The following is a 70,590-nucleotide window of genomic DNA, read 5'->3' as shown; positions in this document are numbered from 1 at the left end:
TAGCCCTTGTGGTGCTACAAAACTATTTTGCATATAAGGAAGGAAAGCACTTGCAGTACCCACTAAAATATATTTTACCATAGAGCAACGATCCCTTGCAATGGGTTAATAATTTTATTTATTTCCTTCATATAAAGTCTGCCTTCCTGACTGAGATTCAAGATTACACAACGAAAATCAATGCAAATGAGGACAATATAATACAAACAATGCGATGAAGCTGGATTGCAAAGAACAATGCACTCCAAACAACATAGAATATACAATGAACAATATAGTTAACTGCTTAAAATTTCAGACTGTACAATAGCCCTCCTGAATAATTCTATTTTACACATTCTGTAGAATGACAACTGTGTGGGAGACTTCCTGACCTTTTCAGGCAAGCCACGTTTAACATTAAAGAAATCAAAAATAAAAGTATCCCTAGGAACAGAAGAATTTTTTTCCCCCAACAGGAATCCACATTGTGTTTACGACAAAATAACATGAATCAGCCCTGCAGTTGGGAGGGAACCAGGTACTAAAGCAGTATGGACAGGGCAGGGTTGTGAGGGAATTGGTGGGGATGTAATGCTCATAAGGGCTCAGTGAATGTCACAGGATCTAACAAGCTGAGTGCTTTATTTAAGGAATAAACTCCCATGGTAAGATACTAAATGTGGCCTTTCACACTGGCTAAACATGACCTCTTTCTCCTCTTTTCCCCAGGTGAGTAAGAGACTTCCATGGGAGCCGGAACAGCCCAAGAGAAGCAGAGGAGAATCCTTGCACACGGGGAGACCCGAAAAAAGCAGTGGAAGCCCAAGCGGATCCTCACGCTCCGGGAGCCCGACTCAGCGACTGGAGAGAGAGAACAGGAGCAAGGGGGGTCCTCTGCACTCAGCAGTCCCTCCTCAGCAAGTGAGGGGAGAGAGGAGGCAACGGGAGGAGGCTGCTCATTTCCCCAAAGGTGGTAGAGAGAAGGCTGCTCTTCAAGCTGGAACTCATGGGAAACAAATGGATCACAGTAGAAAGAGATGCCTGGAGACTGTGCACCAACACACTAGTTCTGGAAAGACCACCGACAGCAAATGGAAAAACTGCTTGGGTGCCTTGCACACTCCTAGCCCCACGCAGAGCTTGGACAAGAGTCAAGCAAGCCAAAGGGGGCAAGTGGAGAGGTACAAAGAGAGTGACCGCAGGGCCCGAGGCAAGCCTTTGCTCCCTGTGGATACAGCTGAGCAACAGAGGAAGGATGTAAGAGACTGCAGAGGAGCAGTGCATGCTCTCAGCCCAGGGAAAGGAATGGCAGCCCTAGGAAAAGATGGACCCGCTCTTAGCCCTAGAAGACAGGTGGGGGGTGGCTGGGGAGGCCAAGGAGAGACCAGCCGCTCTCTCAGTCCAGGGAGTTCCAAAGGAACCAGTTTGAAAAGCCATGGAGAGGTTGGGAGTAGGGTTATTCCTGAAAGATGTACAAGGGGCAACCAAAGAGAGACCAGGCGCTCTCTCAGTCCAGAGAGATCTATGGGGACTAGCTTCAAAGGTCATGGAGAGGTTGGTCGTAGTATAAGTCCTCAGAGATATACAAGTGGAAGCCAAAAAGAGACCAGGCGCTCTCTCAGTCCAGAGAGATCTACGGGGACTAGCTTCAAAAGTCATGGGGAGGTTGGGCATAGTATAAGTCCTCAGAGATATACAGGGGACAACCAAAGAGAGACCAGGCACTCCATCAGTCCAGAAAGATCTATGGGAACTGGCTTCAGAAGCCATGGAGAGGTTGGGCATAGCGCAAGTCCTCAGAGATATACAGGTGGAAGCCAAAAAGAGACCAGGCGCTCTCTCAGTCCAGAGAGAGCTACCGGGACTAGCTTCAAAAGTCATGGGGAGGCTGAGCATAGTATAAGTCCTCAGAGATATACAGGGGACAACCAAAGAGAGACCAGGCGCTCCATCAGTCCAGAAAGATCTATGGGAACTGGCTTCAGAAGCCATGGAGAGGCTGGGCATAGCGCAAGTCCTCAGAGATATACAGGTGGAAACCAAAGAGAGTCCAGGCGCTCCCTGAGTCCAGAGAGATCTATTGCAACTAGCTTCAGAAGTCATGGAGAGGCTGGTCGTAGCTTAAGTCCTCAGAGATATACAGGTGGAAGCCAAAGAGAGAGTGGGCGTTCCTTCAGCCCTGAGAGATATACGGATAGAAGCCATAGAGACAGTGGGCGTTCCTTCAGCCCTGAGAGATACACAGAAAGTAGGAACCTCTCTGAGGAGGTCAGGCATTCTCCTAGTCCTGGAAGGCCAGTAGAGAGAAATTGTTCAAGTCCAAGGCAATCGAGGTGCTGTGGTGTTCCTCAGCAGTACCCAGAGAATAGCTGGAAAAACCAAATGGAGGTCCTTGCCAGAAAACCAAGGCTCAGTGAAGATAGTGACTGGTCTGGTAAAGGAGAGCAATCAATCTCTTATACTTCTAAAAAGCAGAAAGACTGGGACAGTTGTGGAAAATCCTCATACCCCACAAGTCCACCTGTTGCTGAGGAGATGAATGCTGACCAAGGAGAGCCTTCTCCCCCTATGAATCCATTTTGGACACCAGAGAATAACCAGAGGAACCTAGAAGGGCCCTTGTGCCACATGCATCCAATGCAACTAGTGGAACAGGAGCAGATAAGCAGCAGGGAACACCTGCATTCCACAAAGCCAGGGCAGCAGCAGCTGGAGACAAGCAGGAAAACCCAAGGAAATTCAGTTGGGTGGATGGAGAACGAACAGGTGAATCAGGAAAGGTGTCAGAGTCCTGTGAAGCCAGAGAAGAAAGTGGAGCATGATGCCAGAAAGGAGGAGAAGTTCTTGCACCAGGTAAATAAATATGCCCAAGCAGCAGTAGAATCACTCTCTCTGTTTGTGTGTGTGTGTAAAGTGCCATCAAGTCACAGTTGACTTATAGCGACTCCTGGTGGGGTTTTCAAGGCAAGTGATAAGCAGAGGTGGTTTGCCATTGCCTTCCTCTGCAGGGTCTTCCTTGGAGGTCTCCCTTCCAAGTACCGATACAGCTTAGCTTCTGAGATCTGACAAGATCGGGCTATACTGTATCATTTCACTGCCCCCCTTTCTCTGTAACTATGAATTATTCTTGTTCCCCAGTCTCTGTAGAGGAAGAGTTTTTTTTTTCTTGTTGCCCCCTGATGCTGAGTGGTCACAAATTATAGCCATGGTTGAATGTACCAGGCACCGTTTTCTGCCTTGAGAATAAATGTGGATATAATTGTTTCATAAGCCGGCCCAATGTATCAAATTGCTGTGCTACTAGAAGGCTGAAATTCAGTATATCTGTAGACTATGATGTGCCGATTGTGAAAGTGGGACTTTTTACATATAACGAATGCTTGGTTTTTATCTCACAGTAAAGTCCAGCAGGCCACTTACAGGATATAGATCTGTGCATGTGTGTTTATTGCCAAGGGTTTATTGTAGCAGGGGTTGGCATCCTTTGGCATATGCCAAGGGCCACACCCATGTTGTAGGCCTATTGCAGACCCCAGGAGCATCATGGCCCTGATGCTGCTTCTCCTTGCCATTGCTGCCTACTCAATTTGTCCTCCTCAAGAAAAGAGTGGTAACTGGATTCCTAGGGTGGCGTGTGTATGTCTCAGTGAAGTGCCATCAAGTTGCTTCCGGCTCATGGCAAACCTATGAATCAAAGTCCTCCAAAACGTCCTATCCTTAACAGCCTTGCTCAGATCTTGCAAAATGAGGGCCGTGGCTTCCTTTATAGAGTCAATCCATCTCATGTTGGGTCTTCCTCTTTTCCTACTTTTTAACTCTTACAAATGAACAAATATGTCATGTGGAAACAGGATCCTATCTAGACTAGACCAGATTTGAATATGGAGGCATGGGGTGGGGTACTTCAACCATCATCCAGAAACTTAAGTCTGTTTGCAGAATGCAAGTTTTATATATCCTACTAAATGTACACCCAAGTATGCAATACGGGGTCTAGCAGAGGAGTGGACAAGGAAGGAAAGGATGAGCAGGCCAGAGCAATAACTGAGGCAGGAACTTGCAACCATAGTAAGTGTGAGGGACTTGTTAAGGACACAGAAGGTCCCAGCTGACAGTTGCCCCTTGCTGCTGCTGTACACTCAAATCACGGAAGCCAGTTAACATTGCTACTTAACAAACAAGTGTGTGTTGATGCAGTTGCAGAAAGCAATCCTCTACTGCCCAAAGACATCCCCGAATTTCAGAGAGGAAACTACCTGTGCACTTCGAAACCTTTCCACAATCTTGAGGGACTGTAAACTGAATCTTAAAGCTGAAATTCTTAGAACTAAGAGATTTGATCGTGGCTTTCTTGGTGCCTTTCCTTGCAGCCCCAGCTGGATGGGGGCTCACCTATGAAAACTGCTTGCGCCTCACAAAGCCAAGACCCTAATCTGGGGAGGGACTGTGGATTGGTGGTAGAGCATCTGCTTGGCATGCAGAAGGTCCCAGGTTCAGTCCCCGGCATCTCCAGTTAAAGGGACTAGGCAAGCAAGTGATGTGAAAGACCTCAGCCTGAGACCCTGGAGAGTCGTTGCTGGTCTGAGTAGACAATACTGAATTAAATGGACTCAGGGTCTGATTCAATATAAGAAAAGGGCAAGAGTCCAGTAGCACCTTAAAGACTAACAAAAATATTTTCTGGTAGGGTATGAGCTTTCGTGAGCCACAGCTCACTTCTTCAGATACCTTCAGATACTTCTTCAGATACTGCAGACAGACTAACACGGCTACCCACTGTTCATTGATTCAATATAAGGCAGCTTCATGTGTTCATGTGAATGCTAATCAAAAACACCAGGTACAGTAAGACCCATGGAAAGCATTATATGATTGATGATGTTATTAATTGCATGGCTGCGGAATGGTTGGCAAATACGGCTCTGTGGTTGCTTTAGTAGTTACGACTGGTCTGTTCTCTGTTGGTTATGCCTAGTCTTTGTGAATGGATGTCTTAGGGTGATATGTTTAGTTTTGAGGCAGAAATTGCAGTAAAAAAGGGAAAGTCCATGGTTGATTTTGTTAAAGTGCTTCCGCTGGGAAGTGGCTGGGAGCTGGCTGGCATCCTTGGCTGTTGTCTCAGTAGGCACCGCAGCACCACTTAGCTTCTATACTGTGCCTCCAGCCCTTTTGTGCATTGCTTGAGCAAGCCTCTGCTTGGAATGTGGACGCAACAGAATGACATCCATCTACCTGGCTGCCTTGAGCAAACACAACACCTGCATCTTCTCTTTTCTTGCTGGCACAGGCTTTACTGCTGAGCATGCAACATGCCTTTATTGTGACAGCAGCAGGGTAAACAGCTTGAGGGTTCAACTCTCCTCCCCTATGCGCACACACTAATGAACAGGGATTGATTTAAGTGACCCAAAGCTAGAGTGTAACTGGCAAAAATCTAGACTGGGATGCTAAATGTTTAGCAACCTGCTTTGATCATGGATATTATTTATAGATATTTTGAGACATGTTCGCAATTATCAGTACCCAGACATGTATGGATATTGTAACCCCAGCAGAATTGAACCTCTGTTAGCATTTTTGAAGCATTTTGTTTTGTTTCCCTGCTCCGGTCATTCTGGATTGTTTTAGGTGGGCTGAGGAGGAGCAGGGTGATAGTTGGATTGACCTAGCTCGGTGTTGGATTAAATATTTTTATCCCATAAATGCATAGGGAGAAATGTGAGTTTCTTGTAGAAATATTGTTATATATAGAAAGTTTTTTTGTGCAACTTATGCGCTGATTACCCTGAGTATAGGCAGACTTCTGCATTTATACCAAAGTGCCCTCACTGCAACAAGCTTGTAATGTGTGAAGCAGCCCTTGGTGGTCATGTGATTTCCCTCTAACACTCGACTGCAAATGCTCTGCACCTCCCCAATATATCCTTGCTGTTACCTAGCTGATTCTCCATCCTCTTGAGTAAATTGCAGTTGTTTGTTATAGAATTGTTTAGCAATGTCTTGAAATTTCAATGTGTTTTAAGGCAAATTACTTCACATGTATTCTGCATCCATTCTTGTTTCAGTTGTGTAACCCCGCCCCGCCAATAACTAGAGAGCTTGTGTTTTCTTGTTGAAGAACTTGAAATTATTTGTTGCAAGTATGTACAGATCCTTCTGCCAATGGCTTGGGAAGGTTAGTCAGTGTACAAACAAACAAGAAGGAAAAACTGACCTTGTCCTAAAGGAAGCCATGCAACCTAATCTTAGGATTGGTGGGGGGAAGTAGCTCGCTAAAACAGATGTAGTGCTGAACAGCAAGACGAGCAGCTGCCTCTGTCTCCCATCTGCCAAACAGCTTAAATGAATGTGGTGTAGATGACAATTTGCCTATATTGACTTCACTATGTAGGGGCATTGCTAATGTAAGAGTTTCTTTCTCCTGAATAAGCTGCTAAAAGCCATTGAAATCAGGTGACATGTCAATTTATCAAGCAAGGTCAAGGGACAGGTGGGGGATTCCTAAACACGTTATGGTGATGATGAGAATGCTCTGAACTAAGTCTACTTGCCTATAGTTGAAAGATGCTGCTCTTCATAGAAATTCATTTTTATTGCGCTATTAGAACCTACTGAAATATAGTGAATTGTTTGCTTATAAGGGGAAAATGCTGCTAGGGAAAACGTTGTTCCAGCAAGAAGAGATCTTTCATCTAGAGGCAAGAGAAATGAGATTGGCTCAGGTCATATAATGAAATTGAGAAATGGATTGCATTGCATAGGGTTGTTAAACTACTACATAAGTTTATAAAGGTTTCACAGGGTTTGCTTGGTTAGGATTCTGCATAAAGGGGACCAAACAAGTCAAGATACTGGGAATTCCAGGTGTGGAACTTCTAGGTTTTTATCTTTTCAGTAACCAGACATAAGCACACGGGATTCCCCCCCCCCCATTTGCTGTTTTCCTAACCCGAAAAAGCACAACTGGAATTTGTCCCATTGGACTAAATGGTACAGATCTTGATACAATTCAAACATCCCACTGTGGTCATTTACTGTACATAATTTATATGAAGATAGTTCACGATGGGTAGCTGTGTTAGTCTGTCTGTAGCAGTAGAAAAGAGCGAGAGTCTAGTAGCACCTTAAAGACTAACAAAATTTCTGACAGGGTATAAGTTTTTGTGAGTCACAGCTCTTCAGATACAGCTAGAATGTGAGTCCATCTATCCTTAAGTAGAGTGAGTTCACACACCCAATGGCAATTGCATGTAAATGTCAGTACCAAGTAAATGACATTAGCAGGCATGATTGGATCAGACATGATATGCAGAGAGGTAGTAGGCATGGAGAAATCAGCATTGGTAATGAGACAGGAATCCCAGGTCCCTATTCAATCCAGGAGAATGCATTGCTTTGAGCTTCATTAGTAGTTGTAATTCAGCATTCTCTCTTTCTAATCCCCCTTTGTGAGAGAACTGCTACTCTTAAGTCAGCAACTGAATATCCTATAAGGTTAAAATGTTCACCCATTTATATGAAGTTTTTATAAAGCTTTATCTGTTATGGCTCCCCAACACCAATTTCCAGAATAGTAGTTTTGTGAATACTGAGAATCTTCTGCTGGAGTTGTAGAGAGAAAGAGATGGGAAATGTACACAGCCTAAACTTCTGGTAAATTCTGAAAGCAGCCAGTTCAGTTTTAGAGTAGCAGTTCCAATAAGGGCAGCACTGGGTTTGTATCCCCTTGATCACTGGATATCATTCCTTTCAAGTACCAGAAGGAGAGAATGACTAGTAAATCCGTTTAAGTATGTATGTAGATTTTCTACTGTTAGATTGCTTGGCAGCTTCTGTGGAAGTGATCAGTTCAGGGAAACAGTATAGCGGAGAAGGTACAGTACAGCTCTTATCAATTTCTGAGACCACATACCTGTTTTAAAAATAGTTTAAAAAAAGGGACTCAGAGATCCAGTTGCAAAATATTTGTCAACATAGAGTTCCAAACTATAACAAATACAACCAAATTTCCTAAAGAGGGGCTGTGGCTCAGTGGTAGAGCATCTGCTTGGCATGCAGAAGGTCCCAGGTTCAATCCCCGGCACCTCCAATTAAAGGGACTAGGCAAGTAGGTGATGTGAAAGACCCCTGCTTGAGACCCTGGAGAGCCGCTGCCAGTCTGAGTAGACAATACTGACTTGGGTGGACCAAGGGTCTGATTCTATATAAGGCAGCTTCATGTGTTCAATGTGTGATGGAACCCCAAGTAACCCATCTTTTGAACTGTGTTGGATAAAGGGTGGGATATAAATGGGAAGAAATACATATACTAGAGGCATTATACATTGCGTAGAAAAAAAACTTAGCAATTCTGTTCCAAACTCTCTGATAAAAATGACAGAAACAAAAGGAGCATCAGAAAATGTAGTCTCTATTGCTTGTAGGTGATGTATTTACAATTCCTTTAGTGTTTTATGGCACACTTAGAAGCCTCTAATGCTGTGGCAGCATGAGGTTTCTCTGAAGGGTTGTGTGTGTACTCATGCGCAAATGAGTGCACACCAGTGTGGTGTAGTGCATAGAGTGGCAGACTAGGATCCTGAACGACCCAAGTTCAAATCCCTACTTCACCATGGGAGCTCACTGGTTGACCTTAGGCCCATCAGATTCTCAGCCCAGTTTACCTCACAGGACGGTTGTTGTGGGAAGATGGAGAAGGGGAGAATGATGTTGTAAGCCGGAGAGAAAAGTGAGACCTAAATAAGTCAACGCATGCATGCGCACACTGAGCTTTGCGTGTCTTTATTGGCTTGGTAGAATACTGCCCCATATCCTTGTATGGAACAGTGCAATGGGGGTAAATGATGAATTTATGAGGCAGTTAAATTGTTTTAAGAGCCCCGTGGCGCAGAGTGGTAAGCTGCAGTGCTGCAGTCAAAAGCTCTGCTCACGACCTGAGTTCGATCCCGACGGAAGTTGGTTTCAGGTAGCCAGCTCGAGGTTGACTCAGCCTTCCATCCGAGGTCAGTAAAATGAGTACCCAGCTTGCTGGGGGTAAAGGGAAGATGACTGGGGAAGGCTCTGGCAAACCACCCCGTAAACAAAAGTCTGCCTTGGAAACGTTGGGATGTGACATCACCCCATGGGTCAGGAATGACCCGGTGCTTGCACAGGGGACCTTTACCTTTTTAAAAATTGTTTTATCTTTATATTGTGATTTTACTCTATTTTATTGCATTTTATGCATTAAGTATTATGTTGTTAGCCGCCCTGAGCCCGGCCTTGGCTGGGGATTGAGGGCAGGATAAAAATCTGAATAAATGATAAGCATCTGAATAGTATGCTTTCATACATTTTTTTGCTTTATAATTGCTGTTTTGGAGACTTTATGATTTCCTGTCTCTGAACAATAGAGAGTACGGTAATGTGTACCCTTGACTGAGGCAGTTCACTTCAACAATTTGAGAACTGTTCTAAGGGGCTTCTTCCTATACCTTTATGAACTGCTTCCATAGTGCAGCAGCTTTATAATTTTATATATCTCGTCTAAGTAAAGTCTTATACAGATTATCGTGGCTGCTTAGTACTAAGCCACCACATTTACAATATGATCTTGAAATCACGTTTAGAAGAAAGGCTAGGTATATACATTGAAATAAATATAAATAAATCGCATTGGCATTTATGGCACCAAGCATGTTTATGAGTTTAGGGATTGAGCTACTTGCCCTACAAGCATAGAATGGATCCATGCGACGCCTTAAAGAAATTTTTTTGTCATGGCGTAAGATTACATGAATTAGAGCTCAACTAAAGGTTGTAAAGGTTTTAAAGGTTGTAACCCGCCCTGAGCCCGGTCCCACCAGGAATGAGGGCAGGCAATAAATGCAAATATAAATAAATCAATAAAATAAACGTCCACTGAATCCAGTTGAGATCCTGCTAAATGCCCGCCCCCCCTCCTGCAATTCACCTCAAACCTACTGATTCCTCCTGCAATGCCTAAATTGCATTCAGATGTGAGGAACGCAGATGCCAAATCTTGATCGGTAGGTCTCAAGGACTCTTTCACCACTTCTGTAAATTGCAACTAGAGGCTGTCCCCCACACTTAGGGCACTTTCACACATGTTTAATAATGCACTTTCAATCCACTTTAGTGATGGTTTGCAAGTGGATTTTGCGGTTTCACCCAGTGAAACCCTGCGGCAAAGTGCACTGGAAGTGAATTGAAAGTGCCTTGCGCACATTTCCCCCATCCGAATTCTCACAACTGGACAATAAGGCAGTTTTGAGAATTCAAATGGGGGAAATGTGCATCTAGAGGGCGGCAAATCCAAGGCAAGACCTCCCGTGCATAAATGGTCCTTGTCCAGAGTTGACGGCATTGCCTAGAGCCTGTGCATGAGAGTATCCAGCCTTAGACCGTGAGCTGTACCTTCCCTCCATGAACGATCTGGCTCCGGAGCGGGACTGCAGGTTTTGCATTGGATTCGCCACTCTTTAGATGCACTTTTCCCCCATCCCTATTCTCAAAACTCCACAATAAGCCGCCGTGCAGTTTTGCGAATTCAGATGGGGAAAATGTGCATCTAGAGAGTGGCAAATCCAATGCAAAACCTTCCATAAATCAATGGCCAAATATGCCCCTCCCGGTCACCCTGCCTCCGCCCCCCCTTTTCACCCTCCGCCTCCTCCCCATTGGCTCCTGTCCCTGCACTTTTTTTGCGTCGGGCAGCCCGCGGCTCCCCACCCCCCCGCCGCCCCTTCTCCCGCGGCTTCATTGGCTCTCGGACGTTCGGGCCCCGCGGCCGTGCCCGTTCCGCGGCCGCCCATTGGCCGAGAAGAATCCTCCCAGGAAGTTTGTAAAAAAGGGGGGGGGAGAGTTTCTTTTTGGGCTGCAAAGAGGGGGAAAGAAATGGGCACCCTTTGCCGCTGATCCCAGTTCTGGCTGTTCCTAAAAACGCACGGGAAGATTGCTTGACTGTTTAGCCGCTCCCATCTAATTTTCAGCATGACGGTGAGTTTTTAAATTACTCTTCCGCTGGGTAACTTTGGCCATTTACGCACGGGGAGGTTTTGCCTCGGATTTGCTGCTCGGTAGATGCGCATTTCCTCCATCCGAATACTCAAAAATAAGCCCCCCATGCAGAGTTTTGAGTATTCGGATGGGGGAAATGCGCATCTAGAGAGCGGCAAATCCGAGGCAAAACCTCCCGTGCGTCAATGGCCTGAGCCTTCCCCGACCGTAGTTTTGGCTAACTTTCCCTGGAGGGCGTGTTACAAGTAGAGATCGCGGTTGTAACTGCTGCTTTCCACCCACGATCCCCCTTGGTAAGGCGGGTCTGGATCGGATCCTCCTGGCTGGCTTGTCTCTCTGGCCTAGCGTTTCCCCGACGGGATCGCCCTGGGCTAGCAGGGCTCCCGGCGCGGCGCCGACGGGTTGGTATTGGGCACTTTCGCACATACTGAATAACGCACTTCCAGTCCACTTTAACGATCGTTTGGAGGTGGGTTTGGCCGTGTCACGCAGTAAAAAACCAGCTGCAAAGTGAATTGAAAGTGCATTATTTGGCATGTGCGAAAGCGCCCATTGTCACCTCTTCCCTGGATGGCATCTTTTTTAGACCGCCTTCTGTTGGGAGAGACTATTTCGGCTTTGGGGTAAAAACAGAATTCTGGATCACACGCCCGGTGAAAGAATTGTGTGTGAGCTTGAAAGTCGGCGCATATCTGTCTCAACAACCTTCCTTTATATCACTTTCTCGCTCTTCTTCTTCCTCCTCCTCCACCCCCAAGTGTCGCTGGTTGTGCCGCTGGGCTACAGGAATGCTTGCGAGTCGAGGAGGGGGATTGTTGCCTCTGTCAGAGCAGTTTTCCGTCTTGGCCTCGGAGGTGGCTTAAGAAGCAAGCTTTTCCACAACTGCAGCACTTTCTCGAGTCTTCTTCCACCCCCTCCAGCCTCCTGGGAGTGGGTGTGCTGTGATTATTCAGTGGATCCGCTTGGATCTGTCTTGGCTTCAGAGATGAATGTTACACTGATAGCAAATTTCCTGAAACCCTGAGTTTTCTCTCTATCATGATAGCTGTAATAGGTTAAAAGAATCTGGAATTGTAAAAGTTCTGTTCTATCTAGTTGCTCTTCATAGACAAGAACAAATTCCAGTAGAGGTTAAGCATGTTTAGTCTGTTGCATCGAAGTGGGTGGGGGGGCCTTGGGTCACCAAAACCTAAAACTAACAGTGTTATTGCAGCATAAACTATTATGGTCTGGAGCCCACTTCTGAGGACACGGCTGAATTTTGCCCAGTCCTTCCTCCAGCCCCCCCTTTCCCCCCTCTGGCTCCATGGGGAGTGGGTGGGTGGGCTATTAGATGAGAACAGCATGTAGGTATTGTGCAGCAAAATCAAAATGGGATATTGCTGTCTTCAAATTATCTGTGAGACGAGTGTGGGTGGGGAAGACAATAACTCATGTGCATTGTGCATGGGGGACTATTTCTGAAGGGGAGGCTTATGGATGGGATGCCAAAAGTCCTGGGGGGTGCTTTGGAAATGCAAGATACAGGTCTCCCTTTGGGCCATGTTTGAAGGCAGTTTCTCTCAACTGGAGTCGATCCACTCAGCCTGTACAGGCCATTTGCTCTGTAATGTGGCCTGTCATCAACCCCCCCCCTTGCAGTCCCAGGCAAGAAGCAAAAGAGGAGGTTTGTTGAGTTGTGGGCAGAATATAGCCTGGTTGGTCATAGGGCCAGTTGCAGAAGAAGAGAGAAAAATAAACTGAGCTCTTGGTGGCTGTGGTCCCTGTAGTGTGTCTAGGTTTAGGAGAAATTTGAAGGGAGATGTCAACTTCTGGCTAGGCCAGGAGAGCTGCCTGGTGTAACATGGAGCATGCATTGACTGCATTAATTGTGACAGCTAGAGGTAGTTACACAAAGAACGGAGCCTCTAAGTGACGCACAACCATATTAGGTGAATACGAGTGACCCTGAGCTCTTTCAGGAGCTCTCGCCCAGTGCTTCCTACAGCCTCACAACATCCTGCAGCCCTTCCTATCCTTCCTGGAGACACCACTCCTTTTCCTCTGGAATGGAGACCAAGTGTGGATTGCTAATTGAGATGAAGAGGAAGAAACTTGACATGTGAAATCTCTTGCCTCAAAGAGGTGGGATTGTTTCAAGTCCTTTCTTTGTACAGCAGTGGTATGAATTAGAACCAAGTCTGCCCCTTCCTCTCTGTGTTTGTCTTTTGCATTTTCTCTGCTTTTGTTGGGTGGTGCTGGTGGATGACTTTGGCTGGTAGCCAAAACCTTGCCTCCCTGCAGAAAGGGAGCTGTTTAATCTCTAGGAGTGTTGGATTCCATCTCATCAGACACGCAAGACTGGAGTAGGTGATGTCTCTCTCTCTCTTTCTCTTTTTGCCCGCACAGTTACACTATTAACATTCTTCTAGTTGCTCTTCCATGTTTGGAAAGTAGTCAGAAAGCTGGACTTTCCCTCATACTCTGTGAATTTCTAGGTAGAGAGAAAAGGGGACTCTGTTCCATGGTTGTGTTCCCTTGAACAAAGGCTGTTTGGCCTTAGGTTCTTAACCTGAGACTCAGAGACTCATCTTAACCTGAGACTCAGGATGACATAGTGGTTAGTATGTTGTTGGACTGGGCAGACCCAGGTTCAAAATTTCCACTCAGCTATGAAGGCAACTGGGCAACCTTGGGCCAGTCATTGGCTTTAACTACCTAATGGGGTTACTGTGAGGATAAAATGGTGGGCGGGGGGGACGGACAATTGTGTACACCATCAGGAGCTCCTTGACAGGAACATAAGAAGAGCCTGCTAGGTCAGACCAGTGGTCCATCTACGGTAGTCCAGCATACTGTTTCACACACTGGCCAACTAGTTGCCCTGGAGGGCCGAACAAACAGGATAAAAATGTTATAGATGTGGGCTTATCATGAAGGCATGCTTTCTGTATTAAACATATTCTCCATGTTTCCAAAACTACCTTTTTCAGTGTCTTCCAAAAAGAGATCAGCAGCACCCGGTAACCGATGCTGGTAGTGCACATACTTTTCCTAAAATGCATATGAATCATTTCAGCTTCTTCCCTTGGAGCGAGGAGAGTTTTACCATGCCTTTGCTACTGAGTCTGCTCCTCCCATCTGCTTTCTGTAGAGTTATTAAAGTATTTCTTAAACCAGAATTAACTGTGAATATGCAGATGATTTAATTGCAGAACCAAGGAATTGTTTGATTTTTCGATTCTGAATAAGACCAGCTGCTTTGTGCACCTTTTACATTGAGTGCAAATTCATTTACGAAATAGGCAAATGGTTGTTCCGTATGAAATGGGAGTAACGTGCACTTCTACAGATTTGGGCAGAGTTGATCTTTTGAGACCAGGAGAGAGATTATTTCATTGTCATTTAAGAGTGGTACTTCTGCTCTGCCATGTCCAGTAGGACTGGATGGAATAAACATGATCCTTCCTGTATGGGCTTACAGTTCCTAGGTTTGCTTTATCTGATGGGAAAGCTGAAGGGAGATGCATGTGTCAACGTATCAGCCAGCTGCTTACCTTTTGTCCATTCTCCACAGTATCCAGGAGATGCTACTGTTGCCAAGATCTAAAGTAGGGCTGTATTGCATTCTGCAACCACAGATGCTTGTTCCTGGCTGTATGGGGCAGTACCTTCCTTCCAAGGCCAAGTAAATTGAAATGTGAGGAATAGATTAATGATCAAACCCAAATGTGTGCTACTTTAGGTAGATGAAGTGTTCCATGTATAGCTTCTGGTACCACTTAACCAGGTACCACATTGGGACCCCTGATGTGGACGTCCATGTTATCATGCAGAAATAAAAGAGCTGTGTATTGGAAAAAGGTGTACTGGAAAAAAAGGATCAGAAAATAAACATTGCGAGGATGTAATTAGGGATTGTATTTATTTATTCACTTCATTTATAGTCTGTCTTTCTCACTGAGATGCAAGGTGGGTTACAACTAAAACCATATCATACATGCAACCAACAGTTACTCTCTAGTAAAAATGACTTTATGTAGTCAAACTTTGTAATATTGAATATTCAACATTGTGTGCAGTATACCTGCAAACCTGTGCACACTTTAGAGTGATCTACATTGGGCTTTATGATATCTGCCTTCAATTAATCATGCATAGAAGAAGGCTGTGAGTATCCAGAGTACCTGTAGAGAGAAATTAGCTATTCTGAATACATATATTTTATTTCTATTGAGTGCTATCTCAGTAAATAATATAGTCTTGGAAATGGGAACAACTTTCTTTAACCAAAGCTGGTGTCTGAAAGCTTCCATAGATTTTTCTGAACTTTCACTTTGATTTTCATGAACTTCAGAAAATGAAAGTTTTGTATGAAATAAAACCATCCGTTTTCTTGCATGTTAGCAAAGCCTAAGGATGGTGCTGGTTTAGTAATCAGACAAATCTTGAACCCAAAACTTCCTTCTTTTCTTTTCTTTTTTTGCAACGGTGTGAATTGTTTGTGTAAAAATATTCCTTCAAAATACAGCTTGAAAAAATATTTGGCTCATCCTGATGAAAGAAAGAAAATTACAACTAAAAATTCCATAAGGACTTGCAAATTTTTTCCACTGAAAACAAATGGTGGAAATGATGGGGACGGGTGGGAATTGTGTTCCCTCTCCTCCGCGCCACCTCTCCTGACCTTCATGTATCTACTGTGTGCTATAATGCATAGAGGTTAGTTTTCTGAAGTAACTGCGTTCCACATGTTCACTGCTAGAAGTTTCAAAAAGCCCTTCTTTCAGACTTTTCCTTGTAATCAAGATGTCTTGATCTAGGAGTCTATCAAATTTCAGCTTTCTGGGTAGGACTGAAGTAACTATTCTGTGGTGTGTTTCATTTCCCTACCCCATCCCCCTTGAAGGAGAGATCTATAAATGTTTTTTTCCAGACTGCATTATAATTTGGGGTTACTTGGATTAAGTACACCAAATTTCATTCCACAATGTCATGTGGAAGTACCCTAATAATTTTGGCCCTATGAGTTATTCTCTGGATAAATTCTTCAAAGATTACTAGCAGGGTTTTTCCCCCTGAAGCCAGACTCTGAGTTCAGAAATGTTGCATGATACCAACTTTCGTTAGTCGGTTGGGTCACATTAAAGGCCAGTTTACACGTTTTAAAATTAGGAGTTGGAAACATTGAGGCTTTTTAAAGAAGAGGAGGAATATCTTTCTCTCTTCCTGCAGTCCTTCACTTACTGCCCTGGTCATTGTTGTACCTGTGCTTCTTTCTTGTATGGCCCCTTATCAAAGCCAACCTGTGTGTTTGGTTTTGACACTGATTTGATTTCCTTAGGTGGCTCTTGATATGGAAAGACAATGGGTTTATCCCTTTGCTTGAATCATGGAGATGGCCTTGACAGATAGACATGCTCATGGTGAGAGGTTGGGGGATTGACAGTTTTGGAAGAGGGCAGTTGTATAGGCTTGAGGTTGGGTGTCTTCTGACTGAAAACCCCATATCCAAAGGCAACATGGTAGTGACTAGAATCTTGAGCAAGGTAATGTTATCCTAGATCTTCAAGGCAATTGTGCTTATAATTATGTTGGTCAAACCTGACCACTAAAGAATTAAAGCGGTATGGGTTAAAACCTCAACTAGGAACGGCATGTTCTATTTGGTTCCTCTTTGTAACTAATATTGCTGCCTTCTTGCCTCATCTCTGCCTGCCCCGTAACCTTTTTAATAAAGTACATGTTTGTTTTCCCATAAACTGGATGCTAAGTATTGTTTGTTTTGAGGAGGAAGGAAGAGGAGCTGCTCAGTGGTCCGAAAGCGTTTGTGAATCCTAAACGTTTTTTGACTTGAGATCAGCATTCTCTCATCCTGATACATTTGATGGGGGCTTCTTTTGCACCATTTTCTTGGGGTATGGAGAGAAATGGGCCATTCAGGGCACTGAGGAACCTGTCGCAAGCATTTAAGAATGATTGTAGTTTGGCTGGAAGTAGTTCACTTCTGCAGAGACCGTAAAGTAGTTTGTCTCTTGTGACGCAGCTCTGCAGTGACCATGCGTACCTTTATCTGTCAGTACCTTTTAAGGGCAACTTTTATTTTGGTCCTTCTTCTTCACTTGTCAGCTGCTTTATTATGAATGGTCTCTCCTTTCATAGATCCAGTCAGTCACTGCTATTATTGCTCATGGATATAGGATTTTATTTTGCAAAGTTTTTCAGTAACCTTGGTATTGACCTTCACAGCAGTCTTGTGAAGTAGGTAATTATTTCCAACTGGGAGAGGAGGCACTGATTCTTGTGCAAGGCTAGAAAATGAAGTCATAGCAATGGTGGGGGCTTGAGTTTTGGGTCTTCTATGTCATGTATAGCTCTCCATTCTTACAGATATCCTGCCTCTGAGGTGACAGGGAGACCACCTGTGCTTGCTTGAACTTTTACCCACTGAAGATTTGCTGATTCAACAATTATTTTTTTAAATGTTGATTTCCTTTTGAAAGATCTTTATATTTTTGTTGAGTTTGGTCCTTTAAACTACTCGCCCTTTGATTCTCGCAACAGCCTTGTAAAGTAGGCATTAAAAGTTTGCATTCCACCTTTCTAAGGTGGGTTTCAAAAATTTAAAACAGTATATTCAGTTATACCATGTATCGTATTGGAAACACTATAAAAATAGCTGCCAGGTAAAAATCACTTACCAAGATAAAAGGGATTTTTTAAAAGGAGATCCTGCATTTGGTGGTTCCAGTCTTCTAAAATTCTAATGCGATACTGGTTATTGAATGTCCCATTTTGTTGATTGTTCTGACACACTTTGTGCGTAATCCGCCTTGAGTCCCTGTGAGAAAGGCGGACTATAAATAATGTAAATAAATAAAATAAAACTAGTGCTGATTTACCAGTAGTGTTGGCAGGGGTTATAAAAGCAAGGTGCGCTCAAAGAGATACACAGTGAAAGGCCAAAAGGTATGTGGGCCAGCCTGACTTTCTTTGGGAGGGCATTCCAGGATCATAGTACTGTTACAGAGAACTCCTAGCCCCACGTAGCCACCATATTTCTGTTGCACCAGTACTGTTGTGTGCCAAACACAAAATCCTGCTGTCCTCTGTCCCTTGGCCAATGCAGGATCGTGTGGCTCTCCCTCCTCCCCTCCTTTCCCAGCTTTGTCTGTGTTTCTCCTGCTCCGCCTTTGAAGAAATGTTCCAGAACCAGATACCTCTTGCAGGTCAAGGGTGTGAACGTGTAAGTCACTGTTGTTGGCTCACTTCCCTAGTGTGTAAAGTATCTGTTCTCCCATCAGGAGATTATATAGGGAATAAAAGGGAGCTGTAGTTACACTTACGGAGCAGTAGGCTTATAGTAATAATGCTCGCTCTCTGTGTTCCTCCTCTACCCTTTTGTGCCATCCCAAGCAATTCCTTTCCTTCTTTGGTGTTTACATTCTTCACATACTTGCCGACTATTATCATGTCCCCCTGTAGTTCTGATTTTGCCGGGCTAAGCACATTCAGTTCTCGTTAATCTCTTCTTGCAATGCAGCCCCTCCAGTTTTCCCATTGGAGTTTGGGGTGTGTGTGTTGTTTTATTTTTTCCATATAAAGCAGCCTGGTGCCCTAAGTTGAAATGCAACACTTAGTGGTTAAATTGGAGTTGGGTTGTCCATCCTTCAAAACTCATATAATATTAAGATTAAAATAGCTTTTCTTCTGACCCTTAGCTACTGGTCTATTAAATCACAACCCTTTCATGTGGGTTTCCTCATGCTGTTTTGCAATGCCTTGTCTTCCTAAGTTGATACGCAAAATCTCTTTGAGAGCACAGTTTCAGTTGTGGCTTCCCCTGGATTCACTGTGCTCTGTGTTTTGGATGGTTCTGAATCCCCACCTTTCCTTTCCTTTCTTCCATTCTTTATGCTCGTGGACCAACAGGTTTTGGATGGTAATGCCTGAAGTAATAGGGCATCTCCTGCTTCAGTTGAACTACCAGTTGGCATAAATTGCAAAAAGCACCAGGCTCCTGTAATTTGGGGGCACTCCAGCTTTGTTCTTAATGAAAAGATGGCACTTATGCTCATTCTTTTCCCAAGTTTGGGTGCAGGCTGCAACGTCAGCCCACTGTGTGCTTTTAAGATGCCTGAAGGAAGAAGGCAAAGTAGCAGAGAACCAGTGGAAAATTGATGCTGTCCTATTATCCTATCCCCAGCATCCAGTTGTTCCAGAGAAGAATTCCTCTGTATGTCCACAGGCAGTGTAATAAAACTGTTTAAGCTAATGACTCCTTACAAGGCTGTATTAAGACATCTTATGTATTGCTTTGAAATCTCTAGTTTGAAATTTCCCTCATAGCTCTGCCCTTGTTCGTGAATACAAATACAGTCGAACCATTGCTCTTTTGAGGTAGGTACCGTGTACTCAAACTGACAGTGGCTTTCTAGGTAAGTGTCAACTCTGGGTTGGGAAATCCCTGTAGATTTGGAAGTGGAGCCTGGGAAGAGCAGAATTTGTGGATGGGAGGGACCTCAGTGGGGTATAATTCCATACAGTCCACCCTCCAAAGCAGCCATTTTCTCCAGGGGAACTAATCTCTGTAGTCTGGAGATAAATTGTAATTCTGGGAGATTTCCAGCCCCTATCTGGAGGTTGGCAATCCTGTTTCCATTGTCTCGAATAGGTCTTTCACATCATGTTCTGCCTTATCCTTTTAACTGGAGGTGCCAGGAACTGAACCTGGGACCTTCCTCATACTAAACAGGTGTGCTATTGCTGAACTATAGCCCCTCACATTGTGGGCCTTCAGGAGAGCCCTTAATGCTGCTTTCCCACTACATTTCCCTTGCATTTCTATAGGAATTCTTCCTACAGCTTTTGTAACCCCCCCTGCGTGCTCACTATTACTTTTGCATGTGTCTTAATATTACTCTTGAGATAGGAAAAGAAATCCAGTCCATACATAACATTTTTAAGTCTTCGAACTCCCCCCCACCCCTAGCTATGTATGGTGCTATATGAAAGACCAGGTACTCATTATATGCATCTTATTGTTCTTCATGATTCAGTATCCCTTGCAAGCATGTAATTTTATGCTTAGTCTTTCCACTTGGAAAAAAAAATGCACTGTGCTTCTTATTAGATAAATTACTTCCTCATTACTTTGATGAGTATCGTGACTTTTATTCCATGGCATCTTGCTTCTAATTTGCGTGGCATCCTAGCTTATTTGGATTTTAAACGCCATGGAAACAGTACAACATTTTGTCTGCAAGATACAAATATATTATACACGCCACATTCCTAGCCGTTCTGAAATCTGGGTGTAACTGGCTACAGTTATCCGTTACACTCTCTTGCCGTTTGTTGCTCATACTTCTGTAGCCTTTTATGTACCTAATGGTTTTCTTGAAAACTCCTCCACACTTTTTCTGGCAAGTGGACATTAGAGGCTTCTAAAAAACAGGAATGGAAAATAGTACAATGCTTGGTCAGTGATGTTCAGGCACTTCTGATGCACTAAACATGTTTGCTTAAACACATAACTGTTTGGGTAATTCTGGAAGAGCTTTCTTTCCTGTAAATGTAGTAAAACCAATCCCAAGAATTTCAGTTTGAAGCCGTTTAGAGATGTTCTGAATTTGGTGGCTTGCTTGTGGAGTACTCTCATTTCAGTAGCTTAATTCAGAATCACTAAGAGAATCATGGGGGTGTAAATGCATATTTAGTAGCAGGTCTGATTAGTTGCAAATGCTACCCGATTGTTCCTGTTCATCCATTTCTATTATGGCTGATGTGTGGGAACCCACTATCTTGTTATATCCTGATACCTTTTAAAAGCTATTAAAAGTGTAAGCACGGAATCCCTAAGCTAAAATCTGACCATGTTTTTTCAGGCTTGATCAAAGAGATTATGGCTCTTCTGCCTTCCTTTCCCTTCCAACAAATGTTCAGCATTCACGCTACAGCTAATGTTTAGATGGTTTGAATGTCCAGTTTAGCCCAATTATCAGGATGTATCCCTTTGCTTCTGGTAACTTTGCATTCTTGACTGAATGGATTGAGGCCTTTGATTTAATTTGACCATTTGCCCTCTGTTAGTAAGTTTCTAACATACCATCTCTATCTGAAGATTGAGACCAAGATGGGTGGCATGTTTGTTCTACATTTCAGGTCTGGATACGGGCTTAACCTGTTTTTGAGAAGGCCACGATAGGGCAAGACCTCAAGTAGTGGGCTTACTAAGTACTTTAGTGTCTTGTGAACCTGTGTCTAGGCAGGCAGATATTTCTACCACCATCTTAGTCCATTCAATACACCTCAGGAACAGTGATCTATGAAATTCCATGCCACAACACACAAACTACACTCATATACTGCAGTCTCCCCCCTCCCCAGTCTTTTTTATAGGGTTTCCCCCTCTGTTTTAATTGCTGCCTCTATCCTTCCCCCCCCCCCAGTTCTCCCCTTGTTCTTGGGCCATGAGATTTCATTGCCTCTGTAATGGAAGTGTGAGTGCTGGCATAGATATGTTTGCATGGAGGGGGAGAGGTGGTGTTTGGAGAAGGAGAGAAAATGAGGAAAACCAGAAACTGAGCATGGAGCCTTTTTTGTGTGATTCTAACTGTTGACTTATCTTCCCATTCCCCCCCCCCTTTCTCCCAACCTTTGGCAGCGCTGGAGGTGAGGAGAGAGGAAGGCTGGGTCACCTAGCTCTAGTTTCCATGTGGGTTTTCTTTCCCCCTCTTCCTGTTGACATCCAGTCCCTGCAATCGGACACTCCAACCAAGTTGCTCTGCAATAGGCTGGGACTTGCAGCTGTAACAACAGGTGGCCCTCCCTTTATCCAATCAGGTTGTGCCCTTTGGGGCGGGCCAGGACTTCTGCTCTGCAGTCTGCCGTAACCTTGGGTGTAACCCAAGATCTGAGCCCTAGGAGATGAAAGGAAGGGAAAGTTTCACATAGCTGGGCTGCGTGGGAGCTGGGTTTTACGGAATTACCTGGCACCTGGTGGGTGCTTTTTTGGAAGCCCAGGGGGAGACTGAACATTCATCCAGGTGTGGAGCGGCTCCCCCTACAATCCTATTCTCGGCTGGAGTATGTGGCATCTGACCCCGTTGGAGAGATTTCTCATGAATGGACGTCTTGATACAGATGGCTCTCCGGTACGTCGTGGTTTTGCTTGTATCTTTCTGTTTCTCTCCCATGGTGTTAAGTCAGCTGTTGTGGTGGAAGGGAGATTGGATCAGCGCTGGTCCAGTATAACTCTGTCATGGAAACCAGTCCTTCCCTTAACTGATCTCTTTAGAAGTTTCAGGGTGATTGGTTTTTCTGGAAAGTTAGGCTGTCTCTCTACTACAATCCAGTAGGAGGTGAACTTCCTTCCGGACTGTAGTATACCTTGGAATGTGAAGATTTCATCTACAGCCCAGCATTCGCATCTGCATGCCCAATCCACATGAGAAGTTGGTTTTTGTGTGTGTGTGTGTGTGTGTGTGTTAAGTGCCGTCAAGTCGCTTCCGACTCATGGCGACCCTATGAATCAAAGTCTTCCAAAATGTCCTATCTTTGATAGCCTTGCTCAGATCTTGCAAATTGCAATTTGTTTTTTAGCAACAAGTATATCTTCCCTGTTCTTGGAGCTGGCTATGAGAAGATTTCTGACAATGACAGGGAAAGGAGTCAAAAGTGTAGAAAAAGAAAGAAACTAAGACAGGAATGGGGAGCAGAGGCAGCGTTGGTGTAAGAAGTATAGAGCACCACTGAGAGACAGAACGACAAGAAAGTGGCAAATTTGTGTAGGGAGGGGAGACAAAGGAGTGGACAGCACACATTTTTACTTATGAAGGGAAGCAGAAAACGCTGTTTCTGATCCTTTTTGTTCCTTACTTTCCCTATATCTCTTATAATGTCTGCAAGTATTTCGTCGCTTAGGTGTTGTTTTTCTCTTAACGGCTGGAAGGTGGAAGATTCAGCCGTGCCTGACTTGTAGAAAGACGTCCTTATTGCTTCACCACATCAGCTGTTCTGTGGTTTCCAGTTCTGAACTGGGAGGCAAAACTGGTTGGGGAGCAGCAGTCGAGTGAACGTGTGTGGCATTACCCCTTTGGGTGATTTAGGATGGTATCCACCCCGTTCGTGTTGACAAACAAGTGCTGTGCCGTGTGTGGGGGGGTGGCGGCCAAGACGTGTGTGACTAGTGGAGTTCCTTTCTTTTTGAAGATTGTTTGCCGTCCCGTAGTTGTGAGCAGGTAATTTTAATATATTTGCTTATCTCTGCATGGACATGAAACTTAACACCTGTTTTGCTTGTTTCCTGTAACGTGAAGTTGAAAGTTGATAAATACGCCGTTTAAGAAGTGTAATGGATAGTATTGGGCTAGCACTTTTGGGGGGAAAATGCTGGGAGAACCGGGGAGATGAAACTTCATTTCAGTATGGTCATGTTGTGCCAGTTTTAATTGAGACCGTTCTGTTCTTGCTTGCTTTCGGAATGTTTCTTAACATCTCTAATAAATATGTAACTTAAATCTGTCGTCCTCAGGTCACTTGTCCCTGGCTTTGTAGAACTGCCTGTCAGCCAGGAATCAGTCTAAGAGAGCCAGCATGGTATAGTGGTTAAGAGCAGTGGCTAAGAGTGGTGGACTCTAATCTAGTGAACTGGGTTTATTCCCTACTCCTCCACATGAGCGGTGGACTCTAATCTGGTGAACTGTGTTGGTTTTCCCACTCCTATACATGAAGCCAGCTGGGTGCCCTTGGGCTAGTCACAGTTCACTCCAAACTCTCCTAGCCTCACCTACCTCACGGGGAGGGGAAGGTAAGGCGATGGTAACCCGGTTTGATTCTTCCTGAAGTGGTAGAGAAAGTCGGCATATAAAAACCAACTTTCTTCTAAATCACCCTTACAAATACTTGATGCAAAACATGAGTCCTTGAGTCTAGGAAAGGGATTAGAAAGTTGAACATATGCATCTGTTTAAATCTCTCTTCTGGTACAGGTTTATCAAGCAGTCTTTATCTCTTATCTCTCTCAGTGGATAGAACAGTGAACAGGGTTGTTGACAGGCCTCAACGCAACAGATTGGAGAGGGGCATTTTAAAAAGGCATGCCCAAAATGGAATACTGGAGTACAGTGGATCTCCGAAACATCTATTTTCTGTTCCATCTCCTTGCCTTGAGTAGGCTTCATTGGCATAATGTCAAAATCTTTGTTTTTAAAATCCTTGCTATCCTAACTAGGTTGGTTGGGGTGGAAGCATGGACTCTTTTGGCCTTTTTGTTTAATGAACTTGTGGTCCAACAAAATGCTAGTACTAAAAACCAATGGCATCAAAAATAGCTATTAAAGCAATACCACTTAACAGCAAGCAGAAGGCATTCGGTCAGCTGGGAGTTGCTGTGCCTTCCCTGACCCAAACAAAACGAGAATCTGGGGTATTGAGGTATAATATTCTGGGGCTGCATTAAGTAGACCAAGTGAAAGCTTTCCCGTAGAACTCTGGAGAAGGAATAGTAAAAAAGCAAGCTTGGGTCCCTGCCTCCCCAGATCTCCTGTACTTAAAATCAGTGTGGTCTAATGGTGGTTAGAGCATGGGACAAGATGAAATGGGACCCAGGTTCAAATCCCTACTTGGACATGAAGCTCTGTAGGTGACCTTGGGCCTAAATTGGTCTCAGCCTAACACGTCTCATGGTACTGTTGTGTTTTTGGAGGAAGGGTAGAATAAGTGTGGTAGACTGGTAGAAGCAGAGGGAATTCATTGGGTTTCCAGGTCCCTCTTCGCCACCGGCGGGAGATTTTTGGGGCGGAGCCTGAGGAGGGTGGGTGGAACCCTCTGGTCATTTTGAAAAACTTTCGCTATCTGAAGAGGATTTGGTATAAGGAAGATACACATTATACTGGCTGATGAAGCCGTACGCGAAACGTGACGTGGATATCTAGATAGCACATTCAGGAATCTGCTTTGCACCCTGGACATTGTTGCTTTCGCTTACCTGCATTGAGATTGTCGTCGTCAGTCCGGTTGCCTGCTGACTTTCTGCAAGCATCTGCGCATGGCTTGTTGGGATTGTTTTACAGTCCTTTGTGACTCTCTCTTCTCATTTGGACTTTGCAGTACTCAGGGTTGCATTGTTTTTTGGAGGGGTTTTTTCTTTGGTGTCTTGTATTTGTTTTTTGTTTTTTTTGATCATTTGGAATTTTGGATGAGTAATATACGTTTATGGTTATATATGAGCCTTGGTGCTGTGTTCTTCTGCTGAGTACCTGGAGGTTGGCAACCCTAGAAATTCAGTACTGGATTGTTCTTGATGGTGCGTGTCTCTCCTTTTTGATGCACTGTTTTTCAATTTGGTTAGGCCTCTCATTTATTTTCAATTCCTGATATAAGTCTTCTTCCAGCCCCTCTCATTAAACCACTGTGCGATCTCTTTTCTCTTTTTCCCCAGCCGGATCTTCTCAATTTCAAAAAGGGATGGATGTCCATACTGGATGAGCCAGGCGAGGTAAGGCTGAGGAGACTGGAAAGGGATCTTCCTCCGACCCCCAGTTGTCATTGCTTATAACCGTGGGCTTTCCCTCACCACTTTTTCAGCGACCCTTATTGAAGAAGCAGGCACAGGAGCTGCTTTTGAATTCCCTTACTGGTCGATTGCGCTGCTTCTCACAAGCTGCTGCTGGTGCAATGTGGATGAAAATCTCTCTGGGTTTACAAATAAGAAAAGTACACAGAAAAAAGGAAGCTTTCTAGAGCAATCTTGGAATGCCCGTCAGAATGGAATGAGATGGCTGCCTAGCTGAGATCTTGGGAAGGATTCATTCATAAGAATAGAATGCTGAATGACTGCTTTTTGCCTAGCATGCTTTTGTGTATTCCGCAGTCTCTCTTGCATGCTTCCTGCCTATATCTTGCTGAATAAACAAGGGGAGGGAGATGTCTCTTGAGGAAGCTGGGGTAGATAGACTTAAGGCTAACACTTGGGCGCGAGCATGAGAAGTCAGTCGTTACTGTGCTCTTCCTTGGTCCCTTTAATCTAGCTCTTCCCTCTTGTCTTGCCCTTCCCGTTCCCCTCCCTAATGGTCCTGTCTGCAGTGGAAGAAGCACTGGTTTGTGCTGACAGACTCGAGCCTGAAATATTACAGGGACTCCAATGCCGAGGAGGTAAGAAGGCACCCCAACCCTCAAGTCCTTTCCTGCATTGGGCCAATCTGGCCATTACTCAGAGTACACGTGAAGTGTTTAGGGAAAGAACTTTGTTTTTACTTTTGCTTTCTTCTGAGCACAAGGGATACTGGGAAAGGTGGATGCTGCAATACTTGGGTGTCATCTCTGTATTGATGAAGGAGGGTTGATAGAGGGTTTCTTAATGTCAGGTCTATTGCACTTGGGGAAAATGGTCCAAGAAATGGAAAGAGACTGATGCTAACTTTAAAAAGGCAGATGGGAAAGAGGCAGATTAGCAAAGAGATGGGAATTGTGCTGTGGTGGGTGTCTGGCTAAAGTTGATGGTCTGGAGGTCCTTTCAGGCAGATGATCTGGATGGAGAGATTGATCTTCGCTCTTGCACCGATGTGACGGAATATGCAGTGCAGCGGAACTACGGCTTTCAGATACATGTGAGTACAGGAACTAAACAGCCATCTGGCCCATAATGCTCAGCACAATCGCTCTAACTGACTACGTGCAGCTACACTAAAAGTGGCATTTCTAGGCAAGGGGATAAAATGAATCTACATACATCAGCACAGTTCCAAAAGTAATAATGGATACATAAGGATGTGTGGTTGAATATTGAGTGGCATAGAACTATAGGCTTCACCTGGGAAGATGTGGATACTCTTCCATGGCATCAGTGTATCTACAATATTCTCCCTCCATAAGAGAAAAATTCATTCAGCAAGCCAGTAAAACTAAGTACATTTGCTGTTTGGGAGTCAGTTACAGCTTCTGTTGGTATTGGTGTTCACTTTTTCGCACCCATTAAGTTACAGCTCACTTTTGTTCCGCAGCAAAGGGAAAAGGAGGTGGAAGGGTGAGTGTATATCTGTAAAACATAGGTGCAGTTTACAGGTAGAAAGTGAAGTTCAGAGGAGAAAAAGCTTGGTTTGCTCCTGGGAGATCTTGGGTCAGATTTCTCAAGGTTGCCCAATATCTTGTTCTCTGTTCCTCTGCCAAAGAATGAAAATAATGAAGATCTTTCTCATAAAGATAACACATGCTGGTAAAAAGAGCTGTAAAAATAACGATGTTTGGTTGGTCTTCTTGAAAGCCATTTGGTTAAGGAAAGAATGTATAATAAGATAGGGAATGCTGCTTGTTTTCTATTCCTTAGCCACATGGACTCCTAAGTACGTAGGCAGGCGGTGCATGGTTTTAGTAAAATAACAATTGTCTGGTTTTTGGTTGAGGTGGAAAGGCTGAACAACATGGCAACCATGTTCTCATGAGTATTCATTACTAAAAGGCAATGATCAGAGCAAATTTATATTTCTGCTCCACCGTAATTAAGATGAGCCACTTCCTGTTCAGTTATAAAGTAGATGCTGTTTCTTTGGGTTACAAGAATAGCTTAATGTTAGACAGACGTTTAAGCTCATTGGGATTGAACTTTGTGTTTAACACAAGCTAATGCTTCTTGTACCCAGCTTGCTAGGGGTAAAGTGTAGGCGACGGGGGAAGGCAATGGCAAACCACCCCGTAAACATAGTCTGCCTAGTAAACTTCGGGATGTGACGTCACCCCATGGGTCAGTAATGGCCCGGTGCTTGCACAGGGGACTGACTACCTTTACCTAATGCTTCTTGTACATGGTTTTTAGTGTGACACTAGCCATGTTAAATATGATTTTAATCCAAAACGTCCTGTATAGCCAGACTAAACTTTTCACTTCCTGTAATCAAAGGCAAATGTATGCCCAGTACGCTTGTGTAGTTTTGTGAAATATGCTCATTTATATCCCTTGTCAGGCCTCTTTTCAAGAATTGGCTGTAGTGTACACGTCTGAATGAAATAGGAGGATGGTTGAGCCATGTTTGACGTTTCCCTTTCAGACTAAAGATGGTGTCTTCACATTGTCCGCAATGACATCAGGGATCCGGCGGAATTGGATAGAGGCACTGAGGAAAAGTATTCGTCCTGCCAGTGTTCCAGATGTTACAAAGTATGTGCCCTGGAAGTATTCTTCTATATCTCCGAACTTGTGACAGTTTCTCTTTCTGCCTTCCTGATAGGTCCTTGAACAAAAGATTTTTAGACTTTGTATGGGACCACCATACTGGCCATTTGGAAATTCCTTCTTTATCTCTGTAAAAAGGTATCTGTCCTCCAAACTATTCTGTGGGGCTCCGCCACTAATATCTATAGCAGTTTGTGCTCAGGAACATGTACTGTGTCAGTTATCAAACGAGTAAAATTGTTCACCACTCCTGAGCAGCACGCTCTCAGCAATTGCCTCTTGATACAATGCAAAAAAATGAAATTTCTTTTCAAGTGTTTATTATATCACACATACAGGGGCCTTCCACAGGCTTCCTAGGCAGCTAACAAAAGTTCAACGATCCCATTTAGGGCAATGAAATTGAATTAAAACCAACAGCATTTCCGAATTGCAAATATGAAAATAGAACAGTACGGCAAAATACAACAGGCGCTGCCTGTGTGTCATAAGAATGTTACCACTGTGTCTTCCAGAGAGCAAAAAAAACGTGGGAGGGGGGAGACCAAAAAACCCTCCTGCAAAACCTGCTTTGTTTTGTACTAGGTTTGGTTCCCATTGGAAGGGCCTGATCCTCCCTAGTGGTACAATTGGGGTATTGTGGCAGCTGTATAGCTACAATAATAGCCACAGGATCCTATGGAGGGGTGGAATAAGGAATGATGGCTGATTCAAGTATATTTTATGCTTGACTCAAACAACGCTCAAGAGAAAAAGCCTCTGCTGGAATTGTAGTACTTGTGGGCTTGGGTAAACTGAAAGACCAAAAGTCTGTTGCTTTTTCCTTCATCCTACCTTTCCAGGACAAAATAGATGAGAGATCTGTGTGCCAGAAATGGAGAGAAAATGAACTGTTAAAAAAAAACTTTTTACCAAGTAAATGGTTTCAGATGGCTAATACAAGCATTCAAGCTGCAAGCCACAGAAGCCAGAATTACTGCTTATCTGACTTGAGGGAAAATTCCTGTCTGATCCCAAATATAGTGATTTCTTTGTCTCTGAACATGGACCACACCATCTGCAAGGAAACTTAAATTGGGTGCCATCGATGCAATAAGCAATATATTTCCTGGTTCTGGTAGTTCTTGATGGCAAAAATTAAGGATATAGAATGCCCAAACTGTATCATCCTGGACACTTCCCACCCATCCCATAAAAGGGGGGGTAGGAAATTCCCAAGAACATCTTGCTGTGGCTTTTTATCATCCCAGATGTCTCAATGCAGAGCAAAACTTGAGTACTGAGCCACAATTCCAGTGCCTGAGTTTTTCTGTCATCTTGAAGTGTTTTTCACGTTGCATTGTCCTTGCGTGGTGTAACAGGGCTGGGTTGTACTTGGGTGTTTCCCAGGACTCAAACAGTATGGGGTGTGACCACACCTTAGTCTCGATAGGATGTGTTTGTAGGCAGCTTTCACAATACCTGCCTGTTCTATTCCCAGCTGTAAGATCTGTTCATCCTCACTCTGATTCCAGGCTATCCGACTGCAACAAGGAAAACTCCTTCCGCAGCTACGGATCCCAGAAGAGCTCCTTCAGGTCAGAAGAGCAGCGGCCAGGCACAGGGTCCGAAGTTATACCCCGGGGCACCAGCAGGAAGTTAGATGGGCAGCGCCATGCTTTTGACTACGTGGAGCTGTCCCCCTTGAAACACGGGCCTTTAAATCAGGGGTCCCCGCAAAGGACGCGAGGGAGCACGAGAGCCTCCGAAGGCAAGCGCGAGGAGCTGGAGCGGGACCTGGCCGTCCGTTCGGAGGAAAGGAGGAAGTGGTTTGAGGCTCCTACCAGTGGGGTCCTGCAGACGGATGGCCTGGCAAAGGATGCCTCTTATAAGGCAGACGACCAGGAGCCTCCAGGGGCCCCCCTTTCCGAGGCTCAGAGGAGGCAGCTGAGTGAAGAGATTGAGAAGAAATGGCAGGAGCTGGAGCGCCTGCCCCTCAAGGAGTCCAAGCGAGTCCCACTGACGGCCCTGCTAACCCAGAGCAAAGGGAGCCACGAAGACATCAGCGAGGCACTGGAGAAAGAGGTACAGTTAGCAAGCAAGGCTTTAGGCTGTTTCATCTCTCTGTCTGCCTTCAGGAAGAGGTGTCCATATTACCCCTCCATGTCATGCAAAAAAGTGTATTTGAATTCTAGCTGCATTTAATGTGTTGCCTTGTGAAGAAGCAAGGCTGGAATGCATGGGTTCTTTTTCCTCTGTGTGTGTTAACGTTGTTTTGTGTTTTTAAGCTACACAAAACTCATATGTGGGCAGCGTGTAAATGTCAGTACTCCCTGGGGCAGGAGAGAACTGGCCCTTCCCTGTCTCTGTTGCATTTGCAGGAACAAACAGTGTAAGAGATAACCGTGTTTGTCTTCCGAAGGCAAGTCCCATACTCTTGTTTGTTCCTTGCTTCCAGCATCTTTGCTCCTTGCTTCCAGCATCTTTTCTTCCCACCACTGATGGAAATGACAGAAGTTCCACAGGGGGAACTTGAGAGCTGTCAGTTCTTAGAAGTGGGTACTGCATTCGGTGCACTACTCCAGCCACGGTGAGATGTATTTGCGCTGAGGGGCTGTAAAAATGTCTTCTTCTCGCTATCCCTCGTGAAGTGCTTCTACCACAAGGACTATTTTCATTGACCATGTAGGACTATGGGGGTTACCACATTATGTATTCCCACCGATGTATTAAGAGTTTGAAACTGTTATAAAAAATACTGTTCACTCTTTGTTTGGCCCCTTTAGCTGTGAACTCGTCTTCCAACCATTTTTTAGCCATGGCATCCAAAAACCATGGCTGTTACCGCACTAGGTATTCCCAGCGATGTATTAAGAGTTTGAAAATGTTATAAAAAACATCGCTTTAAAAGGGTTTTTGGATGCCACAGCTAAAAAATGGTTGGAAGACGTCTTCACAGCTAAAGGGGCCAAACAAAGTGCGAACAGTATTTTTTATAACATTTTCAAACTCTTAATACATCGCTGGGAATACCTAGTGCGGTAACAGCCCCTTTTAAAGTGATGTATTAAGAGTTTGAAAATGTTATAAATAACATCACTTTAAAAGGGGCTGTTACCGCACTAGGTATTCCCAGCGATGTATTAAGAGTTTGAAAATGTTATAAAAAACATTGCTGGGAATACCTAGTTCGGTAACAGCCCCTTCTAAAGCGATGTTTTTTATAACATTTTCAAACTCTTAATACATCGCTGGGAATACGTAATGTGGTAACCCCCTATAATTCTCAAATGAGGCAAGCCCACAGTGTAAATAGTGTGTAAGTTGTAGAACTAAGGACTTCTTTAAGTAATTAAATACAAAGAATAATGAGAGAACAACTGTAATAACAGATCACAGGAAAACGAATAAGGAGCAAAAAGATAGTCTGGCCTGAAACCACAAATCAGGCTGTAACAAATTAAGCCTTAAGCATGAATTTTCATAGCAGCCACTGCAAACAGTGTACTCATTTGAGTGACATGGGGGTCTGCAGCAACCAGAAGAAAAATTATTTTCTCTGCTGCTGGACCTGGGTCAAGGCTGGCCAAAATCGCTTCAAGTAATTTAGATTTAAGCTCCAGACAGAGAGGGCAGGACAGAACTAGTGAGGAAGGGCCTCCGCTTCTTGAGCTCCACAGGGCCACTGGCATTGGGCAACAGGTTGTTGAGTGTAATGATCCGTTAACATGGCTGCTGGCAAAGTTAGGAAGAAGTGGATGGCTGTGAAAGCTGTTCTAAGTTAATGAAAGGTGATGTACATAAGAAGTTTACTGATTAATCAGTAAATTCAGTGGTTGGGTTCTGTTTCCTCCCTTCGACTGTCGTATCTGGTAAATTTTAATTGGAAGGCATCTAGTTTTTACTGTATTTTATATTGTAATTGTTGAGTTTTATATTTATAGGATTTTAATGACTTATGTATAGCTGATTGCTGTAAGCTGCCCTGATCTCCTCCTGGGCAGGGAAAGGGCAGGGTAGAAGTTGAATAAAATAAATGTATTTTGAACTGCTGCCCACTCGCTGTTTAGTTTGTAATCGTGGCCTTAGAAGCCCATATTCTCCTTCAAAAAACTCAGTTTTGTCCTATCAAGCTAGGATGCAAAATATGGATTTTAAAATCGATGCCTTTTCTCTTCATGGCGGCTAAATCGCTCTTCTTTTTTTCTGACTCAGGTCCAGGCCCTGAAATCACAGCTAGAGTCCCTGAGTGCCCAGAATGAGGCCAAATCTCACACAGACCGGCACACCCCCCGAGGCTATATCTCTCAGGTAAGGGCATAGCCAAGAGTGGCTTTACGCCTTTTTATTTTTCTCTCTCCCCCCCCCCTCCCCAGTCCTCTCCTCTAACTGCCCGATAAGGAAAGAGTAATGACAACCGGGGATCACTCCCCCCCCATTTTCCTTGCACTTCATAGATTACTGCTGCTATGGCAACTGCAATTGGGCCCTGTTGTAATCAATGTTAATTATAGAGCAGCCGGATGCCAGCATCTCCCCAAACTATGGTGCGCACTGTTGGCTTTGAAAAGGATCACAAGAAAAACTCAGCCATGTTGATGTATCACTTTTAGGCTGTTTATTCACAGTGTAATGCTGGAACGTGCTTGGCATAATGAGAAAGAAGCTTCCGTTTACAGAGCAAATGTTGCTGTGTGAAAGCTCTCTTGAAATCGAGGGTCATGTAGGTTGGTGGAATGTCGCTTCTAGTATGTAATTCTTGGGAGCGGATTGGATGTGCCCAGGTTCAGGCAGCTTCTTCCTTGAGTATTTGTCTGCAGTTTGCTCCTCCTTTGTTTTGCCTGAAATAGAAATGCTGTATATAAAATAGAATACATAGGAGTGTGGCTTGTGTATTTTCAGGTATACCGATTGTGTGTCCTAGCAGATTGAAATTGCAGTTTGCAATGAGCTTGTCAGCTAGCTCTTACCCTTCTGAATAGTCAAGTTTTACCCCTTTCAGGAATTGCATGAGCAGATACATGAGTGGTAACTGGGTTGCCAGGAAGGCAACTTTACCTGGCTGTGAGCCATTTCACCGCTGAGACTAAACTGAAATGGATGACGGTGAAAAGGACTGAAGGAACAGCAGGATGAATGCTTTGAACTTAAAACCAGTGCTATGGCTGTGAACAAAAGCCAGCACGGTGGAATGGCTAGATTGCCAGGCTACGATCTAAGAGGGTCCAAGTTCAAATCTCTACTCTGCCGTGGAAGCTCGCTAGATCACCTTGGACCACTCAGTCTTGTTCAGTCTGGCCTATTTGACAAGCTTGTGGAAATGATAAAATGAAGGGAGAACCTTGTCCATCACCCTTAGCTTCTTGGAAAAAGGGAAAAACAAAGTAGATAGAAATGCACCCCTTAGCAATGATAGATTGGGCATCGGATCTTCATACCAGTGTTTCCTAAAGGGGAGGGGGTCTCAGCAGCATACAGAAATTGGGTTCTTTAATCATTGAGCAGGCTTTGCTTGAGTGAGTACCCATTCTTTTCTTTTTTTTCCTTTCTTTTTTACAGCCACTCTTCTTTGCAACCTGTGATTTTTATTTTTATTTTTTTGTCTTTCTTTGGGATGTAATTGGGTGGCTAATTCCAGGGAGGATGAATATCCACGGATCAGTATACTGCTTCAGATCAGTAACTCCAAAGCATACGTTGGCTGGAAAGAAGAGTGAGCCAGATTCCCTTTCTCCCTGTTCTACTGGAACTGCGGTGCTTTCAGTTATCAAGGATTGTGTCCAAATAGATGGTTATGTTGCATGATCATTCTATATACCTGCCTGCTAGTTTACCTGTGAATATATCATTTTAAAAAAATTAATTACCCCCAAAAGTACTTCCCCTGCCCACCCATCTGCATGTCGGAGTGGCTGGGGCAATAGTGTGAGTTGTCCAGGGCAAGTGGCTGTGAAGGGGCAGGGTCTGGCAGCTGGCCATGCCAGGAGGTCATAGGTAAAAAGGACCTGATGCATGCTAGAAGACCAAGAAAATCCAAATAAATGGCCAAGACGTGTTGAAAGCTATCATGGCCTGGAGACCCAAGCCCTATGAGGAAAGGCTGAGGGTGTTGGGAATGTTTAGTTTGGAGAAGATGACGTTGAGGGGGGACATGATTGCTCTCTTTAAGTATTTGAAGGGCTGTCACTTATGGCAGGGAGCTGTTCTTGTTGGCAGCAGAGGATAGGACTCGCAATAATGGGTTTAAGTTGAGGGTGGAAAGGTACTGGCTGGATATGAGAAAAAACTTTTTTACAGTAAGAGTTGTTCAACAGTGGAATCAGCTACCTAGGGAGGTGGTGAGCTCCCCCTCACTGGCAATCTTTAAGCAGAGGCTGGACAAGCACTTGTCAGGGATGCTCTAGGCTGATCCTGCATTAAGCAGGAGGTTGGACTAGATGGCCTGTATGGCCTCTTCCAACTCTAAGATTCTATGTACTTGTTTCCCCAGACCGCAAATGGCTTTGGATCAGCAGTTGCTGTTCATGAACTAAAAGCCACCTTTCTCTGAGCTTGAAATACAGTATGTCAGGACTGAATGGCCCAGGAACACAGTGCTGCGCACTCTAGCCCAGCACAGAAAAATTATGTTGCTTTATGGACTTGGTGGGGTTTGCGAATGGTGTCAGTCTTCCCAGGAGCCTAGGTCTAGTGGCCAAACAAATGCAAGGAGCTTCTTCTGTGCTCAGCTGTGATGCAAGTAGTCATGTGTCTGCAGCCCCACAGTTAACCATTGGAAGCTTTTCTTTACCCAAGATGGCCTAAGTTGGAAATGGATATATTAGCTGTCTAATTGTTCCAGACAAGCATCTGTTGATAGTAAGAAGTTTGATAAATATATATAGCGTCAGAGAATAGCTTTCTAAGCTAGAAATGACAGCTGCTCAGAGAGACACCCTGGGCCCCCCACAACACAAAAGATACAGTTGGCATTGCCCAGTGTGCTAGCTTTCATTTTGGTAAAGGCACTCCAGTGCAATATATCTCTATTTCATTTAATGGAGTCGGTGGTCTCCATTTTCTCTCCTCAAGATTTCAAATTTAAAGTTGCATTCAGATAAGCATAGGCATGATTTGTTTGGGTGCTTGTGTCCTCCAACCTTCCTCCTCTTTACACAGAGCCACGAATGAAGAATCCGTGGTTTAGGAAGTCTTTTTGCTGTGACTTTTGAATCTGGGCATTGAAACAAAATAGTGGGGGTTTTTTCCTCTTCTACATCAACCAGGATTTTAAACCGTTTAATCCTGGATTTGAATTCCCGTCACTGGGAAATAAACAACCTTCAGTTTAATAAGATATTCAAATTCTGACATTGCGACATATTGAAGTTGGAGGGTTTCCTTAGGGTTGCCAGCTCCAGGTTGGGAAATACCTAGAGATTATGGGGGTGGAGCCTGAGGAGGGTGAGGTTTGGGGACAGACTTCAATGGGGTATAATGCTATAGAGTCCACCTTCCAAAGCAGCCATTTTCTCCAGGGGAACTGATCTCTGTCGCCTGGAGATCAGTTGTAATAGCGGGAGATCTCCAGCTACTACCTGGAGGTTAGCAACCCTAGGTTTCCTATACTAGGAAATCTTCACCTGTGTCTCCATCTGTGGTAAGGAAGGAGGAATGTGTGAAGCCTGAAAATGGGGTTCATGCTTCCCAGAGTCTTGTAAGACAATTCAGCATGCACTATTTTATATATCAAATAAATAAAAGTTCAGACCAAAATTGCAAATATGTGTACATGCAAAAGAAAGTCCATATCAGAACTCTTTTAACTAATGGGGGTTACAACACCCTCGTGATGCACCAGAGGCCTTCAGTGCTTCATTTTGTACCTCTTGGTTTTAATTAACTCATGAGGCGTATGTATGTGTTTTTATAAGTTAGAATTATAGCCTTAAATCGAGAAACGATTTTATGCCCTTTTTATCATTATATTACTAATGTAATATTTAAAACAAATATTAAAGTACCAACAGAGGAAAGGGAACTAGCAAAATACACAGGTATTTGGTGCAAAGAATAATAACAATTAAATACTTTTGCTGCCAGAACTTAAAAGGCTTCAAACTATTATAAATGGAGTTTTTTGCTCTCCTCTATTTATGATTCACCCTTTCTTTTAACCTAGATAGTTAGAGTATTTGCCCTGCTTTAGTTTTCCATCTCTGAATATTCAGACTTTCAGCAGATTTCCAGTGTCTTCCCTCAACATTTTACTGCAATAAGGTTTAAAACTATTCTACTTTGTTCCATTACTTAAAAGTCCTGAATAAGAACTAACAAAATAATATTTGGCCTTTTATTGAATGCTAAGATGTAACATTGCTTGTTCTTAATATGCCCCCACATGGTGAACAGAGATACATTCATGGAGGTAGACAGTTCATGCTTCTGATTATTTTATTGTGTGTGCTAGTAAGCACCTTCAGCTAACTTTAGGGAAGGGTACTGGGGTTTCATTGTTAATGTTTCCTTGTAATGATGCTGATTTTTGTACGGTCACTAGGTCAGTCATTAGGTCAGCTAGTGTACATGAGGGAAGAAAGGCTTGGCTTCTCCGTGCCTTGGCAGCAGATATCCAGCTGTCTGCCAGAGTGGCACCTGTGGGGGATGACTTGGATTGCCATTTTCACCTTGGTGCAAATATGGTTCCCTGGATCATTGCTGTTCCTTCCCTCCACTTAACAATCACTGTCAATTTTTTGGGGAAAAAAATTTCCCCCCTTCACCTTTTCTGGCAGGACGCGTGTGAGCGCAGTTTGGCAGAGATGGAGGCTTCCCACCGAGAGGTCATGATGGAACTGCAGCGGCACCACCAGCGAGAGATGGAGCGGCTGCATCTCGAGAAGGAGCGACTTCTGGCAGAAGAGGCTGCTGCCACAGCTGCAGGTAGAAACTGCTAGCTGGCTGAGGGATTAAGCCAAATGCTGCTCTTCAGAAGACTCCTCTGTATACTTGGCTGGAGAATCTTGGCAACGTCACAACATATAGCTTATAGAGTGAAGAACTGAAGCCGTTGGAATCTGGTTGAACAAATTTCTCAGACTTTGAACACATGAGCTCACATGAAGCTGCCTTATACTGAATCAGACCCTTGGTCCATCAAAATCAGTATTGTCTATTCAGACCGACTGTGGCTCTCCAGGGTCTCAGGCAGAGGTATTTCACATCACCTACTTGCCCAGTCCCTTTATCTGGAGATGCCAGGGATTGAACCTAGGACCTTCTGCATGCCAAGCAGATGCTCTACCACTGAGCCACAGCCCCTCCCATTAATAAAAGTCAATTTTAAAATCCAGTTATTTCACCACATATCCCAGATAAAGTTTATTTTCTTTTTCTTTTCCTCCCTTTCTACTTTGCTGTAGCAATTGAAGCACTGAAGAAAGCACACAGAGAGGAACTGAAAAGAGAACTGGGCAGATCACGCAGCTTCCAGAAAGGTGGCTTAGACTCAGATGCTCTCCAGCAACAACATGAGTAAGGAATTCTTCTGTGGTGACTATTTGTCTCCTCTCCAAGCATTTGAGTATTATGATCAGGGGGGGAACGACCACAGAATTGCTGAAAAGCAAGGGTGGGGATTGAGACACTCTGATGCAGCCATTTTAGCTGAAAAGCGCTATAGAAGAATGTCAGTTTTATTAGAAGTGCTGTGTGTGCTGAGATGGAAAGATGCTTGGTTCAGCTTAAGGCAGTGATCCTCAGCATGGCACCTGCTATTGAGTTTCCTTGCACCCATTTTCTTCTTCCCAAAACATCTCTTTCTAAAGAAAATAGCTAGTCCTGGCTTTCCTCCGTCTCATTAGTGAAGGTGTGTCTTCAGGGAGCACCCATTCCAAAACGGCCATCATAGAAGGATGCTTGGCTTTTAACCCCTCACCACTATGCAGTTGATCCCCAGCTCTTCACGACAGTCCTTTTGCTGTGGCCACCCACTCTGTATTCTCAAAACTGCACAGGCTGAGCAAGCTTGAGGACCCCTGATTTAGGGTAACTGGGCATGCAGTAATCAAAGGTTGTGCAGTCCTATCCCTCTCATCTACCAATCCCAGTGATGTTGTGAGCTACCCACCAGAAGATCCAGACCTACCTCTGTCTTGATTACAGCAGGATTTTCTCAATACTCAAACGTTTGGAGTGGAAAAAATTGTTATTTTTTTATCATGGTACAAAGCCCTAGGAGCCCCGTGACACAGAGTGGTAAGCTGCAGTACTGCAGTCAAAAGCTCTGCTCACGACCTGAGTTCAATCCCAACGGAAGCTAGTTTCAGGTAGCCGGCTCAAGGTTGACTCAGCCTTCCATCCTTCCGAGGTTGGTAAAATGAGTACCCAGCTTGCTGGAGGTAAAGTGTAGATGACTGGGGAAGGCAATGGCAAACCACCCTGTAAGCACAGTCTGCTTGGTAAACCTTGGGATGTGACGTCACCCCATGGGTCAGGAATGACCCGATGCTTGCACAGGGGTCTACGTTACCTTTACTACAAAGCCCTGGCCAACCCCATTCTTCTCTCTGTCATCCAGGAATACTAGCATAGTTTTCTGGACTAGGGGAGAGCATATTAGAAGGATCTTGAGACACCATGGGTGGGGGGGGATCTCACCTTAGAGCCTAAGAGTGGGGGAATGATGGACGTAGGCCATGTTTGGGCAAGTGCAATGGGACCCCCTTGGTGGCAGTGTTCTGACCTCTGCTGTAGGTCCGATGTGGAGTCTCTAAAGCGGGAGCTGCAGGTGCTCTCAGAGCAGTATTCCCAAAAGTGTCTGGAGATCGGGAACCTCGTAGCCAAGGCAGAAGAACAGGAGCAAATACTGCAGCGCTGCCAACAGGAGGGAAAGGAGCTGCTGCGGCACAACCAGGCAAGTGGCTTGTTGCAACCCTCGGTGGAGAATTATGGAGGAGGACAGTGGTGCAGAGAACAGTGACAAAGGGAAAATATTTGAGGAAGGGGTGCTGTTGAAAGGTTCACACTGCTTTAAAGACCTGTCCAAAAGGTTTTTGATGGCGGAAAATGCTGTCTAGTCACAGCCATCTTAGGATGAACCTGTATGGTTTTCAAGGCAAGAGACATTCAGAGGTGGCTATTACCTGCCTCTGCGTAGCAACCCTGGATTTCTTTGGTGGTCTCCCATCCCAAGTACTAACCAGGGCCAACCCTGCTTAGCTGCAGAGATCTGATGAGTTCAGTTTAGCCTCGGCCATCCAGGCCTGGGTGAAAAGGTTTTTAGTTCTTCCTAATATTTCTATGTAATCAGTTGCTGAGGTGTGTGTGTGGGGGGGTCATGATAACCAGATTCTTCGGGCAAAAGTTAGAAAAGAGTCCAGGCTGTGTTCACCCTGGATTTGATTGCTGGCATTGTCTCTGCCAAACGGGCTGCGGAGTGCTGCTTTTAGTTTAAACCAAATCTCATTCTCCCTCTTATCCCCAGGAGTTACAGAGGCGCTTGTCAGAGGAGATTGGGCAGTTACGGGCGTTCATCGCAGCCCAGAGCTCGCGTGATGGTGCTTCGCACAACAATGAGAGGAACGTTTGTGAGCTAGAGGTGAGGAGTGTTGCTGTTTCCCTTTGTTAGCTGGGCATGCTGGATGTTATGTGCAGCATATGCTTTTGAAGTACCAGAAGACGGGTAAGTGATTGGGAAGGGTTGGATAGGAGACAGGAGATGGTAAAATTTGTGCAGTTGCCAATAGAAGCTGCAATTGGTATCTTGTCTGTAGCGTAGTATGTCTGGTCCTGATACAAACATCTGTCTCCAACCTCAACCTATACATGCAGTCTCATGTCTTGAAGGTGGGTGATTTTGAAAAGGTGCAAATCAGCTTGTGGCAAAGGGCTTGCTGCCCACGCTGGTACCCCCTGGGCCCAGTAAAGTGTACCTGTTTCTCTCTCCTTCCTTTGTTTGGGCCAAAATATTGTATGCTGTGTGTGGAAGACAAGTATTCCTCCAATAAAAGCCTTTTTTTTTTTAGATCACTGCAAAATTAGGGCATTTCCTCATGGCTTCCACAAGCTGAAATGGTAGTAGGCCTAAATTTTAATTCTGGATTAAGCTAAAGAGCTTTAATAAGGCTTGGCTTCCTGCCCTGAAAAACCTCCAGACAAAGACAACATTCAACAATAGCCATACAGATTAGCTTTGGATTACACACATTAACAGATCACTTCAGGATACAATGGTTCCATATTAACATACCATACCCTCATTAGCACATTATCTTGATACTTACAGGACAATACTTTTGCAGGACAATACTCAGCTCAAACCCAACCCCTTTCTGACTATATATTACTCTTCCTACACCCTTGACACTGAGAGACACTGTCCTTCAGTGTTACTACTCTGAAGATGCCTGCCACAGTTGCTGGCGAAACGTCAGGAAAGAAAATTCCAAGACCACGGTTACACAGCCCGGATAACCTACAAGAACCAATAAAGAGCTTTTGTTGGGGGGAATTCCTGTGTGCTGTAAAAATGCTTCCCTATACCAGCCTCTAACCATGTAATCCTACAACCTTCATCTGCTAGCTTTGCACTGAATCAAGATTTCATTTGACTATTGGAGTACTGCTGCATATATCATTCTGCAGTGCCAACATAATTCACATTGAATTCAGAGGGCGGCGGCAGATGTACTTAAATGCCTCACCTTATGCTGGACTTGGAATGGAACTACTTTTCCCCACACACACACAGTTGTGAAGTAGTTGTGTGAAGAGGCCCTTGCTATTTGGTGTTGTACTTGAGACAAAGTATTTGTTGAATCTGGTTGCATTCCAGCAATGCTGGAGTTCTTAACGTATTGGAAACCGCTCGACCCATTCGTGAGAACTTGAATATTCCAGCTTTCTGTGTCATACTGTAAGGCATTTCATAAATGTGTTGTACAAGATTCTTGGACTTAATGCCAGAGGATCTAGTTGTTGGCAGTTCCCCAAGATAGTATAGATCACCTTTTACCCTCCTAAAAAATTGCCTCCTTGGCAAACGCTCCAACTCTTTCCTTTCCCTTCTGTCCTTCCCTGCAGGTGCTGCTCCGAGTGAAGGAGAATGAACTCCAGTACCTGAAAAAAGAGGTCCAGTGTCTTAAGGATGAGCTTCAAATGATGCAAAAGGTTAGAATCCTAGGACTGAATGACCCTTCCATTCCCTGTGGTCCGCCTTGCATACTGAGTCCGTGTGGCACAGAGCATCCTGACTTCTGCAGAGTGTGCCATGGTCTCTGAATTCCTCAACCAGTAATTTAATTGTGGAATTCACTGCTGGTGGCCACAAGCACAGATGGCTTTGAAACAGGGTTAGATGGATTCGTGGAGGAGAGGTCCCTCAATGGCTACTAGCTCTAGTGAGTAAAAGCAATCTCCATATTTAGAGGGAGTAAACCTCTGAAACCCAGCACCAGGAGTAGAGATGGGAAGGCCTGGGGGGGAAACAGTTTTTTCCCCTTTTTTTCCAAAGGTGGTTTTTTTCAGGGGGAAACGGCTTAGGAAAAAAACAGGGAAAAAACTGTTTTCCCCACATTGTTTCCACTTTATTCCAGGCCTTCCCATCTCTAACAGGAGATAACATCAGGGAAAGGCCTTGGCCTGCGTACCATGTGTATTGGCCCTCCAGGACAATCGGTTGGTCTCTGTGTGAAACAGGATACTCTTTTTGTAAGATTTTGAGCAACACTTTACTCGTGTGAGAAATTAATGCGATGGACCCAAGGTACTTTACAATAAGTCAGCAGACATGAAACTACAATAAAAACAGTAATAAAAATATATTATATCCAATAGATCTGTCCTTTTCTCCTAGGCTGGAATATACTCTTCTCCCCTCCCCCCAGAATCATAGGCCGGGGGGTGGGGATCAGGGCTGAGCAGCTTGTCTTCACGAGCCCTGGCTGGAAACACGCTCCCCTCTGTAGTGAACTAAATGCTTCTCTGTGTGGTGCTTCCCCCCCACCCCCCGCCGCAGGATAAGAGGTTTGCCTCTGGGAAATACCAGGACGTCTATGTGGAGCTAAACTACATCAAGCGGCGGTCAGAGCGAGAGATTGAGCAGCTGAAGGAGCACCTGCGGCTGGCCATGGCGGCCCTACAGGAGAAGCAGACGCTGCACAACAGCATTGGCAAGTAGAAGAGAGAGGCCGCTGTGCGTTGTATGAAGCCAAGCTAGCTGGCCAGCAGGAGCAGGGAATGATTCGAGAAGCTGTCTGCACCGGGGGTGGGGGAGGTTGGGGATGCTTAAGGAAGAGAGTGGCCATATATCGGGCATCTCTGCCTGCTGCTTGCAAGGGATCAGGGCTGACCTTTCCATAAAACAATGTGAAGCCTTTGCTTCAGGAAGGAGCTTCCAAGGGGATTTCTTTTGCCTGTCAGCATCCGTCTGCATTGGGGGTTTTTAAGGGGGGGGGGTGAGAATCCAAGCAAACTGAGTTCTGATCCAAGGTCTCTCAGGACCAGCACTGCAATATTCAGCGTTAGTCTGTATTTTAATGTCAAGTGTAAACCAGTCTAGTGGTATAAGCAGGGCCAGAAAAATTTGATGTTAGTATCTAGGACAGGGGTCTGCTATATGAACACATGAAGCTGCCTTATACTGAATCAGACCCTCAGTCCATCAAAGTCAGTATTGTCTACTCAGACCAGCAGCGGCTCTCCAGGGTCTCAGGCAGAGGTCTTTCACATCACTTACTTGCCTGCTCCCTTTAACTGGAGATGCCGGGGATTGAATCTGGGACCTTCTGCATGCCAAGCAAATGCTCTACTAGTGAGCCACAGCCCCTCCCCATGATGCCTGTGGGCGCTATGGCGCCCACTGACACCTTTTTCTGGTGCCTGCCAAGTGTTTTTAGGAAGTGGGTGGGGTCACGTAGGGCTTTTCCCCAGCAAGGCTTCTGATTGACTTTTGGAGATTTGGTTGGCTGTGCAGATTTTTTAAAAAACGTTGCTTTGGCAGCAGTTGCCACCACAGCACAAGGATCTGCACAGTGTTGCTGAAGTTAAGCTGTGGCAATCATTTTGTTGCTGTGTCCACCATGCCGTGTCGGAATTCCAAATGTGCCCACAGGCTGAAAAAGGCTGGGTACCCCTGATCTAGAAACCTGAATATTTTTCTCAGATTTCCGCACTGCCTGCTCATTAAATCTTGAAATACTTTTTCTACCTGTATCCCTTCAATATATAGTTCTGGTTCTAAGTTTAAATATACCTTGCTTTAGAAGGTCCTGGGTGTCATCTGCCATCTCCCAAGCTTCGCATATCTATGTGCTTTTCAGGTGTATGTTTATTCTCCTTAATTCTGGTTATCTCTTTGCTCTCCTTTAGGTTAGTTGGCTTTGCAACTCTCGCCTTGGAGACTCTACGCTGTTCACCGACGTTCCCTTCCAGGAAGCTGGACCAAGACTCCATCAGTGAATAGCCATTGCGTGCACCTCTGTAACTGAGCGTGTTTGGGCTGGATCCTACTATTTGCACCTTCTTTGGGGATTTTATATGTGAAAATATATTTTATATAGTTCTGGGGAGGGTGTTGCATTTTAAAATCTATACCATGTTTTTAACTAGCAGCTGACCAGAGAAGTGAGCCTGATCCTTGCTGCCTTGCAGTTATAACTGTTCCCTCTTGCAGTTCTCCCCACCCACCCCAATGGATCGTGTTGATCCCCGGGGAAATGTATTTTGAGAGGCACTGTGCTGGAGGAACATTTTACTGATGGCTTTATCTGAAGCACCAGTTATGTCTGGAGACCAGAGACTGTACAGAGTTTTGTGTTGCATTGGTTCTCTCTTGTTGTTGTTAAAGTTTTGGGGACTGGCCATTTATATTAATGTACTAGAAACACAGGCAGATTTTCTATGCTGGTGAGATTTCTGTGCATCCCACTACAAAGCCAGCCCCCGCCCCCCAGCATTCCAGAAGTGCATCTTCTACCTGTGTACTCCTAGGGGGGAAGGGACTTTGCTGCTGCTGTCGCCAGAGCCAAACAATGAAGGCAGCTGCTTCTCGCGGCACACTTACTATCGTATAACTTAATAAAAACTTTCAGCTATTCAAAAGTGCTGTTGCTTGTTTGTTTTTGGAGGGGGGCACAGAAGAGATTGTGAATTTTTTTTTTTACAATAACTCTGTAATAATAAATGTTGGACTTTGATGTTGTGGGGTCTATTGCTGTTGCATAACAGTCAGAACAATGCCGTCTATTACCGACCGATTTTTTGTCCCCGTGTTGTAAAATGGGGTCTGCAGCTTGCCTAAAGCTTCAAATGAGCAGATGGCTGCAGCAAAGTATGAACTGCAGCGTCTCGGCTCACAGCCTCTGCATTACACCAGTCCTCACTAGACACTAGTCCTTCACAGTTGCTTAATGGTGACTATTGTGGGCTTGGGTAGTGGGGATGGGGCAAGATTACTGGTGTTCAGTTAGCCGCCCTTTGTAACTTGTGCTATTTGTTTGGATAAGAATTTATGTTAGGCAGTATAAAACCCTATGTAGCCCACATCAGATGTTGGAGCCTGTCTTTAGACATCAAGGCTGGTAATTTGCCTTTGTATTTAAGAAAAAGCTGGGAATACTAGTATGGTGAACATGGCCCAATCCTGAATCCTGTGTTTTTCCTGAATAAGTTGCAGTCAGAGAATACCCAAATCTGTTCTCGGTAGCTAACGGCATGAGCTTGCTTTTTAAATTTTATTAAATATATACACATACCGAACAAAACAACCACACAACAATACAATCAAAAGAAACTTATAGTAACCTCATACCCAGTATAAAAGATAATGCCATCAAGTTACAGTAACAAACAAAACCCACAACAACAAAAGGAAAAAGAGAAAAAGGGTGTGTGCTTCCCTCTAAGATGACTGAGACCACATATTCATTTTAAAAAATGATAATTATCCTATGATATAACTATTCAATACCTTATTCAAAATTTTCATGTAAGGCCCTCCAACCATTAAAAATATTTAATGAGCTATGCTGTTGAAATTCCATTAAACTATAAAACTGTTCCAAATCATCTTAAAGGTCATCTTTCTTTTTCCTCCCCTGAATTAATCTAATCTTACTTGTTAAATTTTCAAGTGCCACTACATTCCTTAATTTATCACGCCATCTATCTAAGGAAATTCTTTTAGCATTTTTCCAACATTAGGCAATAAGCATTCTAACTGCAACTAATGAAAAGTTAATAAGTGGGGTTTTTTTGTTTACAATGGCTGTTTTCATTGATTAATTGAGAAAGCCTAGTTCAATAGTAGGATTTATTGATTCCCGAGTTATTTTAGCAATCTCTGCAAACATTAATCTCCAAATGTTTGCTATAACTGGACATGACCACCATATAGGAATAAACGCCTCCAATTCAACACAGCCTCTCCAGCAACCTTTATTATCAATTTTATTTACGTGGGTTATCCTAACTAGTAAAATACCACTTTTGAGACATCTTTAATGCATGAGCTTTCTTGAGCTCATCGGTTGCACAAGCTACTAGCTCTGTATCTACAGTCTATATATAGAACACATGAAGCTGCCTTGTACTGAATCAGACCCTTGGTCCATCAAAGTCAACATTGTCTACTCAGACCGGCAGCGGCTCTCCAGGGTCTCAGGCAGAAGTCTTTCACATCACCTACTTGCCTAGTCCCTTTAACTGGAGATGCCAGGGATTGAACCTGGGACCTGCATGCAAAGCAGAGGCTCTACCACTGAGTCACAGCAAAGCAGAGAATGTTGGCTCTGCTTTCTCCTTGGCACTCTCCCCATATGAGCACAATGTCTACAAACATCCAAGTTATAATTAATGTCATTTATACGCTGCCTTTCTCCCCAATGGAGACCCAAGGCAGCTTCCATGGCAGAGCAGGGAATACAAACCAACATCTTCCAGATCGTAGCCCAATACGCTTAACCTCTACAACCGTACTGATTCTGCACAGAAGTCCCGCCTTAGTCTCTTGGAGTTCTTTGAGCAAGCATGTGGGTAACATCTAGTAGACATCATGGACTTGCAAAAGGCTTTCGATGTTGCAATATTTGCAGGCTTTCCCCATGGTCAGATTTTTTAAAAAACTGTTCCCTATCACGGGGGCAGAGCCTGTGTGTGTCCAGGTTTGTAAGTGTGGGAAAACATGCATAAGTCAGGCTAGTATGCTCCGTTGCAAATAGTAGCATCAGCTCCCATGCACTGCATTGTCCCTGTCCAAGCACACAGCCCCCCATCCTACAGTGGGGCAATACAATACAATTAAAAAATGGTAAGGGTTACAAGATAACAAATGTGACAGGCTTTAAAGACTAAGTTCTATATAAATGTTGATTTCATTAATCCATGTGTAAGGTGGACTAGTCCTTAACCTAATTTATACTTTATTCTAAGAGTCCCCAACATGGTTCTTGTGGGAGCCATGGCGTCCAGCAAGTGCTTTTAGAAAGTGGGCAGGGCTAGGTGGGGCTTTTGCTGTGCCCATTAAAAGGCATCCTGATAAACAGCATACTATTAGAATTATATACAACCTCAATTGCTGACATTTTTGGTTGGTTCCACCTCTTGCAGCTACCATTTTTGTGATTGGGTTTCCCCCCGCTCGTTCCGTCTTTAACTGGCTTTCAAGTGTCTATCTGCTCTACTGTGTGTATACAGGATGTGCATACAAATGGATGAGATGTGGTTACATGGTGATTCAACTATAGGTAAGCTTTAACTGGATGGGCTGTTGAATCAAGGTTAGAAAGTGTGCTTCAAATCTTTGAGCCATCATTTCATTTTTATTATTGCACCTAATATTCAAGTGGGTGACTGCTTTAAAGCAGCTGTACCATGCCAGTCCCTGATCTTGTCTATTTCACGTTTGCAAAAATAGACTTCACAAATTAACAAAGAGGGAAGGAATGGAGAAAAAAAACTTGATAAAGTAAGCACAAGGAAATATATCATGCTGAGGTCAGGCAAGAGATACTTGGAGTGTATGACAGAATTTTTGTTTTATTCATGTTTACTCACCAACCACTGCTATCCAGAGACTTCTGAGTTATCTCTTGTTGTTTTCCTGTCCCCCATACTTAAAATGATTGGGGGATCTGCTAAAAAGCACACCGACAAACCTCTTTCTTTATATGAGTTAGAATATGGAACAAGAAAGGCTTAATGAAATAAAAACTCAAAACTCATTTATTTGTCTCTTTTAGGGAAATGGTAAAGTCAGTTTGCAGGGAGGTTTCAGAAAATAAACTTGACAGGTTAAACAGTAAAACAAAAACAATAATTTATTGGAATGAGGAAACGGGATATTTATAAACAATAGATATTTTGTAATTAGGATGTATCTGATGTATTTCACAGACAGGTCTTGATACTTTTTGGATGTACATGTACCGAGTAAGAGAACCCTTGGCAGTCACTGCTTAGTCAAACAGACTTAGTTAAAAAGACAAGCTTCTTGAAACAATATTTCTACTGTTCATGGAGTCAGGAACAAACACACAATTTCCCAGTTTTCTTCCTTAAAGCTGGTTAGCGGATCACTCCCTTTACTTAGGAGGCATTTCCGTTAGGGAAGGACACTCATATCGCTTCCCTCACACACAGGATCCTTCTTGATCCTACACAACTGTATTCCTGTCACTCCAGATGCCATCCTCCATTGTCAGCTTCAACCATTAGTTATCAACTGTTAGTTTCTAACTGTCTCAACTGCCAACCGTAGAATTCTCAGGGGTTTTGTTTGTTTTTTGTTCTCATCTCCTGTCAATCAAGGTTCCACGACCAGAACAACTCATCATTATGTAGCAGTCTGTCACAGCTTGCTTGGACAGTTCAGAGCTTATAGAAATTTAAAAGGCTCCCCATCCCCAGGAGTGACAACCTCATCTGTTGGAATTACCTTCTCTTAGAGGCTCACTGTGGCGCAGAGTGGTAAGCTGCAGTACTGCAGTCCAAGCTCTGCTCACGACCTGAGTTCGATCCCAATGGAAGTTGGTTTCAGGTAGCCGGCTCAAGGTTGACTCAGCCTTCCATCTTTCTGAGGTTGGTAAAATGAGGACCCAGCTTGCTGGGGGTAAAGGGAAGATGACTGCGGAAGGCACTGGCAAACCACCCTGTAAACCAAGTCTGCCTAGTAAACGTCGGGATGTGACGTCACCTCATGGGTCAGGAATGACCCCGTGCTTGCACAGGGGACCTTTACCTTTATCTTTTTAGAGGCTCACTTGGCACCTATGTTGCTTTTAGATTTCAGGCTGAAACATTTTTGTTTACTCAGATTTTTTAATTAAGGGATTTTTTTTTTAACAATAATTGTACATAATGCTTTTAGTCTGAAACTGTTAAACTCATTTTTAGTTGCTCAGTTATGATTTTTTCCCCATTCTCTGGCTGTTGCTGTGGCTTTATAAGGTTGGGTTTAAAAAATTATGTTATTTTGTAAGCTGCTTCATGCAGCTTCTGTAAGGAGAGGTGGTTTTAAAGTTTCCTCAACAAACAGAATCCTTAGGAATCCTCAGCTATACATACAGCAGAACAAGGAGTATTCTTGCACTATGTGCCTATGCGTTTATAAAAATCATATTTAACCTTTGTCATTGGAAGCAATCTTTAAAGTAGGAGTCGGAGGTTAAAGAAAACCAGCAAGAAAGACCTAGAAAGGACATCAAGGTCTTCAGGCACCTTAATTGCATTGTTAGATTAGATCACAGCTCTAGGTGATGCAGCTCTTTGTCTCCAGTGGTCCTGTAGGAAGTTTATAAGAGGTAAATATAATAACAGGTAGCTGTTCTGTTTTGTATCTTCATAGGTGGGTAATTGCAGATATACTGTCTCTTGAGTATGGAAATTCCATTTTTATGTCTCAGAATGGTCACCTCAGTGACTATTGCCACATCTGCAATTACAGTAACTAACAATTTAAATGGTCCTGTGTTGTTCAACATCTTTATAAATTATTTGGATGAAGGAATAGAGGGGATGCTTATTAAATTTGCAGATGGTACTAAGTTGAGAGGGGTAGCAAATAGGGTAGGAGACAGAGCCAGGATACAGAATGACAGGCTGGAGAAATTGGCTAAAACTAATAAAATGCATTTCAGCAGAGATAAATGTAAAGTTCTGGATTTAGGTAGGAAAAATCAAACACATAATTATAGGATGGGGAAAACTTGTCTTAGCAGTAGTGTGTGCAAAAAGAATCTTGGGGTCTTAGTAGATCAAACACTGAACATGAGTCAGCAGTGTGATGCGGTGTCTACAAAGGCAAAGGCAATCTTGGGCTGCATCAACAGAAGTATAGTGTTCAGATCACGCAAAGTAATGGTATCGCTTTACTCTGCTCTGGTTAGACCTCACCTAGAGTATTGTGTTCAGTTTTGGGCACCGCAATTTAAGAAAGATGTACACAAGCTGGAACATGTCCAGAGGAGAGCAACAAAGATGGTGAGGGGTCTGGAGACCAAGTCCGATGAGGAAAGGTTGAAGGCACTGGGTATGTTTAGCCTGAAGAGGAGAAGACTGAGAAGGGATATGATAACCATCTTCAAGTACTTGAACAACTATCATATAGAGGAGGGTGCCAAGTTGTTTTCTGTTGCCCCAGAAGGTTGGACCAGAACCAACAGGTTGAAATTAAATCAAAAGAGTTTCCGTCTAGACATTAGGAAGAATTTTCTAACAGTTAGAGCAGTTCCTCAGTGGAACAGGCTTCCTCAGGAGGTGGTAAGCTCTCCTTCCCTGATTCTATGACCTTAGGCAGACCTTGAGTGGGAGGGCATCTTGGCCTTCTTCTGGGCATGGTGAAAGGGTCACTGGGTGTGTGTGGGGGGGAGGTAGTTGTGAATTTCTTGCATTGTGCAGGGGATTGGGCTAGATGACCTTGATGGCCCCTTCTAACTCTATGATTCTATGGTCTGGGGGAGGGTAGGCAATTGAAATACCAAGTTTAGTTTTAAAATACCAGCCACTTTAGATATGACACTAGCAAGCTTGGACTAAGCTTTTAGGTTTCTGCTTTTTAATATATATATATTAATATATATATATAGTTTCTTCTTTTACTATGTATGGGTGTGAAAGCTGGACAGTGAAGAAAGCTGATAGGAAGAAAATAGATTCCTTTGAAATGTGGTGTTGGAAGAGAGTGTTACTGATTCCATGGACTGCCAAAAAAACAAATCAGTGGGTTATAGATCAACTCAAGCCTGAACTGACCCTAGAAGCTAAAATGACTAAACCGAGGCTATTGTATTTTGGTCACGTCATGAGACGACAAGAGTCACTGGAAAAGACAGTCATGCTAGGAAAAGTTGAGGGCAGCAGGAAAAGAGGAAGACCCAACAAGAGATGGATGGACTCAATAAAGGAAGCCACAGCCTTCAATTTGCAAGATCTGAGCAAGGCTGTCAAAGATAGGACATGCTGGAGGACTTTCATTCATAGGGTCGCCATGAGCAGGAAGCGACTTGACGGCTCTTAACACACACACACAGTTTCTTCTTGCCCAATAAAATGAAAAGTAGCTTTGAAATCTTCGGCATGCATTCGTAAACCACTAACTGATGCTTATCACTGGTAAACCCGATGTAAAAAGCACGAGTTTTGCGGTAAACCACAGGCAGGAAGCATTTACGGTGCACTTATTAATCTGGAAAGAGGACCCTTTAGTGGCTTGAGTACAACAAAGGAAGCGAAATCCTGCCTAAGAACTCTGCAGACGTTGTGTGCATGGGGGAGCGGGGGCCGACACCGTGAATGGGTAATCCTAGTATAATGCAAAGACGTGAGCGCCTAGATGCACGCCCTGTATTTAGTGAATCAGTGTCAGTGACGAATAGCAATGACTACAAAAATACCGATGCCTGCATTTGTTGTTGTCAGAGGGAAGTGCACTTGACTACATTTCCCACAAGTCATTGCCCGTATATCCTACGGTGGCTGTCAACGATGAAAACTAGTTTGTCTCGATTGCCCCCCCTTTTAAGAATTAATTAGATGCCTGATGAGAGGCTCTTCAAAGCAGCTATGACTACTGACAACACAGAACAGTCAGTGAAGTATGCACGTCGTTGCTTTGTTGATGGCACTTAGGTGGATACGTCTCATCTCTTAATGCTTGTATAGCCTTACACACTTAATGTCCATTATTGCTATTTGCTTAGCCCAAAGTGCGAAAACAACACAAACCCACCGTACAAGTGAATTGGTCTCCCCTAAAATACTCCTTCATTAAGTTTCAGAAAAATGCACATCTGATTATTTGTGTGTTTCCCTAGCTCTCCATTCCCACCAACAGCCGTTCCTTAATTAAAACGCTGGGCGAAGCCAAATTCGAAAGTTAAATTTTCATTTCCTATCATGACCATTTCTCCTATTATAAAGTTTCTGATATTCAAGGGACCAAACACACACAGACGAGAGCGAGTTATCTTCTTCTACCATTCTTCCGCTATCAAATGTATAAAAAAAAAACCAGTGAATAGCATAAACACACACACAAAACTGCCACCAAAAAATATCAGGATTCTGTGCAGTCCTGATACCGAAGGAAGCCACCAAGCCCGGAACCCCATCCTTATCTTCCTATTGGCAAAAAGAACAAGCCAGCCAGCCATTCTTCCGGGCGGTTTGGAGTCAAAACAGCCGAACTGGGGCGGAGAGACCCTCGCTCGCCCCCTCCCTCCCTCATCTCACTTTTGAAACTCGCTGAATAACTTCTGGGTGTAAGACTGCGAGGTGGTGGCGCTGAGGCTGCAGCTGTCTCCCTCTGGGTACAACCCGATCCTGTCCCTCGCACCCCCCTTTTTCCTATTTAAATTAGTGCTTTTACTTCTCAGTAGACAAACACCTGTCCAGTTTTGCAAGGAAGGAATCCAGGCTCTATTATTATTACAAAAATAAAACACAGATAAGATGTGGGAAAGTCAAAGACATTGACACGCGTTTAATTTTTCGCATGCTACAGCTGGAGACCAGCACCCTTATGGTAGAGTTTTTGGAGGGTTCTTTTTAAAATTATATATATATATATATATATATATATAGCTTAAAGTGCGAGAGGGGGTGTTAAAATGTATGGATTTTTGCTGCTAGTGTTCTCCGTGTTGCTAGGATGCCAGCTTGATTTTTATAATTCTTTTTAAAAAAGTGCTCCACACGCGTTTTTAACTTTCCCACCCCTGAGTTATTTGGCCCCACGAGCCATCAGATTTCAGATCCGCATCTTCAGCGTTGCATTCGCGACGCTTTTAATTAATATCTTTATTATGAACAAAATTAGAAGAGGGGAGAGAAGGGGGAGAAAAAAACAAGCTCAGCTCTTCCAGCAAGATGGCGATGGCACGTACATTTAATCTCCTAACAGCAGTTAAGCACTCCCCCAGGAATGGGAAATTAGGGTTCGTACGTGTCGTGAAACTGCCCTTCGACACCCCCATGACACCCCTTCCCCTCCCCTGCAACTTCTGATGAGAAAGTGTTTTGAAGGAATAGGATCGACTCCACCTTCAAAAAATGCAAGAAGGAACAAAACAGCCAATGTCAAATCTCCATAGTTCTCTGGTGGGGTACAAAATCATTTGGGGGGCAGGGGCACAGGTGTGTCCAGGGAACGGTGGGGTGTCCGGGACAGGGCCGGCATTAGGAATAAATGGGGTTTGGGGGTGCCAGGGTCCCCCCTTCCCCTCAATGCCTCTTTATCCTTATACATGTGATTGAGAAGCCACTGCAGCCGGCGAATTGCGTTTCGGGGGGCTCGGGGGGTGACAGCAGCGAGCCCCCCCCCCGCCCGCCCCCGTCCCTTAGGCCGGCCAGGGTCGAGCCGTGCCCCCCACCCACGTGCCCCCCACCGCCAAGCAGGGGGCTGCCAGGGGCTTCTTGGGGGAGGGGATGGCTGCGAAGTTCCCATCGAACAAAAAGGAAAGTTTTTGCGGCGCTGGGCCGTGGAGCAGGGGGCGGCCGGAGAAGGGGGTCCGCGGGGCGGGGGGCGGGGGTCTCCCCGGGGGCCCCCCCAACCTCGGGGGAGCCGCTCCTTCCCCCCTCCCCGGCCAGGCCCGGGCTGAGCGTCGCCTGGCTTGGGGCTCCCTGTGTTAGTTGGGGTCTGCTCCCGGGGCCCCCGCGCGGCTCCCGGGGCGCCCCGAGAGCCCGGAGGAGGGTCCCCGGGCGGCCCAGGGGTGCCCCTCGCCCCTCGCCCGCGCCCCGCCCCCGGCGCCCTCCGGCGGCCCGGCTAGGGGGGCGCAAAGGGGAAATGTCGCCGCGCCCCACTCGCACCCAGCGCCGTTTGGGGCGCCCTGAGGCGGCGGGGGACGGCGGCAGGGGGAGCCGGCCGCGGGGCCCGCCGGCCCCAGGACCGGAGCAGCCGGCGGCGGCGGCGCGGGGCCCGGGAGCCGCCGGGGGACGCGGGAAAAGGCCGCTTTAGGCGGCCCAAGAAACACAGATGTCGGCGGCGAGGCGCCATTCGGGGCCTGAGCAGGCAGCCAGCAACCCGGTCCTCACCGCGGTCCGCGCCTGAGCGCTAAATACCCGGATGCGCCGGCTGCTGCCTAGAGAGCCAGACACAGAGCACGAGGCGGAGGCTGCCGGCGCGGCTGCGGACACCAGAGGCCGGGGATCCCGGGCCCCCCCAGACCAGACCAGACCAGAGGAGAGGAGCGGGCGGGCGCTGGGTTCCGGCACGAGGCGGCCCCAGAGCCTGACAGCCGGGGCACTTGGCCAGAGAAGAGCCTTGACAAGCTGACAGGCCCCAGCCAAGACCTCCTTCCCTCTCCAGGGGCCATTCCCTGGGAAAGCTGCCCTGGCCACACCCTGCCACCAACTGCCAGGGAGAGGGGGGTGACATCCCACTTTTGTGCATCTGGCAGCGGGGTGTGTGTGTGATTTTGCCTCTCTTCTCTTGTTGAAGAGCCTGCTGCAAAGAGGATTGTGGGGAGCGTGTCATTCATTTCCTCGGCTGGATTCCTTTGCAAACAAGGCTGCTGGGAAGGTGCCCCCCACGTGCCTAGAGGAAGTTCAGGAGCTGCCCAGAAGCCAGGGGGCTTAGACGACCAGCTTCTTTCCCCCTAACGAGGACATTTGCGAGGCAGGATGACTGAAAACTCCGCTGCAGCACCTGCTGCCAAACCTAAGCGGGCCAAGGCGGCCAAGAAGTCGACAGACCATCCCAAGTACTCTGACATGATCGTGGCTGCCATTCAGGCCGAAAAGAGTCGGCTCGGCTCATCCCGCCAGTCCATCCAGAAATACATCAAGAGCCATTACAAAGTGGGGGAGAATGCGGACTCCCAAATCAAGTTGTCCATCAAAAGGTTAGTGACAACAGGTGTTCTGAAGCAGACCAAAGGGGTTGGTGCCTCTGGCTCCTTCCGCTTGGCCAAGGGTGATGAGCCCAAGAAAGCGCCAGTGAAGAAGGCCAAAAAGGAAGTCAAGAAGGCTGCGACACCCAAGAAGGCGGTTAAGCCTAAAAAGGCTGCTGCCAAGTCACCAGCCAAGAAGCCCAAACCTGCTCCAAAGAAAGCCAAAAAGAAGCCGGTGGCTGCTCCAAAGAAAGCCAAGAAGCCAAAGACTGTCAAGGCCAAGCCAGTGAAGGCATCCAAGCCTAAAAAGGCAAAGGCATCAAAACCCAAAGCAAAGTCCAGTGCAAAGAAGTCAGCCAAGAAAAAGTGAAGTACACGCTTTGGATCTTTTCTCGGACATTCTTCTTGACCTGTACTCTGTAAATAGATTTCTCCTTTATTCGCTACTCCTTTCTATTGCAGCTTTATAAAGACTGAACTATTTCCCCCTAATAATAGTTTAAATAATCCATTACTTTTTTCAGTATGGAAAGCTCCTTTTTTGGTTTGCATTTTGTTTTCATTTGTAACCTTAAAGATCTCTGTCTTCATCTTGCTTCCCTTTCCCTCCTTCCCCCAGGTATGCAATATACTTGTGTTTTTGAGCATGAAAGAAGAACAGGTTGAATGGGTGGGGGTTGAATATCCTATGTGTTCCTACTGCTTGGCAGGGAATTTAGAAATACTTTGCTAAGAAGTACATAGTATGGATCTTCCTTGGCCAACTGCACTTAAAAGAAGGGTTTGAGAAACACTGCCATGTTGGAAGCTTTCAGTTACGCTGTAACATGATCATTATTTAAGAACAAAATTAGCTTTTCCAAGGTAAATAAAATTCCAGTGCATCCGAATGCATGCAGGATGGTGTGTTTCTCTAGCACTGGTGGAAGGGTTGAGGTTAATAAGCTTTCCATTGACTTTCTTTCAGAGAAAGAGGAGTGGGTGCTGGGATTTTTGGAAAATTAAAAAAATCAGTGAAAATGTTTGCAGTGATCAGTGAAAATGTTTGCAATTGTTTGGATATTCCTTTGTAAAAAAATCTGTGTGGTGAAACACACTGAAGTGGGGATAGAGTGAATTTTTAATTCTCCTTCTCCCAAAGAAATTAGAAATAGATGTCTTCATTTCTGAAGTCTGGCCACCAGCTCAGTCCTGGCAACTCTTAGGGAAAGTGTTAATAACAACCATCCTTTCTCCGCAGACCATGAAGTCATGAAATGGGATTCTCTGAGTGCTTCCCACCCTTGCAGTGCCTGCTTCCTAAGCCACAGCTTTTGTGTTTTAGAGTATTATGTCTACAGTACAAGCCTTTCCTTAGCAATCTTTATTTTTGAAACATTGGGTCTCTTATTGTCCGGCCAAGGGAGGGAAAAATGAATGGGGGAGGTGATGGAAATGTAGCCAATATTGAATCTGCTGAAGTAGCTTTATGAAGCTGTACAATTACTGCTTAGATTTGGGATGGTTAAATTTTCCAAGGGGGCAGCGGAAAGGATAATTGTCAGTACTGCAGTTTTTTTGTTTGTTTTTTAAGTATGCTTGTGTAAACAAAGGAAAATTCTCATAGGATTGACACCTGATTGTCTATTTTATTTTGTATGTGTAATTTTGTGCAAGAAGGATTTAGCTGTCTTTGTAATTTTAGGGTTTAAAATAAAATGTAAAACATAATGACTTGGGTTTTCCTCCTTTTATTGTCTTTTAATGTATTTAAATTATACAGTTTGAAAATGATAAGCTCATCTGTACACACCCCAAATTAGATAGGAGTGCAGTTCCTATTCTGATCTATAAAGTGGAACAGTAAAAGTATGGTGTACTCATAAAAGGGCAAAAGATAACAAAGTTTGGTGCCTGAACTATTAAAAAACCCTTGGGAATTATGAAGGATCTTGATGTGACAGTCTGGGGAAGTAAAGCTTTCTCCAAGAAAAGTCAACAGCCGAATAGCCACCAGATGGCAGCCTAGTAAGGCATTTCACTTTCCAATCAAAAGAAAAAGGCCTCAAACTAGTCTGTTTCAGCTGAGAGGCTGATTTGTAACTTGGTTCCTTGCCTAAGATTGTGACCCTATGTAAACTAAGGCCCGTGTTTGCAGTGATAGCTACTATAATGCACAAAAATGTGTCTGTGAACACTTTAGGGACATGCACTAGGAAGCCCCAATTGTCTTTTGCTCCCTGCGGTGTGTCCGTTGTGTGTTTACCAACACAGATTTCTGCTTCATTCTAGAGTATACGTGGCAAGCACATGGCAGCCCCTGGGACAGGGAAATAACTTGCTCGTGGTTTGTCACTTCAGTGCTTAATCAGTTGGGTAAAAGCAGCTGCCTCTTTATTGTGTGGTAACATCAGATGCACTGAGCTGATTGCAAGGTCTCTGCCGATGCTACAATGGAGAGGGGCACCCTGGGCAGAATGCCTGGCACCTGTGGAGTACAAGAAGCTATTGCATAGAATGAGTGCATTGAACCCCTGAGACGCCTGTGCAGATGTGCCTATGTTAATAGAAATCAATGCAATGGTTACACCGGGAGCCAAAGTTCTGTATGCAGATTGCTTAACTGCTGAGACTCGCTCATGCAACAAGGTTTCCTGCTTGGGTTCAGGGACTGAGGGTACACATAAAGTCCCCAGTGTGAGATGAGAGATGGGACAGTATAGATTGGAGGCAGCTGTGCACCTACACTGCAATATATATATAAAATAAGCAATTCTTAGCCCAAGCAACTACCAAAAGTGCTGCTGGAGTACAGCTATAGATTCAGCAGAACGTTTATTGGACCAGTCACTTGTCTCTGTCTAGCCTGCCGTGGCACAGAGTGGTAAGCTGCAGTACTGCAGTCCAAGCTGTCCTCACGACCTGAGTTCGATCCCAGCAGAAGTTGGTTTCAGGTAGCCGGCTCAAGGTTGACTCAGCCTTCCATCCTTCCGAGGTCGGTAAAATGAGGACCCAGCTTGCTGGGGGTAAAGGGAAGATGACTGGGGAAGGCACTGGCAAACCACCCCATAAACAAAGTCTCCCTAGTAAACGTCGAGATGTGACGTCACCCCATGGGTCAGGAATGACCCGGTGCTTGCACAGGGGACCTTTACCTTTACACTGCCCTGAGCTTGGCAGAAAGTGGGGTATAAATGGAATGGTGGGAAATATATATGGTGTTCACAAAGCCTATTCATATGCAGGCACCAAGTCATGTGATTTGTTGTCTACATCTGGGTGATGCGAAGGGAAAGTCAGAGGGAATCTTTGAGGTCCTGTAATGACAGTTCTGGGTGGGTTTTCATCTGGGCAGCCTATGGAGTGTAAATAGGCCTGGCTCACCTGTAGAAGAATGCAGTGATGATGAATGGCAAAGACCTAAGGTGATGGACTGGATGGCTGACTGCAGGTAGCAAGTTCCAGCTGTGAATGTTCACATAAAAAAAATAGAAAACAGAAAAGTAGCCCAGCAGGGAAAAAAGGTTCCACGCCATCTCTTTGCCTGCTGTGTAGCCTGTCTACTTGCTGGGATTTTTTGACATAGGGAAGCATTCCCAAATGCGATCCTCCGCCTGCAGTTGGACTCGTCTCAGCCCATTTGACTGCTTCAGCCTTCTGCTGACTTAATCGCCTGCGTGTTACCTGTGCCTCAAATAAAGGCTTGTTCTAAAGCCCATCTGGTTGTAGAAAGCAGGTGGTTAAGGTATCAGTTCTTTACTACCGAGAAGAGTGCCTTCCCCTTGTAAAGCCTCCACTGTCTGAATCCAGTTATGGAATTCTCAGTGTTTCCAGTGTCTGTGCCTCCACCACAGGGGAGTTCAGTGCCAACTTGCAAAGAGGGCAGTCCTGCACTGAAGGCATTGGAAAGATATATTCACACGTTAGAGGAGCGGAGTCAATGCCAAATGTGTTTCATGCCAATAATCTCTAATCTGGAGGCAATTTGGGGTTCCCTGTTATCAAACATGTACTGACGGCGCACCTGTTGTTAGCCGGCAACAAAACATTGTACATATGCCTGGTTTCCAAGGTCCTAGGTTATGTTGCAGTGCACATGATATAACAACTGCTAAAGTTTAGGCAGGTCTAGAAAACCTGTAAGGACCTCATGAATGCTGCTGTGGGTTCTTAATGGAACACAAGCAGGATATAAACAAATAGTTTATCTCTGTTCAAGGAATCACTGTGCAGTAGCATTTGGTGAATTGTGAACATAGCCTAAATCAGGTTAAATCCAAATATTCCTATGTTTAGACTGCAGTTTGAATGGTCAGCTACTAATAAAAGTTAATCTGTCTTCAGACTTTAAAATGGAGCTTTCTCACTTTCACAGCTAGAAAAGCAAGTTGAAAAATGTAACCATGTATTTAGGAATCATTCAGACATCATGCAATCTAATAAGAAGCAGTGTACACTATGAATAGCAGAGTCCTGTGGCATCTTAAAGATGAAACAATTTATTGTGGCATGAGGGCTTGTGGGCCAAATGCATAACGTGGTAGCCCCAGTGAACAGGAATGCCTGTCAAAACTACAGAAAGAAGAAAGGTAGGGGAGGAACGTGAGAGGCCAAAAGACCAAGCAACATAAATGAGGCAGCTAGAGCACAGACAAAAGATTGTCAAAAGGGCCAATTAGAGTGTGCATTGAACCATTCCTAATTAGTTATGAATTGGCAAGCAAGAAAAGTAGAGTATAAATATCTAAGAGAGCCAGTGTGGTGTAGTGGTTAAGAGCAGTGGTTTGGAGCGGTGGACTCTGATCTACAGGTTTGATTCCCCACTCCTCCACATGAGCAGCAGAGGTTAATCTGGTGATCTGGATTTGTACCCCACTCCTACACATGAAGCCAGCTTGGGCTAGTCACACTCTCTCAGCCCCACCTTCCTCACCGGGTGTCTGTTGTGGGGAGGCAGTCTTTTCTAAATGCATTTATCCTTCTTGCCGGAGGTTGACACAGGCTCAGAAGAAACCTTCTTTGCTTTAGATTCCGAATGCTCGGAACGCGGCTTGGAACCAGCAGATGAGGATGGATCCGACTGCAACGTTGGATCCGACTGGACCGCTTGCTCACGCCCGGCTGCCGAAGTCAAAGCTGGCGTCTCTGAGCAGGACAATGCCTTTTCGTATAACCAGGCGTTTAGCCTGGCAACTCTGTCATTCCTGGCACGAGGTGTAAACTGAAGGCAAATAAGGCAAGAAGCCATATTATGTGCCTCACCTCGACAGCGCACACACAAGGTATGATCGTCCGTTTTAGGCATTTTATTATTACATTTCTGACACTTCTTAAAAAGTGCTGTGTCAGAGGGCGATATGATCGCCAAAATTCCAAAAGAATTCACCACGAGTGTTGGTAGCAATTCGCTAACAACTAGCCGAAGCCAGAAGGTCCTTTCCCAGTGGCGGCAGAGAAAGAACGGAGGGAATAGGTGGGCTCCACCCTCTAGAGGCCGCCTTTTGGCGGGAAAACGGACGCATGCACGTAGGCGCAGCGCCCCCTATTCTAGAAGCTATCTAATCCTCCCGGCGACAGGCCTGCACGTGCGCAGTCCCAATGTGGGAATGCACAGAAGCCTGTAATTAACAGAATTAAACGTTGCAATATTCAACAGCATTTGAAAGGGAAACTCAAAGTGTTCAGTGGCTGGAGTTCATTTGCAAGTTTGACACTATCTGACCCAGGGCTCAGCAGGAACAAGGAGTCTCACACTCACTACATAGTCCCTTTTAATGTGCTTTTTTCATTTATTTAGAGTTGGTTTTTAAATGCCGACTTTCTCTACCACTTCGCATCATGACTCTGGTAGTCCTTGGAGGACTCTCATTCAAACACTAGCCAGGGTTGGGGTTGAGAGTGTGTGACTGGCCCAGGGTCACCCAGCAAGCTGCCATGGTGCACTTGGAGACTTGAACCGGGGTTTCCCAGGTCCTACTCCGACACCTTAACCACTGCACCTCACTGGCCCTCTCAAGAAGCCCCTTTATCCCCATAAAATCTCTTTGGGACATTCAATTCACCTGCTGATTATTCTAGCATCCCACCTACCCCCATATACCTTAACTTAAATATTTAATTTGTTTTTTAAGAGCCATATTTGGTTCCATACTGAGCCACATTGCCTCTAGAGCCACAGATTACAGAACCCTAAATCAGCAGTTGTATGAAGCTGGCAAATACGTCTATGACTATAGCTCAGGCATTCAGGAGGGGCTGTCACTAGGTAGTAAAGCACTTGCCTAGCACGCAGGGGGTCTCAGGTTCAGTTCCTCGTGTCTCCAGTTTCAAAAATCAGTTACAAGAGGCTTATGTTTGAGAGCTATTGCCTGTCAGAGTGGACAGGACTGAGACAGGCAGTCCAATGGACTGAATTCATACAGGGCGGCTTCATGTGTTCATCTCATTCCCCTTTGCCTATATTTTTTCTCTATAACTGTGAGTGTGTATATGTGTGCGAACGCATATGTATATGTGTGAAAACTTTATGTATCTGATGAAGCAGACTCTAGTCCACGAAAGCTTCTGCCACAATCAATCTGCTAGTCTCCAGAACTCTTTATGTTTTGCTGTACCAGACTAACACAGCTGTCCCTCTGGAATTGGATGTCTCTGGGGGATATCACTGGGTAGTCTATAGCCACTCCCACCTTCTCCTGCCAGCATTTATATCAGTAAGGCAGTGGGGGGAGGAATAAAGGATGGACTGAAGGGAGAAAGGAGAATGGAGTAAATATTAGATAGCAGAATAAAAATAGAGAATGGCATTTTTTTTCCTGACAAACTTTGCTTAATATGTGAGAATGATAAATGTTGCTGGAACACACAGCTATTCTCTGTGTTGGAAACCAATTAATATAAGTGTGTATCTGTGGAGAAGTTTACATCGGGACCACAAAACGCAGCATACAAACAAGGATAAAAGAACATGAAAGATACTGCAGACTTGGCTAACCTGAGAAATCAGCAGTGGCTGAACATGGACTGACACAAACAGGACACAGGGTCTTATTCCAAGACACTGAAAGACTGGACAATTCTACCAACTATTTTGTCAGATTGCACAGAGAAGCCATTGAAATTCATAAACATCAGCACAACTTTAACAGAAAAGAGGAGAGTTTAAGAATGAATAAGCCTTGGCTTCCTGTTCTGAAAACCTCCAGACTAACAAAGACAACATTCAACAATAGCCATGCAGATTAGCTTTGGATTACACACATTAACAGATCACTTCAGGATACAATGGTTCCATATTAACATACCATACCCTCATTAGCACATTATCTTGATACTTACAGGACAATGATTAGCACATTACTTTTGCAGGACAATACTCAGCTCAAACCCAACCCCTTTCTGATTATATATTACTCTTCCTACACCCTTGACACTGAGAGACACTGTCCTTCAGTGTTACTACTCTGAAGATGCCTGCCACAGTTGCTGGCGAAACGTCAGGAAAGAAAATTCCAAGACCACGGTTACACAACCCGGATAACCTACAAGAACCAATGAACTCTGACCGTGAAAGCCTTCGACAACAGTCTTCCCACAGAACTCTGCATCAAAGAGCAAAACCTATTGCATTGGCAATGTTAGAGCAAGATTTGAGTCCAGTAGCACCTCCAAGGCCAACAAGATTCCCAGGGTATAAGCTTTCGAGAGTTTGACATCACAACTTCCATTTACAGAATGTGGACTTGTTTTTAGAAGAGGCAACTGTCTGGTTAAAAAAAAAATCTGTGAGGACTGGCAACTCTTCCCTCCCCCAGTTAGTGCAGCAAACACCACCAACTCAACTCAAATTCCCTCTAGTTCAGGAGCGGTGTTCTTATGATCACTGTAATCTGTTGAAAAAACATAGCCACCATGTGCCAACATTTAAAAAGGGGATAAGGGGCAAGAAGTAGTTATGGTATCACTTTGCTCTGGTTAGACCTCACCTATAGTATTGTGTTCAGTTTTGGGCACCGCAATTTCAGAAAGATGTAGACAAGCTGGAACGTGTCCAGAGGAGGGCAACAAAGATGGTGAGGGGTCTGGAGACCAAGTCCTATGAGGAAAGGTTGAAGGAGCTGGGTATGTTTAGCCTGAAGAGGAGAAGACTGAGAGGTAGGGTTGCCAACCTCCTGCTATTACAACTGATCTCCAGCTGATAGAGATCAGTTCCCCTGGAGAAAATGGCCACTTTGGCAATTGGACCCTATGGCATTGAAGTCCCTCCCCTCCCCAAACTCCGCCCTCCTCAGGCTCCACCCCAGAAACCTCCCACCGGTGGGGAAGAGGGACCTGGCAACCCTACAGAGAGGTGATATAACCATCTTCAAGTACATGAAGGGTTGTCATATAGAGGATGGTGCCGAGTTGTTTTCTGTTGCCCCAGAAGGTCAGATCAGAACCAACGGGTTAAAATTAAATCAAAAGAGTTTCTGTCTAGACATTAGGAATAATTTTCTAACAGTTAGAGCAGTTCCTCAGTGGCACAGGCTTCCTTGAGAGGTGGTAAGCACCCCTTCCCTGGAGGTTTTTAAGAAGAGGTTAGGTGGCCACCTGTTAGCAATGCTGATTCTATGACCTTAGGCAGATGATGAGAGGGAGGGCATCTTGGCCATCTTCTGGGCACAGAGTAGGAGTCACTGGGGGTGTGGGGGGAGGTAGTTGTGAATTTCCTGCATTGTGCAAGGGGTTGGACTAGATGACCCTGGTGGTCCCTTCCAACTCTATGATTCTATATACCTCAGGAAGGTGATCATTATATCTTGGCAAACACTTCTGCACTGAAAAATCACTGTCCACTTAATTCACATTTGGGATGCAAATAACTCATATACAGTATAATGTATGGAGGCTTGACAAAGGGGGAATAGAACCCTCCATTTGTGATGTAGAAATCCCCCCTTTCCCCAGTCATCTATCTGTTCCATTCATCACTCAACTAGAAATATGGAAGAATACAGGTCCCGCCTTGCATATTTTTATGGTGGGAGCCCATGAATCACAGTCCGCTTTGTCAATGCCCTTGTTTATTCAGACTCCTACTAAGGTATATTAAATGGGTTTACGCCTAGGAAAGCGTTTTTAGGATAGCAACCTTAGGCTGCAACCCTAAAACCTGGTGGGAGTAAGCCCCATTGAATAAAAGGAGACTCTCTTCTCAATAAACATGGCTCGCATTTGCACAGTTAGGTTGTAATCCTAGGCACGCTTGCCGGGTTGGAGTAAGCCCAATGCAACGGAGACATGCTTAGGAGCGTGCAGCCAGCTATGTCCGTCCCGTTCAAGATCCCCACCCCCCGAATCGCAAAGCGTACTGTCGAAGGGGGAGTCTGTCTCTTTAAATACACGAAGGAGTTCTGCTTGCATCGAGTCTCTTAGCTTCCTGATTGGTTATTTGAGCCTACACCTCCTTCCACATGGCTGTCCTCCCCCCCTCCCCCCTTTTTTTTTGATCTCCAACTCTTTCTGGTTGGGGGGATGTGGTGCAGCCGGCTTGTCCGACCCCCGCTTTCTCTGGGGCCCTGCAGCCCTTTCAGGGCGCAGTCTGCTCTCGCCCAGCTCAAGCACGTACTGGAAAGAGAGCTGGAAGGCATCCGAGGGGCCGGGACGTGGAAGAGCGAGAGGGTGATCACCTCGAAGCAAGGGCCGCGCATTCACGTTGAAGGAAGCCGAGGCGGTGGGTGGGGCAGGGCTCTGGAGTGGGGTGGGGGGAGGCATTCAGGTGGAGACTGACGGGGTGGGGGGAGAGGGCGCGTCGAGGTGGGGTAGGCGTTGCATTCAGAGGCGCAGGTATTGCATTCAAAGGCTACAAAAGGTATTGCATTCAAAGGTATTGCATTGAAAGGCGCAGGTATTGCATTCAGCTACACCTGTATGCTGCATTGTATCTGCATATCATGCTTCACCCTGCCAGAGATCTATTTTATGGTGATTCTGCTTTGCCTGCTTATTAAGAGTTGGGAGCCACTCCGAGAATATTGTTTAATTTTTTTTTTTTTTGCTTGGGTAGTGTTTTTTAAAGGGGTTTTTGTAATAGCAATCCACTGCTGCCTTCCTGTTTGGTGGGATTTGCCATCAAGTTTTAATTGACTTATGGCGATCCCGTAGGGTTTTCGGGGGGGGTTACCGCCCTTTGTATTCCCAGCGATGTATTAAGAGTTTGAAAATGTTATAAAAAACATCGCTTTAAAAGGGTTTTTGGATACCATGGCTTATAAATGGTTGGAAGACGTCTTCACAGCTAAAGGGGCCAAACAAAGTGCGAACAGTATTTTTTATAACGTTTTCAAACGCTTAATACATCGGTGGGAATACATAGAAAGTGCAAACAGTATTTTAAATAACATTTTCAAACTCTTAATTCATCGCTGGGAATACAAGTGCGGTAACCCCCATCAAGGCAAGAGACGTTCAGAGGTGGTTTGCCATTGTCTGGCTCTGCGTAGCCACTCTGCTTTTCCTTGGTGGTCTCCAACCCCGGTATTAACCAGGGCCGACCCTGCTGAGATCTGATGAGATAGAGCTAGCCTAGGCCATCCAGGTCAGGGCCTTGATGTTAGAAGGAGTATAAATACTCCTGTTCCTAGGAGTAAATACTTCTGTCTGGCTGCTTTCATGCGTCTGCGTGAGTTGTCCTTTATGAATGCTTATGCTGAGATAAATTGTGTTAGTCATAAAGGTACCACTGGTCTCCTGTTTTATTCAGTGGCACATAAGACTGATTTGCAAAGTCTCTGGAATAAAGTTTCTGCAGGAATTAAAAGCTGTGTCTCTACTGAATGTTGCCTGTCATGTACATGTGAAAGACACCCTGCAGCTGCTAGTGAACAAAATGGTGTCAGCCCTAGAGAATCTGAAGAAAGTATTATAAAGTTGCCCAGCGAGTCTTTTGCTAAACAGGATAGTTTACTGCTGCCCTACTGAATGGAGAATATACCTTCAAAAACCCCTCTGTTTGCAAATCTGATTGCAGAGCATATAGTGTTGCAACATATAGTGCTGCAAAACCCAGGCTTTGATGGGTAGGCAAACATCCCTCAGCCAAAACAGCCCAGTCTGTGGGCAGCTATCTTGGCATGCTTTAAGGGAATTACAAAATAGGAGACAGCTGCTCTTATAAATGTAGGCCGTGAAATACCTATGCATGCAGAAGTTCCTTTTATAACTTCCTTTCCTTTAGGAAAGGGGAAAAAATAACAGACATTATTTCAAATAATTGTGCCATATGGAAAAAGCAAAGATATTCAGCATGATTATTATTAAAATTGTGTAATTAAAAAAAAAAAAGCAAGGCCAAGGCTGAAGTTGGAGAATGGGACTGGAGAGAGCTTGCATAGTCATGGGTTGTAAAACTTGACACAGCACACATATGCCAGTAATTGCCTGGTGGTGAATAGAACCGAGAATTTTGAGCTGGTTGACAGACTGGTTTATTTTTGGGGTAGAAGTCAGCATCGCTTTCTGTGACCTTGTGTACTTAAACAATGAGAAAGGATGTTATGTTGGATTCATATGCTGCTGTGTGAAAGGCTGAAAAATGCAGGTGTGTTTTCTCCCACCCCATACCTTGTTGGGCCGATGAAAGTGGGAGTGCAGGGTAGCTCAGCAAAAACCTAACTGGCCAGGAACTGCTCTGGGATTTATCTCAGACTCTCTTCCAGGCACAGCTCCTTCAGTCCACACTAGAGTGAGCTGGCCTAGCCCACCAGATCTGCCAGTACTAGTCACAGAGCAAACAGCAAAGCTTTTAGTGCCGGAGGCACCATTCCTACAAGAGCCCGCTCACCTTATCCAAGAAAAGTTCCATCTTACCTGTTTCATTCTACTGACTCTCCAGAAATCTATTTGAAGCAGCTCAAAAAAATGAAAGCAAACCAGTAAAATAATTATTTAAAAAACTTAAGAATTACCAATATTAAAAACAGCATACAGCAACATTTATCAGCCTAAATTAATATCCGCAAAACAATTCGTAGGCTAGAAGCCTACCATAAAAAACAGTTTTGAAAAATTAAACCGTTCAGCTTAGGTAAAAATGTTTTTGGCCTGTTGCCTAAAGGATGGTAAGGTAGGTGCCACATAAGAAGGGGGAAGCGTTCCAAAGACGAGGTGCCACCAATGAAAAAGCCCTGCCCCTGTTGCCACCCACACCTCACCTTCGCAGATGGTGGCACAGAGAGCAGGGCTTGGAAGACGATTTTCTGAAGGTTGGATGCTCGTATGAGGGAGAAGGTAGTACAGCGGCCAATTTGTTCTGTTCAGTCTATCACTGGCATGTTGTAGCAAGTGCTTTTCTTATTGGTTTATCACATTCATGCATGGATTTCTGGTAACCTATGCTTATACTCTCAAAACAGATCTACTTACAGTGCCTGAACTGGAAATTCTTTTTCTGTTCATTGTCAGCGTCTCCACCTGGTGCTAAGAGCAGCATTGCTTTCCCTTTCTTAGAACAACCTTTCACTTGTTTAGTGCTGAAGCTTCAACTGTCCTTTTCTGTTCCTGTAATCTTGAAATATCTTTGTCCACAAAGGCAGTCCTAGGGCAACAAATACTGGAACTCTTCAGAGGGTCAACGGTCCAGATTGCTATTTCCTTGCTTTGTCCATTCCAGGGGCCCAAATGTAGCTATAGCTGATGAACAGTTTTATTACAGTATACAACTGATCTCTTTGGCATGTAGGAGAAGTACCAAGAGGGGTGCCTAACTTGTCTTTTTGCTGTCCTTGAGAATTTGGCTTATGGACAAATCTTGTGCCTTTTGGGGTCCGAGCGTGCTGGGACAATCTGGGTTTAAGCCTTTTTCAAATCAAAAGGAACCAAGTGACCTGAAGCCAACATCTGTAGCCACTGCTCCTTTCTTCCTGCTGATTCCTCTCCCCTCCCCCTTTTGTTGCAGATATCCTGAATTTCTGTGCCAATAATTACCTTGGACTCTCCAGTCACCCTGAGGTGATTAACGCTGGACTAAATAGCCTGGAGAAATATGGAGCTGGCCTTAGTTCCGTCCGCTTCATCTGTGGAACACAAGTAAGAAAGAACAAGAGTGTGGAGCCAGAAGGGGTTTCCGTTTTTTCCCCCCACCTCTTCTATTTCCATTGATATAACCATATTTACAATGCAAACATGTTAGAATGCCACTCACCTTCTTCGGTAACTGCCATGGCAGAAGTCTTTTTTACTAGGTCCATTATTATTTTATTAAATAAAGGAATGATAGCTAGTTTCTAGTGCTAATATCGTGCTTTCTCCTGTTCTCAGTGCATCAGGCATGCTGAGTCTCCAATTTCCCTTTCAAGGTAAAGCTGCTTTGGTGACCAGCTTGGGCTGAACAAGGGTACAGTGTGGTTTGTATGGGTCAGGGCATCTGGGCCATCCCAAATGGCCTGGAAACATCAGTAAACACAGAGTTGAATCCAATAGAAATTTCCACTGATGGAAGAGGGTTTTTTTGTTTTTTTTACTGATCTCCCCATTGCATGGCAGACCTCCGATTTGTCTCTCATGTTGTTCCTGAGGGTTCTCTGTAGGAGCAACATTTTGGGCTGCAATGGGTTGGGAAGGCAGAGAGGTTCCACTCCAGTGACAGAGAGATTTTGCCCAGGACCCAACCCAAGATGTAGGAGGCTATCTCAAAGCCATTTCTCCCCTCAAGGTTGCTTGTGAGGGTTTTTTTAAATTCTTGTTATTTATTTATGTTGTTTATAGTCCTTTCTCACTGAGACTCAAGGCACAACGTAAATCAATGCAGTAAAAAAGATGATACATCTAATAAGCAAATGGAGCTGTCATCTGAACAAAGCATGTATTAAACATGACATGCAGAAGAGTGTCCTATTATAATTTTAATGACTGCCAATTTTGTCTTCTGTCCGTATTTTGTGTTCTTTGTTTTCCCTGTCTGCTTTCCAACTCTGCAGAATATACACAAGGAGCTGGAGGAGAAGATTGCTCGTTTCCATCAAAGAGAAGATGCCATCCTCTACGCCAGCTGCTTTGATGCCAATGCTGGAATCTTTGAGGTGTGTAACACTTTATGAATAGGGTGCTGATGGTGGCCACTTGAAATTCTGAAAATTTAAAGTATGTTTGTCTGGGGGTGGCTGGTTTGAGAGAAGAAGGAAGCCCAGTTGATATCAAAAAGTCAATCTTCCTATGAGCAAAATAGCTGCCTTGAAGGATGAAAACTGATCCATAGTAGGGAATGGACAGGAGCAGATGCAGTAGGAATAGAAGCCTGGCTGCTTATCTCGTGTAACCACATAGCCAGATCTAACCCTGAAGTCACTGAATTTAGCTGAGCCTGAACCTGTAGATACACCTTAATCTGGCCATGCACTTGTCCCTTGTTTTGAGGGAGAATCTGTTTCACATGAGCATCCGCCATATACCAGGAGTTGACCATTGGGTGAGGGGTTTTGGCTCAATGTTAGAACATCTGCTTTGCATACAAAAGGTCCCAGCTTCAATCCCCAGCATCTCCAGTTGAAAGGATCAAGTAGTCAGTGATGTGAAAGACCTGATACCTTGGAGAGCCACTGTCAGTCAGAGTAGACAACACTGACCTTGATTGACAAAGGTCTGATTCGGTAGAAGGCAGCTTCATGTGTCCATTGGCTTTCCTGAGTGGCAGTGCTCTCCAGTGTCTGGTGCAGAGGACTTTCCCACTTTTACTACTTGACATTTTTAACTGTGGATGAAGGGGATTGAATTGGTGACCTACTTCTCGGAAAGCAACTGAGCTTGCTGTGGTTTTTATTTTGGTATGCCAAGGCCCTACTGACCCCAGAGGATGCAGTCCTTTCCGATGAACTGAATCATGCCTCCATCATTGATGGGATCCGGTTGTGTAAGGCCAATAAATATCGCTACAAGCACATGGACATGCAAGATCTGGAAAGCAAACTGCAGGATGCACAGGTAAGTTGGAACTGTTTCTCCTAGGATGATCTGTTAGCATGTTGCTTCGTGTGACAGGACTGGCCTGCTAGATTGCAAAGGATTGGTAATATTGGAGAAATTTAGGCAATATTGACCATTACTTCCATCTTGCCTTGTTGTGCAGTCCATAGCGTACTGCTGAATGGGACTTGTATTTTCAGTTCACATTGGGCTGGACAGTGTTTTTTTGTGAGCCAGGTGTACAGCATACAGCATGCCCCAATCTCTTCTGCCATGCACCGAGGTAGATGCTCAGGGGTTCCTCCACAAGAGCGTTGATATGGAAAGGGTTCCCAGAAAAATTTGAAAACAATCGATTATCCATCAGGTTCTGTCCAATGCTACGGTTCTGTGTTTGTGTATGATGTTCCAGTTCTTCGTGTCAGCATCTACCTCCCGTTCCTCACCAAAAGCAGTATTTTTAAGTATTGCAGGCTTTTGCTTATATGCCACATGGTCATCTTCCCAGAAACATCGCCTGAGGTTGGTGGCCACTGATGGTGCCTTCTCCATGGATGGTGACATTGCTCCCTTGAAGGAAATCTGTAGCCTGTCCCAGAAATACAAAGCCATTGTTTTCATTGACGAATGTCATGCCACTGGATTCCTTGGACCCAATGGGAGGTATAAGATCTGATTATCTTACTTTGTCTCTTCCTCTGGTGCTGAACCATGTAATACTTGTAGGGGAAATCCCATCTGATTCCTGCTGGCCCCCAATTACTCTCCCACCAGGCTGCTTTCTCTCCCTTTTTCAGCTCTCCTTTGCTTTCTGGCCTTTTTCTGGGGCCTTCCAGCAGTGCCTGCCAAATTTCCCTCTATGTACATGGTCCCATTGTGCAGATTTTTTTATCCATATTCTGGAGCCATGTTCAGAATTAGATATATAGATCACACTCTCCCTATGTTTTACACTCTTTAAAAAAAAAAAAACAGCCCATATTATAATGCCCCCATTTAGATCTACGGTGCGGCCTCATCTGGAATATTGTGTGCAGTTCTGATCACTTTATCTCAAAAATTACATTGCAGAACTCGAAAAAGTACAGAAGAGGGCAGCCAAGATGATTAGGGGGTTAGAGCACCTTTCCTATGAGGGAAGGTAGAAGGGTCTGGGACTTTTCAGTTTAGAAAAGAGATGACTAAGGGAGGGACATGCTGGAGGTTTATAAAATTATGCACAGGGTGGAAAGAGTTGAC

The 70,590-nt window shown here is 44.7% G+C and overlaps 4 protein-coding genes across 4 annotated transcripts in view; all 4 read left to right on the top strand.

The window, feature by feature from the left end:
- LOC130474863 (filaggrin-2-like) overlaps positions 1-3,129 on the top strand; it is a 16,359-nt gene extending 13,230 nt beyond the window's left edge. Inside the window, exons 8-10 of the mRNA XM_056846557.1 lie at positions 712-2,230; positions 2,573-2,835; positions 3,121-3,129. Coding sequence (XP_056702535.1) covers positions 712-2,230; positions 2,573-2,835; positions 3,121-3,129 — 1,791 coding nt within the window. The remainder of the gene's footprint in view (positions 1-711; positions 2,231-2,572; positions 2,836-3,120) is intronic.
- An 18,963-nt stretch (positions 3,130-22,092) lies between these two features.
- Positions 22,093-42,287, top strand: TRIOBP (TRIO and F-actin binding protein). The gene is made up of 13 exons (XM_056847084.1): positions 22,093-22,136; positions 25,424-25,480; positions 26,068-26,136; positions 26,502-26,591; positions 28,026-28,135; positions 29,665-30,214; positions 32,345-32,440; positions 36,904-37,051; positions 37,531-37,642; positions 38,864-39,023; positions 39,594-39,707; positions 41,192-41,278; positions 42,126-42,287. The coding sequence occupies exons 1-13, from the start codon at positions 22,104-22,106 to the stop codon at positions 42,285-42,287; spliced, it is 1,788 nt and encodes a 595-aa protein (XP_056703062.1). The 5' UTR covers positions 22,093-22,103.
- Positions 42,288-54,217: 11,930 nt separating this feature from the next.
- LOC130475510 (histone H1.0) lies at positions 54,218-55,031 on the top strand. The gene has a single exon (XM_056847297.1). The coding sequence runs from the start codon at positions 54,224-54,226 to the stop codon at positions 54,800-54,802; it is 579 nt and encodes a 192-aa protein (XP_056703275.1). The 5' UTR covers positions 54,218-54,223; the 3' UTR covers positions 54,803-55,031.
- Positions 55,032-63,927: 8,896 nt separating this feature from the next.
- Positions 63,928-70,590, top strand: part of GCAT (glycine C-acetyltransferase) — a 12,989-nt gene continuing 6,326 nt past the window's right edge. Inside the window, exons 1-5 of the mRNA XM_056846695.1 lie at positions 63,928-64,126; positions 67,349-67,479; positions 68,370-68,471; positions 69,223-69,369; positions 69,860-70,014. Of these exons, the coding sequence (XP_056702673.1) occupies positions 63,928-64,126; positions 67,349-67,479; positions 68,370-68,471; positions 69,223-69,369; positions 69,860-70,014 (734 nt within the window). The remainder of the gene's footprint in view (positions 64,127-67,348; positions 67,480-68,369; positions 68,472-69,222; positions 69,370-69,859; positions 70,015-70,590) is intronic.

Source organism: Euleptes europaea, chromosome 3 (assembly GCF_029931775.1).
Source record: "Euleptes europaea isolate rEulEur1 chromosome 3, rEulEur1.hap1, whole genome shotgun sequence".
Lineage (NCBI taxonomy): Eukaryota > Metazoa > Chordata > Lepidosauria > Squamata > Sphaerodactylidae > Euleptes > Euleptes europaea.
Note: the sequence above shows the minus strand (reverse complement) of the source record. Positions and strands in the feature narration are given on the sequence as shown.

What these genes read in the sequence shown, in the direction of transcription:
- LOC130475510 (XM_056847297.1), top strand. Translation starts at nt 54,224, where the DNA reads ATGACTGAAAACTCCGCTGCAGCACCTGCTGCCAAACCTAAGCGGGCC.
- TRIOBP (XM_056847084.1), top strand. Translation starts at nt 22,104, where the DNA reads ATGAATGGACGTCTTGATACAGATGGCTCTCCG. An exon ending in GCGAGGCACTGGAGAAAGAG is followed by an intron (nt 30,215 to 32,344) that starts GTACAGTTAGCA and finishes TTTCTGACTCAG; the next exon opens with GTCCAGGCCCTGAAATCACA. An exon ending in GGAACGTTTGTGAGCTAGAG is followed by an intron (nt 39,708 to 41,191) that starts GTGAGGAGTGTT and finishes CCTTCCCTGCAG; the next exon opens with GTGCTGCTCCGAGTGAAGGA.